General features: G+C 54.2%; 1 protein-coding gene and 1 pseudogene across 1 annotated transcript; one reads left to right on the top strand and one right to left on the bottom strand.

Moving 5' to 3' along the window:
- Nucleotides 1-45,743: 45,743 nt before the first annotated feature.
- On the top strand, nt 45,744-52,969 carry LOC133755086 (sodium-dependent neutral amino acid transporter B(0)AT3-like; annotated as a pseudogene).
- A 3,253-nt stretch (nt 52,970-56,222) lies between these two features.
- LOC133755085 (telomerase reverse transcriptase-like) lies at nt 56,223-59,916 on the bottom strand. Its single transcript, XM_062185375.1, is given in 7 exon segments — nt 56,223-56,360; nt 56,970-57,141; nt 58,259-58,455; nt 58,685-59,142; nt 59,181-59,387; nt 59,390-59,654; nt 59,731-59,916. Coding segments are annotated over 7 exon segments (1,623 nt in total).
- Between the last annotated feature and the right edge of the window lie 11,083 nt (nt 59,917-70,999).

Raw genomic sequence — 70,999 nt, 5'->3', positions numbered from 1 at the left:
AGACTGGGACCGTGGCACCTGGGGGCTTCCATCCGTGGGAGAGGGCAGATCCTGAGGACATTGGGGAACGTGGGTGCCAGGAGGGCTGGAGTCCACCACAGGGTCTCCCTGTCTCTGTGCCCCACCCACCACCCACTGAGTCTGCTCCACGTTTGGGCCTCCCTGGCCCAGCCCCATCCTCTTTATCAAACCAGTGCCACCTGAAACTGTCCAGAGCTGCTCAGAGGTGCCAGCACTGTGTGCCCACTCCTCACACCTGAGGAGGAGGGCCTGCCTGCTCCAGCTGCAGCCATGTGGCTGGCCATGGTCCACCCATGAGGGTTCCACCACGGGCTGGGACTTCATCCCACCAGCGCCAGTTCGACTCAGGCTCGGCTGGGTTTGTCCTTGTCGCGGAGAGGTCGTGGTGGCTCTGTGGCCAGCACAAGACAGCTGGTAGGGTGCCCTGGGAGCCCACAGAGATGTGGCTGTGGTCAGCATGTGGGGGTGCAGTGGCAGGAGGTTGGGGTCAGAAATAGGAGGTCCCCGTGCCCCCACTTACTTGAGCCTCACTGGGGAACAGCACAGCTTCCTGGTGGCAGCTGTGGCACAAGGGCCCACAAGTGGTCAGCAGAGAGGAGGATGGTGGCAGGGGCGAGGATGATGGCTGCTCTGTGCATCCTCAGCTGCAAATCGACCCAGCCCTGGAAATTCTCACCCTGAGCCCTGGCTGCTCCCGTGGCTGGTGTGCTCCCCCATCCCAGGGGGCATTGGGTCAGGGACCCAGGAGCAAGCATCCCTCTAGTCTCCACTGCTCATCACTGCTGTGTCATTCAGCTGGTAGGAAATCACATTCCTGGAGCAAGTTAACTTCTTGTGATCAGAAACGTAAAAGGTCACTTCCTCCAGAAATTAAAACTGGGGCAGCGTCTTCCCAGCTCAGCAACATGCGGGGACAGCAGTGGCTGCCCTGCTCATGAGCCCGGCTTCGTGTTGATGTTGCCTCTGAAGGACGCTGAGATCACTCTGTCACCCTCTGAGGGATGCCTCTGTCTGTCCTGGGGGCTTCCCCCCACACACCGCATCACCAGGGTCAGAGTTCTCTCCCTGGCTTCTTCCCAGGGACCCTCCCAGCACAGCGGGTGGGAGGGGTTGGGCACCATGTGCCCTGTAGCGCCAGAGGAGACCCCCTCCACCATACCCCTGTCCTCCCCTGTTCTCAGGCACCCCGTCCCCAAAGCTACACCCTGTCTGCATTCTCCCCGGGCTGTAGTCTGCCTGCCCTGCCTTGGAATGCAAAGTGGGCGCTGACGCATCCGCCTTGTCCCCTGTCTTGAGCTGAGCCAGGTGTCTGCTCTGTGGGTTCCCCTCTGACCTGGCCACTTGGGCATGGCTCTGAGGCTGAGGCCATGCCAGGATCCCCTGGCCACTGCTGGCTCTCACTGACCAGGTCCCTGAGGCATGTATAGCACGGGTTTCAGAGCCTGAGAGTGGAGACCATGGACAGCCATGCCCACTCCCATCCATACCCATGCCTGCATGCACACACCTGTGTTTGTATCACACATGTGATTCACACCCATGTCTCCTGCTGCCTTCCTCCCACCCACCTGCTGCCCATGACCCGAGTTCTCTGAGCCTACCCCAGCCATTCCTGTGGAAGGCCTGGGCCTGTGGCACCTGCCTACCCTGCCTGGTGTCTACTGTCTTTCTGCCAGTCAGGTGGGAACAGGAGGCCCAGGAAGCGTGTGATGGACAGGTGGGGTGCAACACCCATCCCAGGCCCCACAGTGCACTCAGTACCCCTGGGGATGATCAATGGAGCAGCACCCAACCAAACCCTGCATGTGGCCACAGCCCAGCCTTCAAACTTAAGTACCATGGCTGCTGCTCCACTCTTGAGACCTCACAGCCCTGGTCCCAAAGTCTAGGTTTCGGCTCCTTCCCAGTAGCCAGCCAGTGCCGGCTGCTGTCCTGGGGTGGATGGGGGAAGAGGGGCTGGGCGACCTTTGAGCCTGCACATGTGTCTGCCTCATCTTCAAGGCGCCCTTGCTCTGCCCCTGCCAGGGACCCGTGGGGAGAGCCTCACTCAGTCCCTGTAGCTCCCTGACCTCCCCCCACCTGGTGTCCTGGGAGTGGCACAAAGACCTCAGGGGCCCCTGTGTCCAGCAGGGGAGAGTTGCTGAGGCACCAGAGACCATGGAAGGTGCTGGAAGATGTTGGGTAGGCAGCTGCACACACAGCCAGGGGGTGGCTGCCCTCTTCCCTCCTCCAAGAGCACCCCTGGGTCCCCTCCCCATTCCCTGGTGCAGTGTGAGGACAGCCCCCAGGGGACCACAGAGGGGAAGGGCTCTAGGGGAATGGGGACAGCCCCTGGGGGACTATAGAGTGTAACCAGACATAGGGCAGGGAGAGGAGGTACAGCCAGGGGCAGACACCCTCCACATAGCAGCCTTGGCTGTGATGGAGGAAGACCTGGTGGAGGCCAGAGAGACCAGGGGCTGGAGCAGGGGCTGCTCCACCCCCTCCTCTGCCATGTCACTCAGGCAGAGCTCAGGAGGGGTCTGGAGCCCAGTCCAGAGTCCTGGGGTGACAGCAGGACTGCAAGCCTTCCCTGGTGGACACCACCCTGCCAGCCCGGGCAGTCGGGAAGCTGGAAGACTTCAGAACAGGGAGTCCTGGGGTCCTGATGCTGACCCAGAGCAGGGAGGAATCACAGCCTCTGGGCCCTGGGCTGGGACACGGAGGCCACACAGAATCCCAGCAAGGTGTGGAAGACACAGAGACGGAGGAAGGAGAGTGACCGCTTTCAGGAACCAGAACCCAGTGTGGGTGCTGGGGGAAGGAGGGACACTTCATGCTCTGACCCTGAAGGCAGAGGCCAGTGCTGGCTGGGCGGGAAACCCAGACCCCACGGTTCAGAAGGGCAACTGTCACGCCCGAGTGGTGACCCAGGTTCGGTTGCCCAGCTCAGCTCCTGCCAGGGCCAGGACCACACACATGCAGAAAGGGGGAGGAACAGGCCATGGGGGTAGGACGGGGATGGGGTGGGCAGGTGCTGACCACAGAGAGGGTCCGAGGGAAGGGACAGTGATGGGAGTTGGGTGAGACTGGAACAACAGCTCCCCGGAAATCTTAGCTCGGCTTAATAAGGGTCCCGCGGAAAAACCAACAGGTGCATCCGGTCCCCACCCCCGTGGCCTCCTCTCCCCGGGTCCTGAACTTTGGGCCCATGCCCGGGGACACCTTGGTGCTCTCTAGGCTGGAGCTTCGGTCCTGAGCTGGTTCCCTTTTCTCCAGGGCCACCAGGAAGCTCAGATCTACATCTGAGGCAGAAACAGCAGTCCTGGGCAGGCAGGGCTTGGGGGCCACATTGAGGGCTATGATTTCCGGGACACGTGCTCTTAGGCCCTGCTGTCTCTGGTCTCTCCTCCCAGCCTCCCCGGGCCGCCCCATCGGAGCACCCCTGGCTTCATCATCGCATGACTGCCCAGCGGGGAGTGACGTGGAAACGCGGGACACGCAGACAAAAATGGCCAGACAGGCAAGGCAGAGAGCGGCTAGGACAGATCCGCCCCAGAGGAGGAGCCAGCCTGATGGACAGGGAAGGAGGCACCGCCTCCCCACTGAGCTACGAGTCCCCACCCACTCTCGTGGTCCCAGCTGGTGAGCTCGTTCAGCGGCCTCTGCTGCCTCCTTGCGGGCTCAGCTGGCAGCACAAGCACCCCTGGCCTCCAGCTCAGCTCAGCAGGTCCCTGGGTCCACCTGTCCTGGCAGGCCCCTCAGCCATCAAGGTGCCAGGGTTTCGGGATTTAAAAAAAAAAAAAAAAAGCCTGAAGTAGGAGCCGGTGTGTGGGTTAGCACGCTGTGCCTGATTCACCCCGGCTGCTCCACTTGCCACCCGGCTCCCTGCTGCTGTGCTTGGGAAGCACCCACGTGGGAGACTCCCATGGCACTCCCAAAAGCCAGGCAGCACTTTTTCAAGGCTGTTTCCCTCCAAAATTCCGGAAATCCCTGCCGGCTGCCTTTGTGATTACTCTGAGGAGGTTGGGTTTTCTGTTTTCAGCAGCTCTGTCTCCACCTGCAGCTATCTGCTCTGTGTCTGAGCCTGCTCTCAGTGAGCTGCTGTGCACCTGCGGGACCCATGGAGCAGCTCCCTGCACAAGCTGAGCGAGGAGACATTTCTCTCCCGCACAGGTAGGCAGGTGGGCGTGAGATGAATGGATGATGGATTGAGACTGATGGAAGGATGGATGATGGATGGGTAGATGGATGGATGGTGAGCACAAGAGTCCAGGTTGAACGGGCTGAAGCCAGGACCTCCATTTGAGTCTCCCATGTGGATGGCAGGGACACCAGTACTTGAGTCATCACTGCTGCCTCCCAGGGGGTGGCCCATTAGCACCATAACTACACAGGGAATGCTGTGTCTGTGAGACCAGTTCCCAGGCAGACCGGTGGCAGGCCCAGCAGTCACAACAGCTGAGAGTGAGCCTCCAGCCAAGCCTGGGACATTGGCTGCCTAGGCATGGAGCCACCAGCGCTGCCTGTGAGTCCTGGTGGTTGACTCCCACACACTGCGTCCACTCTGAGATGGGGAGAACACTGGTTAATAATAAGCTTGCCATTCATGTTCAGGTGTTCCTGGGAGCACAAGACTCCCTTTCCTGGGGTACTGTCTGGGTGTGTGGCAGGTGCATGTTGAACTCTGAAGCTGCACACTTCTCTCCAGGCTCCTTTCCTTTTCTGTAGGGTATCTGAGCAGGAATAGGTGGGGGATGCCTGTGGCCATCAGCTCTGCCCCCTCGCTAGTGCCCCCAGGCGGGGCCTGACTTGGAGAGGCCACTGTGTATCCACGTGGGCACCCAGCCATGGATGAGCCTGCAAGGCTTAGCGACCCCCTCCCATACTGGACCCAGATAAAGGAAATTCTTCTTTCCAGGGTCATTCAGCTCCCCGGGGAGAAATCTGACTTTCACACATGCAGGCCTAGGTCTGGTCTGCCTTCGTAATTCAAGTGGCTTCTAATCCTCTTTGCCTGGAACACCACTGTGGCCAAAGGCTGCCTGCTCCGCCCCACCAGCTCAGAGCAATGCAATCAGAAAGCTAATTGCTGGTTTTGTTTGTCGACAAAGCCCGGTGCTGACGAAGGTGCTCCCTGCCCCACCCGTGACCCTAAGTGGAGCCGCTTGGCTCTCAGGTGTGAGAACACTGGCACACGGCGACCTCAGAGGTGACCAGCAGGCCAGAGAGTCACTTCCCCTCACACACTGGACCAGGGCAAAGGCAGAGAAGAGAGCCCTGGCCAGGTCCACCGCCCCTGGAGTGCAGGAAAACCCCAGAAGGAAGGCCAGGGGCCAGCCCTCAGCCAGACCCTGGCCCTGCCCCGCAGCACGCCCCCGACTCTGCCCTCGGTGGTAACCCTGGTCCTGTCCCTAGCCCTCCCCCTCTATCATACCTGACCGGCCTGCTGTCTTTCCCTGGCTGTGTCTGTGGTCTTGATCCAATCCTGTGCATCCCTCCTGTGTGTCACTGCACCATGCCTTACTCTGCAGCCCCACCCTGTCTACTACCATTATCCTCCGCCTCCCCCTTGGCAGGGTTCAGCCCTGTGTTTCCTGCCCCACGGGACCTTCCAATGCTCTTTCCTTTGGCACTGGGCAAGTGCTGAGGGGAGAGGGATAAGGTGTGAACAGTGCAGTGTGTGTGCACAGGAAGGGACTTTGTCTCTCCATGGCCAGCCCACCTCTCTTGACCCTGCTGCCTTTTACAAGCCTCATGTCCTCGAAGCCTTGCCCTAACATTGCCCAGGATCCTTGCAGCCCTACATTCCCTGGCAGAAACACCACCGGTGTGCAGCTGCCAGAGCTGGCACCCTCATTACCACGAGGCTCATCTGATTGTGGCCCCAACTTCTTCAGCCTGGGACTTGCCTCAAAAATACGCATTATTTATTCATCCTGGAACTCTCGAGGCCGCCTTGGAGGTCTAATCACACACACAATAAAGAAAGAAAACCCAGACTATTTTTAGACCTGGCTGGTTCTCCAGGGCCCCTCCCTTACTTGGATAGCAGAAGACTTGAGAGCTTCCTGTGCCGGGCTGTACTGTGCTCAGAGCCGAGGGCCACTCGTGCCTCTGGTTTCTCACCAAGCAAAACCACACTCTGGGGGTGAGCGAGCCTCATCCAGGGGAAGAGAAAGTCAAGTGTGACTGATGCCCACCCCAAGAGGTCTGCCTCCCCAGTGGAAAGGGCCCTGCTTCCAGCTGGACAGCATTCTTGAGAACCCTCAGATACAGAGTAGGAAACGGAGAGACAGATGCTCCAGGGGAAGTAGAAATGCAAGAATTGTACTGTGCTTTTATATCAGGAAATCTTGAAAAAGTGAGCTATTATCACAGAAAGATAAGCTCTTACAGACACACAAAAAGATGCAATTATGGACTTTACATTAGAGATTAAATGAAACGGAAATTCACCACATTAAATGCTGAGTGTGTTTTAATCAATGAGCAAACTGCTTGTGCTAGCAGAGTTTAGAGTGGGAAATATATTCCAGTAGGATTCACAAGGCCATCAGGAATGAGGAGTATGTTGTCCACACTATTACAGTCATGAGTGGAGTTACAGGAGTCACAGAGTTGATCGATGATCCTCCTGACGGCCACTTACTTATTCCTTAATTGACTTGCAGCCTGTGACAGTCCTACGTCCTGAGTGAGTGATACTAGACATGGGGTGAATTACACAGCTCAGGGACATCACAGCCTTTAGGAGTATTGAGGCATGTGATGAGGATTTCTGCATTTCCCCTCTCTGGGTTTTCCTGATAACATCCGGGGCTAAGTCTCAGTGTGGCGCTTTGTCACTTAATGCTCCCTAAACTTGCTACTTGTTATTCCTTCATGACAGAGAGACTGGGCATTAGACTGGGGCTCTGTCTTCAGCCAGATCTTCCTGGATGTAACATCAATTTGGTTTTGGTTAATTGTATTTTTGTGACTACCTTGCATCTGAAAAGTGATATTTCCCATTTATGATAAGGATAAGAAGTTCCCACTGGAAATATATTTTAGAAGCAATGTAATTAAAATACCAAGTACACATTAATTAGGAATATAAAATCCTCAGTGTGAAAATACTAAGTAAATGCCTTAGAATTCGGGAAGTGATTCTCCTCGCTGTGACTGAAATTGCAGTCAGTGGTTGGATGACTTGGGTAACTCTGTCCTGGAGCCATGAAAGGAGCCCACAATACCAAGTTCTCCCAGGAACTTTGCTCTTGACATTTGGAAGAGTGAGACTTGAGAATTGCCCAGCCCTAGGTCAGGGTCATGCCATGAAGCCAAGTAAACACATGGGATAGTGTGCTGAGGTCACAGGACCTGGTACTTCCTGTCCCTTTTCCAGCTAATAAGCTTTGTGATTGAGGATAGTCAAGCAGGAATTTAAAGCAAAATGGATTTAGTCTTGGAAGAAATTAGCCATGCTAGGCTTGTGAAACATCTGGCAGGGTTTTCCTCTGCAGCCATAGTGAGTGCCGGAGTAGAGACTGCAGCAAGCCACTCCCCAAGCTCTGCCTTCTATGCTCTTCTTCCCTTCTCTTCTGGTACCCACCATGACTGTGCCACCACAGAGCATGCCCCTGGCCTTCCCCTCCTGCACTGCAGCCTCTTCCCCCTTCCAGCCAGCCAAGCCCCACCCCCTCAGAGCCAGCCTTTCTTGAGCCACAGGTGGAGCAGTCCCACTGTCAATGAGCACCACTGAATAAACCCAGCCCACCATCCATTGCTTAGCATCTAACATATTGCATATGCCCAGCAAGAAAGGTAATTTCTCGGCTCCTGTCGAGCCACATGTAAGTGATTTTATGTAGAGAGAAAATGATGCCTGATGACAATAATGAAAGAGGAAAAATGGGCTTCTGCTCTTGTCCTGACTCCTGAACTCCAATAAAATTTCCTCTGGTGTCTCCCTGCAATATGCATGTGACAGAAATGGTTTTTGAGGCTCAAAAAGCAAGGTGCATCCCGGCTTTGTAGTGCACATTGGGGCCACCACAGAGATAGAGGCGATTCTAGAGACAGACACAGCACCTGTCCAGGCTGTAGCACATGGCCAGATGTAGAGCCACAGAGACCTGATGCACACCAGATAACCTATGCAGCCTTGGCTGTTGTCCCTGTGAGCTGGGTGGAGCTACACACTGTAGACTTTGAAAGAAGACACAAGATGACCAGGCTGACAGCAGTAGGGAATGCACACTTGGACGTAGGCATCCAGCCCTCACTCCGTCCTTTCCTTGCTGCCTCTGTCACCTGTCATGGAGGCCAGGGAGTGCTGCTTGATGCAGGATTCACAGAATTTTTGCAGACTTGCTGGAAAAGTCAGGCACATTTTTTTTAATAACATGAGCTTTTTCTTAAAAGAGAAAATTCATAATAATTAGTGTAGCTCTCCTTTGTGCAGCACGTGTCAGTCATTATTTATTTATTTATTTATTTATTTTGGACAGGCAGAGTTTGACAGTGAGAGAGAGAAACAGAGAGAGAAAGGTCTTCCTTCTTTTGGTTCACCCCCCAAATGGCTGCTACTGCTGGTGCTGCACCAATCTGAAGCCAGGAGCCAGGTGCTTCCTTCTGGTCTCCCATGTGAGTGCAGGGCCCAAGCACTTGGGCCATCCTCCACTGCTTTCCTGGGCCACAGCAGAGAGCTGGACTGGAAGAAGAGCAACCGGGACAGAATCCAGTGCCCCAACCGGGACTAGAACCCGGGGTGCAGGCACCGCAGGTGGAGGATTAGCCTAGTGAGCTATGCCAGCCATGTCAGCCACTTTTAAATGTGAAGATGAAAGCAAGACTGTCATCAAGGGGGTTTTAGAGGAAGGGCTTCTGTCTGATGGGGTGTTGACAGCAGGAGGGGCTGGGGCTCTGAAGAACCAGGTAGAGCTGGGCATGGCTGAACAGAAAGACCACCAATGTGGGTAGAGGAATTGATATTGTCACAAGAAGCTTTCTGGGGCAGGCACTGTGGTGCAGTGGGTTAATGCCCTGGCCTGAAGCGCTGGCATCCCATATGAATGCCGGTTCAAGACCTTGGGCTCCTGCACCTGCGTGGGAGAACCAGAAGAAGTTCCTGGCTCCTGGCTTCAGATCAGTGCAGTTCCGGCCATTGTGGCCAATTGAGGAGTGAACCATCAGATGGAAGACCTTTCTCTTTCTCTCTCTGCCTCTCCTCTGTCTGTGTAACTCTGACTTTCAAATAAATAAATAAATCTTTAAAAAAAGCAGCATTCTTATTTTGAATTTGATAATGTCTGACGGTCAGAGGAGTGATATCCTTCAATTTCATAAGAAATCTGCTATCTGTGATGCAGCTGGTGCAAAATACATGACAGTTCTTAAAATGTAATCCTCTGGTATCTTTTCTAAGAATTATTTTACATATTTTAAATGCAGACTGACAAGAGACAGAGACAGAACTTCCATTTTCTAATTTTCTCCTCAAATGTCAGTGACTGGGCCAGGCCAAAGCCAGGATCTTGCTCTATTCTCCCACGTGATTGCAGGGGCCCAAGTATTTGGGCCATCTTCCACTGCTTTCCCAGGTATATGGGAAACAGAGCAGTCGGGACTAGAACCAGTCCTGTGATATGGGATGCCCATGTTGAGTGTCATCTTAACCCGTCATGCCACAATGGCAACCCTCTCCTTGGTATTTTTTTTTCATTTTCCAATTGAGCTGTACCTGCTCCAGAAGAGTTTTTAAAATATTTTTATTCCAAAAACTGAGGGTGTGAAGCATGTTTCAGGGTCACTGGAAGCACACTGTGGGAGAAGGGCTACTAAATCAGACCTGGGATACTCAGTTAAACTTGAACTTCAAATAAAGCTGAATGCATTTAAAACATTGGGAGAAAACTGAATCTCAGATATTGCACAAGACAAATTTTTTTCTGAGATGTTGTTTATCTGAGGCTCAAATTTAGCCAGGAGTTCTGTGTATTTTGTTGCTTCCTGGAAATCCTATTGAAGACATGGCTATAAATTTTCCCCATGAATGCAAAAGATCCAGTCTCTTGATTGCATTTGCCATTTGACTCATGGTTGTCTGGAGTGACCTATATCAGAAGAGTTGGAGTAAAAATTTTGACCCCTGAGAAATACTCTTGTATTTTGTTTCTGAGAATGATTATTGAAAATCATCTATATGTTTGGAATATGATCAAAAGTAATTTTAAAGATGATCACCTGGCCGGTGCCACGGCTCACTAGGCTAATCCTCCACCTTGCAGCGCTGGCACACCGGGTTCTAGTCCCGGTTGGGACACCGATCCTGTCCCGGTTGCCCCTCTTCCAGGCCAGCTCTCTGCTGTGGCCAGGGAGTGCAGTGGAGGATGGCCCAAGTGCTTGGGCCCTGCACCCCATGGGAGACCGGGAGAAGCACCTGGCTCCTGCCATCGGATCAGCGTGGTGTGCCGGCTGCAACGCGCCAACCGCGGCGGCCATTGGAGGGTGAACCAATGCAAAGGAAGACCTTTCTCTCTGTCTCTCTCTCTCACTGTCCACTCTGCCTGTCCAAAAAAAAAAAAAAAAAAAAAGATGATCACCTAACACAGACTTCCAAGTGCTGCTTTTAAGTTAGGAAGGCTCAGAAATCAAATTTGTTCTGAAAATAAGAGTTTGGTAAAAATGATTAGTTCTTAATTTTTGGTAATCTTATGTTTTTTATCAACTGTTACGTTAACACTATTGCATTCTTTCTTCTTCAACTGTATAGCTCTTCCCTCTCAGTGTCATTGCTTTAGAACGCAAGAAGTTAAACCCAGAAAGTAAGAGGAAAAAATAGGGTGTAGGGGTGGGTCTTCAACAAGTTCACAGAAAAAGTGAATTATGAAAGTACTATGCATGGACTTCAGCATCTTTGCACCAAAATTAGCCTATGTTTTTCCATGAGCTGGCTGAAGTCCCCTTGTGATGTGGCAATGGTGACAAGGCAGGCTGAGGACCATCTGGCCTTGGAAGCTTCCATCCTATGATCAGTGCATGGGAACTGTGCCAAGCGCAAGGTACCGATTCAGCTTTGACAGGAGCCTGTGCTCTAGTGGCCTGCAGTTTAGTGGGGACTCTACATAGGTGACCTCTGCCTACTGTGGACAGAGTGAAGTCTGAGAGTGAGAGAACTTTGAGGCCAGGCTGGTGGGGAGGGGGAGCCCCACTGATTCCCCATGGGGCCAAGGAAGGCCTCACTGGGCCTCATGGGAGGGATGTTGGATTTCAGGGGCAAGAGGAGGATAAAGGGCATGTGAAGCAGGAAAATCCACACGTGGGACACGGAGCTGTGTAGTCCAGTGTGTGAGGATCAATAGGCAAGGGGCATGGTGCAGTTCGAGCAGGGGCCAGAGGGGCGATGGAGGTCAAGGGCTGCTCTAGAGCCTCAGCTGCCAGGTGAGGGGCCTTGGCGTTGGCTGCAGGCAGTGGGAGAGGCCGGTGGATGGTGGGAAGGAAGGAACCAAGAACATGTGGGAAAGATGGATGGATGATAGATACTAAGTTACTTAATCATCCTAGGATATTAGTTACACCCAGATTGGCAAGTGGACTTTTGCACTGATTTTGGATCTAAAGTGTGTGTGCTCCTTGTCCCACTGGAATTTTGCTGGTTCGTAACCAAGAGCTTTGTCTTGGATAAAACCCCAGGCAAGCTGGATCCAGATGTGGGCTTCTCTGTTATGTCTGTAATAGCCAGCAGAGTCTGTCCCCAGCCTGAGAGAGCAGGGACACTACCAGCCTGGGTGGCCCCATTTTCACAACATTATTTATACCTATTATTTCCTTGATATCCACCAGAGAAGGGATTTATCTGTAGTCTCTTACTTGTCCTGGGAGATCAGGGAATGGGGACAGTTCAGTGGTGGGCCCCATAGAGAGGACAGGGCAGCTCCCACGTGCCAGGCTGGCAGAGCAGTGGCGCCAGGATGAGAGGCTTGTGGAAGGCTCTCTGCTCTCCCAATAGTGCAGGCATCAGTGCATATTTGGCCTAGCTCCTTTTGATGAGATTATTGTGGAACAGGTAGGAGGAAACGAGTTAAATGCCGTGGAGAAAGCTGCAGGTTCCCTTCTTTTCTAGATACTCACTGAGACTTTTATCTTTTTCCACCTAACTTCCATTGTCTCAAAAATTGAAGGAATAAAGTTACAGTTATGGGGACTTGAACTTTTTCTTTTAAAACAGTAACTTAAACCTTAGGGTATTAAAAAAAATAATCAGTTCATCTTCTGGAAGTGATTCTATCCTTCATTCTGCAGCCTCTTGCTCAAACCTCATCATCTATGACATGGTACTTGACCCCAGCCCTTTCCCCTCAGCCTCCTTTTCTTCATTCTCTCCCACCTTCTGTGCAAGCACACACACCATGACAAAGTTCCCTGAGAACTTAATGGGACATCCAGGGACTGCAGGGACCAGATTGGCCTGATCTGATTAACAGAGCATCTGGAGTAGCTTAAAATTTGCTCTTCAGTGGGCTCAACTGCAGTGTTTGACTAGATTTTGTTTGGCCATAATAATATAAATGGGGAGAGTCAATTTATACTATGGATCATGTAAAAAATGGGGAAAAATAGCATTAGTTTGTCTCAACTTTTTCCTCACAGCCTTGTTTCATGTTTATTTTCTAAGGCTTGTTAAAGGCTTTCTTTTGCAAACCTCACTGTTCCATAGACAAAGCAGTCTACAGAGGGCAAAGTCATGGAGACTGAGGAAGGCATCTCTGTTCTTGATGTCACATGTGAGAACAGCTTCATGTGCTGCAGGACTTGCCTGGAATACATAACAGACACCACTGCCCATTCGAGAAATGGGACAAAGAGGCTGCAGCTTCCAGAGAGACACCAGCTGTGCAAGACACAGGCAAACTCTTGCAAAGTGTATGAACTGATTGAAGGACAAAAAGGAGTCCCATGAGCCTCATTTGTAAGTTGAGGAGGAGCCACGAAGTCCATGAAATGTGCCGGGATGTCCTCACATGTAGTGGGTGCATGGGATATGGGATCTTAATCGGTGTCAAGAGAGTCAGTTAGATGCATAAGCTCCAGCACCACTGAGAGCTCTGTTGTTACTCTTAGGAGGACATTAATTTGAGGAGTGAAACCTGAGTTCAGGTCCCTCCTTCTAATCCAGAATCTGCAGGAAAAGAGTCTGGTCATGTGGAGATAGGGAAAGATGTTGGCACCCATGAACCCTGCTCTCTCAAATGCTGCTTGGCAGCTATGACAAAGCTTGAGGAGCTGATTTGGAAGAGCCATGAGGTGCAGGCCTTTGCACAGGCAATGGATTCAATGGTGGTCTCTGTGCACAGCCTGCTCCTCTTGTCTGGGGCACCCAGTTGCCCTGGGGCTGATCTAACATAGACATATCTCTGTAGCTCCCCTTCAACCTGATGTCCATGGTCACAGATGGGGGAGTGTCTGAAATCCCCACCAGCATCTGTGCCAGGGCAAATGCAAAGACCACAGGCATCTGTGCAGCAGCCTTGGAGCCAGCAGGGTGGGTTGATTCTGACAGGAGCAACCACACACTGCTGTGGGGCATTTGTCACACTTTGGTTAGGTACCAGGGGGAAGTGAGACCTGACTTTCCATGAAAATGTCCCAGTGCTTGTTTCCTTGTTAGAGGACGATAGCCACAGGATAGAAACTATACAGGAGGTCCACTCAAAACTCATGCTCCCAGTACCAAGAAAGACTTGGTGCATTTACTTGTCATTTACTTTACAAATCATTTCAAAGTCTTGCTGAGTAAGCAAGGTGAAAATTACTATGTGTTGGAGCATCTGCATCTCATTTTAATTGGGTGACTGCAAAGCAAGATCAAAACCTTTCCTTGTCACTCCATCTGCAGGGCTTTCCAAACAAAAACCAAAGGGATGCTCTTGTAATTTTTTGGGAGACAGTGACCCAGAACAGTCCTAATGACTCAACTGGGGCTCACAGAGCCAGCTCCAGCCCCAGCATGACTCACCGTAAGGTGGGGGCTCCTGGTGACCATCATCTCTAAGGTGGAGCCTGGTGTGGCTTCCAAGACAGCAGGTCCTGTTGTGAGTCTGTGCGCCTGGGTTCCAGTTAGAGCTGGCCTGGCCACTTGGGCCAGCAAATCTAACTCTTGGCACCGTGTTGTCTACATCTGCGAAAAAGCCTTGGTGAGGAGAGGAAATATCAGCAGTGGGGAGCATTCTACCAGTGCTGGCAAAAATGTACTGCACCTGCCTTCACCACATAGTGCATGGACAAGCCCTCAACCTTTCAGACATCACGTTAAAGGATGTGAGCCCCCATCCTACTGACCATGAAATGTCTTTCTCTGTCCCCTATTCTCCTTATCTGTCAACAAAACATCAAGGCGGGCCTGGGGATACAGAAGCCTTGCTGGGCCTGATAAAGAATTCTGGTCTTTTCCACAGGGGTGGCCATCTCTACCCTGATGCCCACTCCAGGCCTGGGATCTCTGAACACTGTCACTCAGTCCCCTTTGTTCCCAGATGTACAGGGTCTGGGGAGAACTGGCCATTCCCTCCCTGATCTCCATGTCCCCTACCCCTAGGGCTCTTCTGCCTGATTGGCCTCATCTGTGATCTCTGGGCAAGACCTTCAGGTCTTGAGAAGGTGGCAGAATGCACAGCAGAGAGCACAGCTGGAAATCCACCTGCTGCCTTATTTCATGGTGCCTGTGACCAGCAAATGGCACCTGCACACCTGAGCTTATCTGTCTGCTATGGCAATTTACTATTTCCGTTTTTAGTTTATTTATTAACTTTTTTGTTGATTTGAAAAGAGAGATAGAGAGAGAGAGAACCTCCATTTGGTGCTTTGTTTCCCCAAACACCCACAACAGCAGGGGCAGGGGCAGGCCAAAGATAGGAGCCAGAAACTCAACTGGGATCTCCCATGTGGGTAACAAGGACCCACACACTTGTGCTATCACCAGCAGTGTGTGCATTAGCAGAGAGCTGGAGTCAGAAGTCTGGAACTCCATGTGGGTCTCTCACATGGGTGACAGGTGCACAAGGACTTGAGCCATCACCTGCTGCCTCCCAGGGTGTCTACTGGCAGGAAGCTAGATCAGAAGCAGAGACAGAACTAAATCCCAGGCATTATGAGATACAAGTGTCATACTCTGCAGGTTCACCAGCTGTACCACAATGCCAGAGCTGATTCCCTCACAACTGTTTCCCCAAATGCATCTGTGTGCTCCTCTGTCTGGGCCTGGAGAGTTTCCATCTTCAGCTGCAGGTGGCCCCAGGGGGGAAGTGCTGCTCCCTCCATCCTTAGCCTATTCCTGCCTCCTGCCGTGAGTTCTTGCCACTCCTTTCAACAGGAAGACTCTGTTTTCACTCGGAAGCAGCACATGGAATATGAGGGCACATCTCATGGTGCCCAGAGACCTGGTTCAATAGCTGTCTTTAAAGATGAAGAAATCACAACCTGAGAGTTGCTTGCCACACACTGGTGGCAAAAAGGAGGTGTCCCCATTTCTAATCCACCGCACTGCCAAGACCATCCTCTATTAGCTTCTGAAAAGAGTAACTCAGAACATGGAGTCTGAAATAGACAAATTCGGAGTGGGCATTGGGCACAATCAATAAGCTGCCACTTGGGATGACCACCTCCCATGTCAGAGTGCCTGGCTGGAGTCCCATCTTGTTTCCTGCTGAAGTGCACCCTCAGAAGCAAATGGAATGGCTCAAGTCTTTGAGCCCCCTACCACCCATGTGGGAGACACAGATTCAATGCCAGGCTCCTAGCTTTGGCCTGGTCCAGCCCTGGCCATTGCAGGCATTTAGGAAATGAACCAGTGAGTGGAAGATCTCTATGTATCTGTACATCTGTCTCTTTCTCTCTCTTTCTGTCTTTTGGATAAAATGGGGGGAAAAGGAGGAAAGAAAAAAATGAAAAGGAAAAAAGGTAAAATTTGATCTACCTCTCAGGTGACAGCCCCAAAGCATGTGGTGCAGGGTTGGCAGATGGCTCCACAGGCTCAGTTTGTGCCATCCAGCTTCAGACTCTAATTGGATTCCAGGAGCTTCTCTAATTGTGCCAGTCTCTCAGTGAACAGGAAGGGTAGAGAGGCAGTGGGTGCAACAGACCCAGTAATTTTTACTAACTAACCCAGGAGCCACACAGAAGGAACACTTTCACTCACATCCCACGGGAAGGCACAGAATCCCAGAGCCACACCAAACAGCCAGAGAAGCAGGGAAATGAAGACTTTGGGCTGTGTACACTGATAAAACTCAGTAAAAGGAATGCAGAGTAAAGATTACATGTACAGTCTGAAGGTATAAAACCTCTAGAAGAAAACAGAAGGAGGAAGATTCCTTGACACTGACCTTGATGATAACTTTTTATATAGGACACTAAAAGAACAGGCAACAAGAGCAAGAATAAACACATGGGACATTCAATGGAAAAGCTTCTGTACAGCAATACAACCAGTGAAAAGAATGGAAAGTCAACTGTGGAAGAGCAGAATATATTTGCAAACCATATTTCTGATTAATATCCAAAATTTATAAGGAATTCACAAGACTCAATAGCGAAAACTACAAATTCAATTTTTAAAACTGGTAAAGGATCTCATTCCAAAGGAAATCTAAAAATGGCCAACAGATCTATGAAAAGGCGCTCTACATTGATACTGATCAGAGAAACTCAAGTCAAAACAGCACAGTGAGATGTCTCTTCACATGTGTCAGATCACCACTGCTGGGAAGGAAATGGAGAAGGTGACACCCTGGACACTGTGGGTCAGAATGTACATTACTACAGCCATCATGGAAAACAGGATGGAGGACCTTCAAAAGTGACAAGCAGATCTGCCATCCAACCCAGCAGTCCTACCTCTGGGTCTGTATTCGTTAGCTTTTCACAACATTTCACAACACCTGACAGGAGCAGTTTCAGAGAGGTCAATTTCAGCTTACAGCTCAGAGGGCCACAGTCTGAGGTGCTGCACCTGGGGGAAGCTGAATAAAGCAGATGCGGGGCAGAAGCGCACTCATGGGGCAGGCCAGGGAGCAGGGGCTGGAGCAGGCTCTTCCTTCAAAGCACATGTCTCTCTCCAAAGAGCCACATAGAGTTGATCACAGGACTCCAGCCTCTCATCCTCACCCACTCTGATCATTTTCTAAGGCCTCCGCTTCTGAGATCGAAATTGGATTGAACACAGTGCCCATAATGCATTCATATAAGACTCTGGGGATCAAGAGTCCAACACATGGGTCTCTGGGGGACACCCAAATTACTCCTCAAACCACAACAGGGTAGGGGTCCCAAAGAAGTGAGATCAGGGTGTGGAAGACTTATCTGCATCCCATGTCCATTGCAGCACCATCCACAATAGCCACAACACAGAACAACATAAGCCTCCATAGATGGATGAATGGACAAATTGTGGTGTGTGTATACAATGGACTATTACTCAACTATTAAAATAATGAAATGCAGTCACTTGAGACACGGGTGAATGTAGATGACATTATACTAAATAAATTAGGCCAGACACAGAAGGACAAATACTGCATGACCTCACCTACACATGGAATCTAGCAAAGTAGGTGGCACAGTAGCAGAGACTGGATTGGTGGTTGCCGGGGTGGGGGAGCCAGGGAGATGTTGGGCAGAGGACACAAACTCTGTTACAAGAGGAACATGATCTGGACGTGTCGACTTGGTCACAGTGACCAGTATGCCAGGTCATCGTGTTGTGCACCTTGAGTGTAGTCAGCCTGTGTCAGGAAACCAGCAGTGTACCTCCCTCTGTCTCACAGGAACACACAAGACATATGGTGCTCCTGCCCTGCACGTGGTCTGGGTGCCCTCTCCTGGCACATCACCACACATTGCAAAGCTCTGCTCCCCCTTTAGATTATAAGCATGACAAGAGCAGGAATGGTACCTTTTTCACCTCCATACTTCCATGTCTCTCTGAGCCTGCCAGGTTGGAGGTGCCCAGAGCACCATTTGCTACATCAAGCTCTCATTATCAGACAACACATGGTGAGGAGCAGTCTCCACATGGCACCAAAACTGAGCCACTCCCCACAGAGTGTCAGCTCCACACTCAGCAGGGCCAGTCCCTGCACCAGGTTTCCTGGGCACCAGGCCACTGTATCCTCCCAAGAACCACATCAGGTAGGTTCCTCTGTCATGTCCATTCAACAGATGTGGCAGCTGCACTACAGAGACATGAAAGCTGCCATTCCTACTACGAGGTCACCCTGCAGCCAGTCCTTTCCATCTCTGTCTCATCGGCTGGCTTGGGGCACGGGCATGTCAGAAGGGGCCTCGGTCGTTCCCCCACCAGGGGTGGGATCCCACCAACACTCAGGGCCGTGTGCCCAGGAACAGCTGGGGCACAAGAAGCCAGGCTCTCATCCTGTTCTCTGGTGGCTCTCACTGATGAGGTGTGCAGGCTGCAATGCCCACATCTGAAACACGGGGAAAACCTGCCTGTGCCCTTCACCTTCAGCAGATCCCCAGTCCAGTGCACACCCAATACCTCAGCCCTTTGCAAAACCACAAGATGAGCTGGCCATGCTGAAACCAGGACACCCATCAGAGGTGACCAAGACTCTGGTGGATCCCGACCTAAGGTAGCACTGGGGACCCCAGTCCGCTCGACTCTGTACAGACCAAGCACTCACACAAGCCCGATATGTGAGAGGGGAGGCAGGGATTGAGAAGAGGATGGACAACAGAGGGAGGTAAAGAGGGAAAGAGGATAGGAGAGAGAGAGGAGGGGAGAGAAAAGGTTGTTTCCCTTCCTTAATGCTCTGTTGTGTAAACACTGATAAGAATCTCCTAAGACTACTTCAGCAGTCAATGCAACTTGTGTGTCTTGAAGGGAAAAGACTCAGGATTTGGAGGGAAAAAGACAGCAATATTTGATTTCACAGACACTTCAGAAATGATGACATCATCTCACCAGTTTTCAACAAATATAATCTGTGGCATTCAGCCTGTGAGACAGGTGCACTGCCTTGAGCGCAGCAAACTGCAAATTAAGTTTTTCTTAATGCTGTGCAAATCTCCTATGAAGAAACCTTTTGTGAGTTTTGATGTTTCAAACAATTTTACCAATAGCAGAAGACAAAGAATACATTTTCACATTGAGCTAGTTTCCTAGGAAACACCGAAAATGTAATCCGATATATCTTAGAGGAAGTTTAAGGACAAGGGCTCCTCTTTGCTTATTTATTTTTTCCAGCAGTGTTAATAACAGCCTCTGACTCCCCTGCAGTGGGGGCAGACCATGGTACTGGTGCCCTGTGACTGGGGCAGAGGGTCCTACAGTGAATCACATGCCTGCACCACACAAAGAAAGAGCAGCTGAGTCTAAGGCAGCCCCCAGGATGGTCTAGGGGAGAAATTTCAAAACTAGGATCCGAACCTCTGGCTCTCCCATGGTGAAACACTCCCACACCACAGCTCAGATCCAGGAAGAAAACCTGATGACCATGCCTTCTCAAATGGTAGCCAAATTCATCTGCCTCCAGGTCCCCAAGTGCCCCTGCTGTTTATTTCAGCTTCTTTCATGAGCCGGTTCTTCCCTGTCTCTGTAATTTGCCTGCATGTGTGGGCTGACTCAGCAGCACCCATATTAACAGGGGTACAGGAACACAGGAAGCCCAGGACTGGTGGTAGGGAGCCTGAAGGCAGGAGAGAGGTCTGGAGGTGCATGGTTGCCTGCACCAACACCTGGGCTGGTCCTACTGGCCTGCACTCCCTGTTTTCCAGAGGAAATTAAAACCAGCAGGGGGAAGAAACATCTGGCAATGTGGGAAGCAGTTAAACCTGATTTTAAAATAAATAAAGCATCAAAGCTTTAAGTTCTACTTATGCAGAAATCTGGGATAGAAAGTGACATGTTGAAGGAGAGAAGTCTGGGGCCCCTGTGTAGCTGGGCAAGGCTTGTCAGGGAAGGGGGCACAGCCTCATAGGGAGCCCCTGGCTCTGCAGGGACTTCAGCCAGGGTCACAATGTGGTGCTGGTGGTAGGCTTGCTCCTGGCATGAGTCCACCCCCTGACTCCATGGCCCAGAGATGGGGAGAGTCAGGGTGTTCACCACACACCTCTGCAGGCACTACACTGCAACAGGTGCCCAGGATGAGGGGAGCCAGCATGTCAGCAGTCCAGGTGGGAGCTGTGCCAGCCATACCAGCACTGTGTCCCTGCTGGAGGGACCCCACAGCCCCTGCCCCCAACACATTTCCACACAGGTTGAATGGGGCTGAAGTGAACCCACAAGAGCTCAAGTAGACACAGCCTGGGGGGAACTGCAGGGTGGGGAGAGATGAGGCATCCTCCCCCATGCCCCCATCCCCCGACCCTGGAACCCTGCTGTGCCCAGGAGCCTCAGGTGTGGAGGAAGTCTGGATGCTGAGTTCACTGGCCTTGTTCTCCACAGCATCATCTTCAGAAAGTTAAGGCTCCCTTTTGTGAGTCCTTGATGGGACTACATGACAATAGTTTTCCTGCCTTTAGCTAAGAGGTGACTGACCAGGTGACCCAAGACTTCTTCGAGAGTCTGGAGGACTGGAGAACTGAATGCAGGGGTTCCCTGGGCATGCCCTGCAAGGCAGCAGCCCGAGATCCACAGCTAGAAGCTGCTCTGGAGAGACGCTCAGCTGCCCACAGCTGATAGGAGTGGGAAGCACAGGGTGAGAGAGGATGCCCAGGTGGGAGCAAGCACCAGTCCAGGACAGGTAGGGGCATAGGCAGCGACATCTGGCAGAGAGTGCAGCCAGGGGCCCAAACTCTTGAGGCAGAGTCAAGATGCAAATGGTTAGATAACACAAACACACTCAGACCTGGTGGGAGGAGGAAACAGGTGTCACCCAGGGACATCTCAACAAGCCCCTTGCAGGGCTCCATTGGCCTCATGGGGCCCTGGAGCCCAGAGCCAGAAAGTCAGAGAGCAGGACCTTCTCTATGCATCCAGAAGCCCTTGGTCCCATTCAAGCTCAGGTCTGGAAAGTGCTGTTATTTTTTTTTTAAGCTTTTTATTTTATTTTATTTTATTTATTTTTGACAGGCAGAGTGGACAGTGAGAGAGAGACAGAAAGAAAGGTCTTCCTTTTGCCGTTGGTTCACCCTCCAATGGCCGCCGCGGTAGGCGTGCTGTGGCCGGCACACCGCGCTGATCTGATGGCAGGAGCCAGGTGCTTCTCCTGGTCTCCCATGGGGTGCAGGGCCCAAGGACTTGGGCCATCCTCCACTGCACTCCCTGGCCACAGCAGAGAGCTGGCCTGGAAGAGGGGCAACCGGGACAGGATCGGTGCCCCGACCGGGACTAGAACCCGGTGTGCCGGCGCCGCAAGGCGGAGGATTAGCCTGTTAAGCCACAGCATTGGCCTGGAAAGTGTTGTTATTGACATACTGCAGGTGACCACTACCAGTGGCCCCTCCACAATCCCCACTCCTGCGGAGATGGCCCAGGCTCTGCACTCAGCCTAGGGACTCACAGTGGAGCCCAGGGCTTGGCTTCGGGGCCATCAGAGGAGGCTTGAGAGCTCCCCTCTGCTCCTGGAGGCCTGTGCAGGTGCAGGCCACACCTGCCTCTTCTGAAGCTCCACAGAGAGGGGCAGAGGCTGACCTGCAGCTCAGCTCCCACCACCTGAAAGTGGGGCTGCTTGCAGCAACAACCTCACCTTCCTTTGCCTCAGTTTCTCTGCTGGAAGAACAAGGAGAGGGCCAGCATTTGGCCCCCGGGCCTGGAAGTCAACACAGTGCCTCGAGCTGGCTGTTACCTCCAGACTGCACGCTTAGATATCAAACCAAAGGCAGTGCTGTGAGCAGTGGCCAGGAGCAGTGTGTTCAGAAAGAAAGGACATGATGCACAGTTAGGGCAATGAAGCAGGTGCTCAATGCATTTTCATTCCTTGATGGTGACATTAAAATTCTGTTCTTCCCAGGCTAGCAGAGCCTCAGCTGACAGGCCAGGTGGGAGTCTCAGGCCATGGATGGTGTTTGGAGGAGGCTCCATAAGCCTCACTCTGGTCTCTCTGGGTGCAAAGCTGACACAAATCCCAACACAATTCCAGTGGCCACAAAAAATGGGCCCATCTCCCCAAAATGCCTGCCAGGAACCTAAAGCACAACCTTGGGGTTTGCAGGAGCATGACACGGGGCCTATGAAACCCTCAGGAGCCAGAGGAGAATCCCCCAGCAGGAGCGAGCAGAGGACCCCACATACTGGGGCCTGTGGGGGCTTTAAGGAGGCTTTGGGGAGGACGGGCCTGCCCAGCCTTGTGTTAGAGGCGGGGCTGAGGTCTGGGACTGTGGAAGCACAGTCCTGAGGGAGACAGAGCACAGCAGTACACCCCCAAGGGAGGCGGTTCCAGAATCTGGTCAGCAGCCAGGCGTCCATGTCATTGAGGAGCATGGCCTTCCACAAGAAGGTCTGTACTCAGTGGTGATCCTGGGGTAGCCCACCTGTGCCTCTTCAAACGTGTGCATGCACACACACATACATGGACAGAGCCCTGTAATGCATGCACACACACACAGCCCCTTCACACACATGAACACACAAGTACACACTCAGAAATGTACGTACATACACAGATGTATGTACATAGCCCCATAAGACACACACACTCACACACGCATGGACACAGCTCCATAACGTAAACAGCCCTGTCACCCTTGCACATGCATATACACAGCCCCATAATGAATACAAACACATATGCACACATGCAGCCTTTTCACACACAAACACACAGACAGATAAACACAGCCCATACACACCACCTGCCCGCCCTGCAGCACCCTGCCTCTCTGAGTTTGGCCAGGCTCAAGGATGCTGAAGCTCCTCATGGTTTTAGCTTCCGTGTTCTGAACATCACTAAAATTAAGCTCCTTCTTTGCTCAGGAAAACAACAGGAGAACACTGTCTCTTCTGTCATGGGGCCATTGCCTTACTTCATGTTTGTATGTGCATCAGGCAAGACTTTAATCTTGTCTTCCAAACAGACACACGTTGCTCCAATGCCATTTATTGAGTAAAGCAATGCTCCCCTCTTCCCCCTGTCTGGTGACCCCAGTGACTTGACACAGCTCTGCCAAAGCAGCTGGTCTGCAGCTCTGTCTCCCAGAATCCTTTCCCAGTAAGGTTATGGGCAAGGGATGGCTACAGAACAGATCTGGAAGCTGGGGTGACAGCACAGCCTCTGTACCTCTAAGGGCACTGCAGGTGCAAGGTGCTGTTGGCAGCCCTTGCCTGCTGGCTGGGGGCAGCACTTGACCTGCACTCTTTTTCTCCCAGCAGACCTTGTCCCACAGCCTCTGTGAGCCCTGGGGCTCCATAGCACCAAGGGTGCAGGTGGAGAAAGACTGCTGAGGTTCAGGAATCCTCGTGGATTGCAGTCTGCCTTTTGCACCCGGGCTCCTAGTGCTTTCTTCACTGGCTTCTGACCAGGCTGACAGGAGCAGGCAGCCCTGCACAGCCTTCCCCATGGGCCCTGGCCCACTCTGTAGTGGCCAGTCACACCTTCCTGCTAGCTGTGGCTTTCAAAATTCTGCAAGCTCATGACAAGAGCCTCGGGTAATTACTGACATCATAAATAAGAGTGTCAATTGTTAAATCAACAATGGAAGTCACTGTGCACCTGCTCTCCATGTAGGATCTCTGTCCTTAATGTGTTTTGCTATGCGAATTAATGGTAAAACTACTACTCAAACAGTACTCTGTACTTTGTGTGTTTGTGTGGGTGCAGTCTATTGAAATCTTTACTTAGTTGATCTTCTGTATATAAAGATAATTGAAAATGAATCATGATGAAGAATGGGATGGGAGGGAGTGTGGGAGATGGGATGGTTGTGGGTGGGATGGTGGTTATGGGGGGAAAAGCCGCTATAATCCAAAAGTTTTACTTTGGAAATTTTTATTAAATAAAAGTTCAAAAAAAAGTCTGCAAACTTTCCCAAACATGCCCTGGGGGACGAAATCCCACCCACAGAGAACTTCCACTCTGCATCCCTGGTGGGGCTTCTGAGTGACATTGTGGCCTTTATCAAGCCACATCACCACAGTCATTCCTACCCACCCATGACTTTTCCCATTAGCACCAGTGCCGTGCCTTTCAGAACACAGTGGTTGCACCATGGGCAAAACCATGCCGCCCCTGCATCCACATGTTTCCCGGCATGGATTGTGTAGTCACACGCCCATGCTACCATGTCCCCTCACAGCCGTCCTGTACACTGAACCCCCAGTCCACATGGGAATGCAGTTAAGCTGGGTTGTGGGCAGGACTGTTGTGTAGGGTGGGCATCTCCCATCACTTTACATGTTCAGACTCTCCTTCCTAAGGGACTTTCAGCACCCAGCAGGCAAATCAGGGGAGTCTTTCTGGTAGTTTTGGGATCCACAAGGAGAAAAAGCCTATACTTCTGAGAATGGAGAGTCCCTACTCCCACATCCAGGGAAAAAAAGTCCTTGTCAAGGTCCCTGCGGGTGCCTAAAGGTCAACCAATGAGGATAAGACCTGCCTTAACCTTTAACCCCCACACCCTGTATCTATAAAAGGAGCCCTCCCAACCTTTGACACGTGACTTCCCCAGCCCCCACTCTGTTGGGACCAGGGAACCTCGCCCAGGAGTGGAACCCCAATAAAAGCCTGTGAATTAATTGATTCATCTGCCTGGGAAGATTTGTTAAGCACCGGACACCTTGCAGATGGTGCCAAAACCTGAGGAAGAAAGTTTTAAAGTAAGGACATAACTTTCCTGACGGGCATTATCTGCCTCAACATAAACCATTATATAACATGCCTGGGACTATAGACTTCTAGTTTAGTCCCCCAAAGATTAGAGATGGGACTTGAGCACCTCGTTGACTTGCATCCTCTGGTCTGCTTTAACACAAACCGGGAGGAAAAGAAAGCTAGGCATCAGAAGCAATGTAAAGATAGGTGGCAGGACTATTAAATGTAACTGTACAGAGATCTGCCCTCAAGGAGACCAACAGGCCAGTCTACTGCAATGGCTTTCAATGTGGCAAGCCTGGGCTTCAGCAGAAGTCAGCTTGTGAAGAGCCCTGGCAGCTCTGCCAGCCAAGAGTTGGATCATTGGAAATGGAACTGCCCTGGAGTCGAAGGACTTCAGGTCAGAGCCACAGATCTTATTGACTCTAAGCTGAAAAGCCCTTCACTCAGCCCAGCTTCCAAAGTGACCACCACTGTTGAGGGGAGACGGCCAAGTAGGGTCAGCAACATTGCAGGCAGAACTGTAAATTTCCTGTTAGAGATGCCACCTGCCTTTACCTGGCCAGCTCTCCTCCCAGGCCAGGTAGGTAATGGAAGTCAACAGGGTGCCTTCTCCAAGGAAGTTCACACCTCCCTTAGGATGTACCCTATGTGAAGAGATAGATAAGTCTAGGTCTCATAATTTACAAGGGCTTAAAGCCCACCTGATTAATTATTAGGCCCCTTCTCTCAGTTTCTATTTGGCTGAGACAGCATCTTTCTTGGGTCCTCTAATAATGACTTTGTCCTTTGTTCCACACCCTGTCTAGCCCACTTGGGCCTCATTCCTTTGTAATCATAGCCTCTACTCTAACATCAATGGCTCTACTCCCAACCTGTGTACTGATGGTCCTCTCCTCCACTTAATGTTGTATGATTATTCAGAATTTCTCTACAGACAAACCCCTCTACCTGTAAAAGTTGAGTGGCCTTTCCCCCAGTCTTGGCTGGGATCAGATTTAAGCCACATCCATCAAACAATCCTCACAAGGTTCCAGAGACCCCCATTTTCTCTCCTCTATGAAATCCTTTCATTACCTGGTTAATGCCACTCTTAGGATCATTGGTTGCTATTCTTACCCTGACTTGTGTACTACAGTGTCTGTTTAAGTGTTTACAGCAGGTGATAATGGAATGAATCAAGGCCTTCAGCAACCAGGCAATCAATCAGGTGCTTCTCCATCTATACATGCCTGTCCCTGCGGAGCCCCAAGATACCCCCAGAAGGCCCCTGTAGACAATGTCCCCAGTCAGCAGGAAGTAGTGAGAGACTCATCGTTGCCCCCTTTCCTATCATCAAAAGGTTGGGATGGTAGCTTTGGGATCCGCAAGGAGAAAAGGCCTATACTTCTGGGAATGGAGAGTCCCTACCTGTATTTCTGGGGAAGAAAAGTCCTTTTCAAGGTCCCTGTAGGTGCCTAAGGTTCAACCAATGAGGATAAGACCTGCCTCAACCTTTAACCCCCACACATATCTATAAAAGCAGCCCTCCCAACCTCTGACGTGCGGCTTCCCCAGCCGCTGCTCTGTTGGGACCAGGGAACCTCACCCAGGAGTGGAATCTCAATAAAAGCTTGTGAATTAATTGATTCATCTGCCTGGGAAGATTTGTTACACACCAGACACAGAGCCTGGTGCTGTGGCATAGAGGGTAAAGCTGCGTCCTGCAGTCCCAGCACCCCATAGGGGTGCGGGTTCAAATCCTAGCTGCTCCACTTCTGATCCATCTCCCTACTAATGTGCCTAGGAAAGCAGTGAAGAATGATCCAAGTGCTTTGGCCCCTGTGACCATGTGGAAGAACCAGAAGAAGATCCTGGCTCCTGGCTTTGGATAGGCCCAGCTCTTGCCATTGCAGCCATTTGGGGAGTGAACCAGTGCATGGAAGATCCTCTCTCTCTGCCTCTTACTCTCTGTAACTCTGCCTTTCAAGTAAATAAGTAAATCTTTAAAAACTAAAAGAAACTAAATTAAATTATACTTCTTACAAATGAAATAAGGAACACTGCATCACATCTTTTATGCATTATTGTTCTTAGGTCAAAATTATACATGATTTTAAAGTATCCAAGAAAAACAAGTATACATTTTGCAAGCAAGAAAATGTTAATGACTCTGAAAACATCTTTAGTTTGTTTTTACCAACAAATGTGAAGCAATTTAAGGTGTCACATGAGCCAAAATATATTTGGATTAATTTAATAGTTTTAATTTATGTGAGTCATCACTGATGTATATCACATAAAATAGAGCTCTTAAGGAATTTTTACCATGTAGATGCAACATAGAACATATGCACACACACACACATATGAAACACATATATCATAAGACAGAATAATAAAGCAGTTTCTATCAGGGTTGGTGTTGTGGGCTAAGCCTCCGTCTGTGGCACCAGCATCCCATATGGGAACCAGGTTTGAGTTCAGCTGCTCCACTTCTGATCCAACTCTCTGCTACCTCGTGGGAAGGCATAGAAGATGACCCAAAGTGCTGGGCCCTGGCACCTACATGGGCGATCGGGAGGAAGCTCCTGGCTTTGGATTGACTTAGCTACAGCCCTTGTGGCCATTTGAAGGAGTGAACCAGTGGATAGAAGATCTTTCTCTCTGTTTTTCCATCTCTCTGTCTGTAACTCTATCTCTTGAACAAATAAATAAATCTTTAAAAAATAAAAAAAGCAGTTTCTGTAATAGCTTTTTCAAATCTTAATCTCTTTTTAAAATTATTATTGATTGATTAGAATTATTTATTGCTCTTAGTAACCTTAATTCTTCATAAATTTTCCTCAGTTGCAACCAGCAGGAAAAAAATCACTTGTGCAGTTTAGAAAATAACTTTAGTGGCTGGTGCCATGGCTTAACAGGCTAATCCTCTGCCTTGCGGCGCTGGTACACCGGGTTCTAGTCCCGGTTGGGGCGCCGGATTCTATCCCGGTTGCCCCTCTTCCAGGCCAGCTCTCTGCTATGGCCCGGGAAGGCAGTGGAGGATGGCCCAAGTGCTTGGGCCCTGCACCTGCATGGGAGACCAGGAGAAGCACCTGGCTCCTGGCTTCGGATCAGCAAGATGCGCCGGCCGCAGCGGCCATTGGAGGATGAACAAATGACAAAAAGGAAGACCTTTCTCTCTGTCTCTCTCTCTCACTGTCCACTCTGCCTGTCAAAAAAAAAAAAAGAAAGAAAAGAAAAGAACTTTAGTTTCAGTAAAGGAGCTGAACATTTTTACCTGTACAGAAAATTATGTGTTCATTTCAGATTCAGCTGTCACTCTAATAGTTACAGAAATGCTTTGTGTTGCATTATTTTTGATTCTTATTCCCCACTGTCATTTACCTCAGGGGCTCTTGTGGAAATGAAATTGGACATGACCCCCTAAAACCTACACTGAAATGTGGCTCTTTAGAGTTTCCCAGAAGTGCTATCTGGGGTGCCACATGTGCTACCGGAATTTGGGGTGCCTTACGATTTCACCATGGGCTTATTACTAAATCCCCAATATTAATAAGCCCAAGATCATTCTTGCCTAATATTTAGAGAAGAATTCTAAATATCGGCACAGGTAAATGAGGCAGCATGGTATATTTTAAGCCTTTATTTAGTGAGAAAGATGCATAGGAGAGTGAGAGCTTTATTTAAGAGAAAGAGGTAAATAGGGGTTCATACTGAGCACCAGGATCCAGCCACATGGAAGAGCATCTAGGCCTGAATCAGACAGGAAGCCTAGGGCATGTGGCCCAAAGGCCATGTGCCCTGGAGTCCTGGGGCCACAGCAAGCCTGCCTCCTGGCAAGAGTCTGGGAAAGAATAGCAGGCCGGGCCACACTGAGTCCTGGCTTTTAACCCACTCCAAAGGGGAGTGGTCAATTAACCTGATTGGCTGGTGGGCACTCAGGTGTGGCCAGATAGGGGAATGAGGCCACACAGGGGCACGGTGAAGACCTCAGGTAGGGGCTTGAGGTCACACAGGGGCGTGGCAAAGGCGTGATCTTCCAGTTCACAAATCTAATCAATTTTAGCTTGTATGCCTGCCTACTTCAGAAAGTTATAACTGTTTTTAAGAGATCATAGGGGGCTGGCGCCACAGCTCAATAGGCTAATCCTCCGCCTGTGGTGCCGGCACACCAGGTTCTAATCACGGTTGGGGCGCCGGATTCCAGATTCTGTCCCAGTTGCTCCTCTTCCAGTCCAGCTCTCTGCTGTGGCCCGGGAGTGCAGTGGAGGATGGCCCAAGTCCTTGGGCCCTACACCCGCATGGGAGACCAGGAGAAGCAGCTGGCTCCTGGCTTCGGATCAGCGTGGTGCGCTGGCCATGGCGAGCTGGCTGCAGCAGCCATTGGGGGGTGAATCAATGGAAAAGGAAGACCTTTCTCTCTGTCTCTCTCTCTCACAGTCCACTCTAACAGTCAAAAAAAAAAAAAAGAGAGAGAGAGAGAGATCATAGGTAACCCTTGGGCCACCTCATTCTTTAGAATATAACATGAGTAGTATCATCAGTTTCTCATAGTCAGTAGGGACATAACTATATACTACCCTAATCAGTTAGGATTTTGGATGCAATTACATTTGATTCTCCCATATGTCACCAAAGAGAAAGAAATTTTCACACAAACATAGCCATCTGCAAGCCCAAATCTTCTTGTGGAGGGCCTGAGGTAATGGTCTTAGAATCCTATCCCCACTGACTGGTACCAGAACAATCAAGCTAGGTACAAATGAAGTGAAGCCCAAATGATAGAAAAAGCGGGTCCTTACCCAGTCTCACTTCCTGTTGACTCCATCACAAGCACAGTTTCCCTGTACCAAGAAGCTTTTCCAAGACTCCAAGGCAGGGAGAGAATGGAGAATCCCCAAGAGAAAGACTTTGTAGCTCCTTGGCTGCCTCAGAGTCAGCTCACCTCAAGCAGCCTGCACACGTCAGAAATGAGAGGTGATGCAGGAGGCAGGATGTTTATTAGCATGGCCAGCAGAGACCGCAAACTCTGTGGTGCCAAAGACCTCTTCCTGCTTGCATGTTAACTACAGGGCCTTTACAAGAAAAGAGAGAGTTTGGGAACACAATTAACAGGTTTCTGGGTGCTCTGAGTTCTCTTTCATATGAGATCAAGTGCAAACCCAAAGGCCTGTCACAAAGTCTTTTCTTATCTGGGCTCTTTTGTTTGGTCAGCTCCTTGAAACTTAGTTTTTGTTAATTACAGATGTGTAAATGTGTGGCTTGTCCCAAGGTCAGAAAGGAAGAAAGGAAAGTACAGTGCTGTTGTATGTAAATGTAGAAAAAGAGTAGATGCCCTACCCCCTCAGTCTTAGGGGATCAGGTGCTCCCCTGAAAGGACTTTCTTTTTTTTTAAATTTTTTTTTTATTTTTTGACAGGCAGAGTGGACAGTAGAGGGAGACAGAGAGAAAGGTCTTCCTTTTTGCCGTTGGTTCACCCTCCAATGGCCGCCGCGGTAGGCACGCTGCAGCCAGCGCACCGCGCTGTTCCGATGGCAGGAGCCAGGTGCTTATCCTGGTCTCCCATGGGGTGCAGGGCCCAAGAACTTGGGCCATCCTCCACTGCACTCCCTGGCCACAGCAGAGAGCTGGCCTGGAAGAGGGGCAACCGGGACAGGATCGGTGCCCCGACCAGGACTAGAACCTGGTGTGCCGGCGCCGCAAGGCGGAGGATTAGCCTAGTGAGCCGTGGCACCGGCTTGAAAGGACTTTCTTAAGCCTGCTGTCTCCAATGAAGAAAGACCCAGTGAAGTAGGCAGGCATACAGGTTAAAATTGATCAGATTTGTGAACTGGAAGACCACATCCCTGTGTGACCCCATGCCCCTACCTGAGGCCTTTACCATGCCCCTGTGTGGCCTCATTCCCCTACCTGGCCACACCTGGGTGCCCACCAGCCAATCAGGTTAATTGACCACTCCCCTTTGGAGTGGGTTAAAAGCCAGTATCAGTGTGGCCCAGCTGGCTCTTTTTCCTTGGTCTCTTGTCAGGAAGGGGCTTGCTGTAGCCCCATGCCTCCAGGGCACATGGCCTTTGGGCCATGTGCTCCAGGCTTCCTGGCCTAGATACTCTTCCACTTGACTGGTTCCTGGTGCTTGGTATAAACCCCTATTTACCTCTCTCCCCTAAATAAAGCTCTCACTCTCTTATGCATCTTTCTTACTAAATAAAAGCTTAAAATGTACTATGCTGCCTCGTTTATCTGTGCCGATATTTAGAATTCTTCTCTAAATATTAGGCAAGAACCATCTTGGGCTTATTAATATTGGGGATTTAGTAATAAGCCCATGGTGAAATCGTAAGGCACCCCAAATTCTGATAGTATATGTGGCACCCCAGATAGCATTTCTAGGGAACTTTAAGGGGCCATATTTCTGGGTAAATTTTAGGGGGTCTTGTCCGATTTCACCAAGAGAGTAATTCAGGGGCTGATATTCACTTCACACTACAAAAGACTTGGCCACTGTGGGAATCTTGGGTTATCACCTACAGGCAGTTATGAAGCCCAGGACAAGGAGTAGATTGAAGGGTGTGTTGAGAAGACAGCATTCTGTAAAATTTCCCAGGGGAACCTAAAACAAAAGACATTCTGATAAAATGTCTACTGTTAAAATAAGTAAAAGGAGATGTGCAAAGATTTGAAAAAGTAATTTATTTTATTTATTTCAAAGCAGAGAGAGAGAGAGAGAGAGAGAGAGAGAGAGAGAGATTATTCATTCATTGGTTTGTTCCCCAAATGCCTGCAAGAACTGTTAGGTAGCAAGTCAGAAATTTAGCCTATGTGTGTATGAGAAAGGCCTGAAGACCAGCACCTACTGCAGAAGTTCCAGAAGCCCAGCATTTTGCACTTCAAAGTCCTGCTCATACATTGATAAACCTTCCTCCAAGGAAAGCTTCTAGGAGAATTCCCTCTCTTCAGGACCAAAGGGTATCCAAGTGGCATCTTAACCCCTTCTACATGCATGCACTCCAATACAAAGTGTTTTAAGACTGGTGTGTCAGATAGGGATTGTCTGTTTTCCTCTAATGTGAAATGTTCACAAACAGAAAAACAACTTTTAAAGAGTTACTGATTGTCCTGTGGGAAAATGACAAGTATATTTTAGCAAAGATGAGTGGGAAATGTTCTTGTTCTCATGAAAGAAAGAATTCAGATGTGGTACAGAAGAGTTGTAAGCAATGTAGCATATTTGTTGGGGTAGAATGGGGATGGACAGCTCTCCAGAAAGAATCTGAGAGGGTGCCCAGTAATTCAGACTGGAAAAGCAAGGTTGCATTGATTAGTGTGTAGAATACAACTTATAGGCCAGACAGGTGGCTCAGCCAAGAGTTGAGCACCAAGTATGTATTCAGACTGGGGCTTATAAGGGAATGAGGTCCCGTTATTTTTTCCTTTTTTCTTTTCTTAAAGAATATTTTATTTTTTTGAAAGGCAGAATTACAAAGAGAGGAAAGATAGAGAGATCTTCCATCTGCTGGTTCACTCGCAAATGGCCACAAGGATGGGTCTGCTCCAGCTCAAACCCAAGATCCAGGAGCCAGGAGCTTCATGTGGGTCTCTCACATAGGTTCAGAGGCACAAGGACTTGGACCATCTTCTGCTGCTTTCCCAGGTTGCATTAGCAGGAAGCTGGATTGGGAATGGAGCAGCTGGGACCCAAACTGGTGCTCCTATAGGATGCTGGCATTACAGGAGGAAGCTTAACCTGCTACACCACAACACTGGTCCCTGGGGCCCAGTTCTTCCCAACACTTTTCTTTCCCCTTCCCTCTTCTGGGCAAAGGACTTGCCAGGTATGAAATAGGTAAACTAGCCCCCAAGGTTTTATTACTGAATGTTATTAGGTTGGTAGCCCAGATGGTACCAGGAGATTCCTCTGGGGAGCTTATCTTGGGAGAAGGCTAGGACCACCAGTAATGTTATCAGTATTCTATGGTGGAAAATACTAGGCAGCTTCCAATGTGTGCTTCTGAGGCTGCTAAGGGCTGCTGCATTGCTTCCCCTTCTGTGGTGCCTTGTGTTCCTTAGGTCTCTCTTACATGCATAGGCTAATTGTTATTTCCTACCTAACACATTGAAGCTGAATGAAGTGTGTCATAGAGAAAAATAGTTGATAGTTTTGGAAGTATTAGGGGAGAAAGTTGCCAATTGGTAATGTGGAAAAAGATCTGGAAATATAGGCATTTATTGCCAGGTTTATTGCTTGGATTGATCATGTTTTGTCCACTATGACAGTAATTGGGAGATCGAATCCTAATAATGAGTTATTAGGAAATAGAACTAGATGACATCTTATAATGTTATGGGCTAAGTTTAGGGCCTAAATTAACTTTCCAGGTTCTTGCCTTTACTTAGAGAAGAATACTAAACACAGACCCAAACACAGCATGCCATGTGATAAACTATTTACAAAGTGAAAAACACACACACAAACGGGCTTATTTAGGAAGAAAGGGGGCCAAAGAAAGGGAATTATCATAACCTGCTCTGCTCCTCCTGAGTCTAGGTGGAGGACAGAGAGTTTCTGTTCTTCCTATCTTGTTATACTCTTAGAAAAATGGAAGTGTTGGTGCCCACACGGTGGCGTAGTGGGTAAAGCCGCCACCTGCAGTGCTGGCATCCTATTTGGGTGCCAGTTCATATCCTGGCTGCTCCACTTTCAATCCAGCTCTCTGCCATGGCCTGGGAAAGCAGTAGAAGATGGCCCAAGTCCTTGGGTCCCTGCACCTGTGTGGGAGTCCTGGAAGAAGCTCTCAGCTCCTGGCTTCAGATCAGCACAGCTCTGACCATTGTGGCCAACTGGGACATTAACCATCGAATGGAAGACCTCTCTCTCTCTTTCTTTCTCTGCCTCTCCTTCTCTCTCTATATAACTTTGGCTTTCAAATAAATAAATGAAACTTAAAAAAAAGAAAGAAAAATGGAAGTGTTTACATGGTACAACCCCCATGTCCTGGGTAAGAGGAGGTACTTCTGGGGAGAAGTCCCCTGATTGACAGGTAGATGAATATGACAACACAAAGTGAATTAGGTGTGGCTTCCAGCTCATGAACTTAAAATTACCAATCTAATCTTCACCACATCAATAAGAGGTGATTAGGATAAGTCTGTTCATGTGATTAATGAGTTATCGCCAGAGGTCTGCTATAGAAATTACTTTGGGGGACTGGCTTTGTGGTATAATGGGTTAAGTTGCAACCTGCAATGCCAGCAAGCCATATGGGTGCCAGTTCAAGTCCTGACCACTCCAATTCTGATCTAGTTCCTTGCTAATGTGAGGGTGGCAGGGGATGTCCCAAGTGCTTGCCTCCCTGCACCCATGTGGAGATGGGGATGGCATTCCAGACAGCATTGGCCTCATCCAGATCTGATCATTTTGACCACTTGGGGCATGAACCAGTGGACAGAGGATCACTCTGTATGTGTGTGTGTGTGTGTATCTCTTAACTCTTCCTCTCAAGTAAATAAATATATCTTTATTTAAATATTTTGTTTATTTGAGAGGCAGAGTTACAGATAGAGGGAGAAACAGGGAGAAAGGTCTTCCATCCACTGGTTCACTCCCCATGTGGCCACAATGACCACAGCTGCACCAAGCCAACACTAGGATCTTCTTCCAAGGTCTCCCATGCAGGTGCAAGGGCCCAAGCACTTGGGCCATCTTCTACTGTTTTCCCAAGCTATAGCAGAGGGGTGGATAGGAAGAGGAGCAGCTGGGACATGAACCAGCACCCATATGGGATTCCAGCACCACAGGTGGAGGCTTAGCTCCTTACTCTTCAGCGCCAGCTCAGCAAATATATATATATATATATATATATATAGACAGGCAGAGTTAGACAGTGAGAGAGAGAGACAGAGAGAAAGGTCTTCCTTTATCATTGGTTCATCCTCCAATGGCTGCTACAGCCAGTGCGCTGCGGCCGGTGCATCTCGCTTATCCGAAGCCAGGAGCCAGGTGCTTCTCCTGGTCTCCCATGCAGGTGCAGGGCCCAAGGACTTGGGCCATCCTCCACTGCACTCCCTGGCCACAGCAGAGGGCTGGACAGAAAGAGGAGCAACTGAGACAGAACCCGGCGTCCTGACCAGGACTAGAACCTGGTGTGCCGGTGCCACAGGTGGAGGATTAGCCTATTGAGCTGCGGTGCCAGCCTCAGCAAATATATTTTTAAAAAGCCACTTTGTATTGGCCTCTCCTGCATTCCCTTTTTTGGGCCACATAGCCTCTGTGCCACATCTAGACCTCTGCCAAAAAGAACACTGCAACCATAGGCTGCTCCCAACCTTGGATTTGAGCCAAATAAAGCTACTTTTTATCACTTACACTATAACTCTATAGTATTGTGTTATTAGCAAGAGAAAACAGCATCGGATCCTGAGGAAGGGCTATGCTAAGAGAATTGGGTTGTGGGCTTGATGACCTGTTTCCCAACTAAGAGGAGTCAGGTCACCCCTGGAGAGAAAGGAGGGAGAGAGGACCCTATATGTCACAGCTTCTCTTCCATACATGATGAAGTCTGTATTCTCCCTGAGGATTCTCTCATCCTCACAACACAATTTGGCAAGATTGGCTCTAGGACTGAGCCAAGGAAACTAAATGCAGGGACAAGAGAGGATACTCACAGTCCCAGCTGCCAGCCCAGCTCACATCCTGCAAGCTTGATGGAATTGTTTCCATATACTCTCTATTTTTCAGCTTCTGAGGTGTTTGGGAATCCTTCTGAAGGCTCCTGTGGTGAGGGGAATTCACAGAGCAGCAAAGACTGAGCCACCTAGAGCCTCTCTTGGGAGCAGACTAGAGAAGCTGTGTTTGGCAACACCAAGATCAAAGATCCCACATGGTACTGCAGTGTTGTCTCAGCATACCTGATTGGACAGTTTGTTCAGCTGGTGATTATGCATGACATCAGAAAAGATTCAACCAATGAGAATTGCCCTAGCATAGGGGTAGTCCTTTGGGCAGTTTCTGATGGGGGACATTCAGCTCAAGTCTAACGCCACCTCATCCTCCTGGGGGCTGGCTCTCGACAGCAGCCTGTACTGTCATGTCCCTGATGATTCCACCTGAGATCCCTCAATCCCCACCATGTCTGTGATCCTGCTGGGATCTTGTGACCTAGAACTGAGCATCACAGTCACAATTTACTAACATTTACTAAATCTAGCCTTTCAGTTTCTTTTTCTTTTTTTTTTTTGACAGGCAGAGTTAGGCAGCGAGAGAAAGACAGAGAGAAAGGTCTTCCTTTTTCCGTTGGTTCACACCCCAAGTGGCCACTACGGCCAGCGCACTCTATGGATCTGAAGCCAGGAGCCAGGTGCTTCCTCCTGGTCTCACATGCGGGTGCAGGGCCCAAGGACCTGGGCCATCCTCCACTGCCTTCCCAGGCCACAGTAGAGAGCTGGCCTGGAAGAGGAGCAACTGGGACAGAATCAGGCACCCCAACCAGGACTAGAACCTGGGGTGCCGGCGCCGCAGGCCAAGGATTAGCCTAATGAGCTGCGGCACTGGCCAGAGCCTTTCAGTTTGATCAGATTCTTGGCATACTTCTCTTTAATGTTACTTCAGTATTTTTTATTGTTTTGAAGAATATTTAAAGATACTGAAAGACTTATTTGCTTCTAGTCTGTATCTTTTTCCTTTAAAATAGATTTATATTTGTTTCTTGGTGATATATAGTAACCCCATTGATGGTATAAGTTGATCTTGTACCCAGGATTCTTGTTTAGTTCTCCTATCAGTTTGTTTTAGGATTATCTCTGTATGGATAGTTTTGTTACTTAAAAATTAATCTTTGAGGCCAGCTGCTGTGGCACAACAGGTTAACACCCTGTCCTGAAGCGCTGGCATCCCATATGGTCGTGCCAGTTCAACCCAGCTGCTCCATTTCTGATTCAGCTCTCTGCTATGGCCTGGAAAAGCATTGGAGAATGGCTCAAGTCCTTGGGCCTCTGCACTGGTGTGGGAGACCAGGGGGAAGCTCCTGGTTCCTGGCTTCAGATTGGCACAGTGCCAGCCATTGTAGCCTATTGGGGGAGTGAACCATCAGATGGAAGACCTCTCTCTCTCTCTCTCTATCTCTCCTCTGTGTAACTCTGACTTTCAAATAAAAATAAATAAATCTTTAAAAATTTTTTATACTCAGTGTTCAAATTTTATTGTTTCATTTCCCTGATTATACTTTTAGTACAATATTGAAAAGAGAGACTGGAAGGAGGCCATCTCATATGGGTCTGCTGCCAGAGAAAAGAGCTTTCTTTCTTTTTTTAAAAAAAGATTTATTGATTTATTTGAAAGGCAGAGTTACAGAGAGGCAGAGACATAAGAGAGAAGTCTTCTGTCTGCTGGTTCACTCCCTAAATGACCACAACAGCAAGAGCTGGGCCAATCTGAAGCCAGTAGCCAGGAGCTTCTTCTAAGTCTCTCACTCAGGTGCATGGACCCAAGTGCTTGGGCCATCTTCTGCTTTCCCAGGCCATAGCAGAGAGCTGGATCAGGAGTGGAGCAGCCAGGACTCAAATCTGGTGCCCACATGGGATGCTGGCACTGCAGGTGGTGGCAATACCTGCTACACCACACTGCTGGCCCTTGAGAAAAGAGCTTTCAATGTTCCATGTTAACTTTCCTGTTTATGTTCATTATAGACAATCTTAACTATAATAGGAACATTCCTATATTTTACTGCTCTGCTAACAGTTGCTTTTTTATGGTCAGATGCTCAACTTAATTAATGCTTTTAAGCATTTAGTTTAAATAATTGTGATTTTTCTTTTTGTATTTTTTAATGGTTTATTTGAAAGAGTGACAGAGAGAGTGAATTGGAGACAGAGAGAGAGAGAGAGAGAGAGAGAGAGAGAGAGAGAGAGAGAGAGCTTCATCAACTAGTTCACTCCTCAAATGGCTACAACAACCAGAGCTGGGCTGGGTTGAAACCAGGAGCCAGGAACTTCGTCTGGATCTCCCATATGAGTGGCAGGAATCCAAGTTCTTGGTTCATCTTCCACTGCTTCCCCAGGAGCATTAGCAGGGAGCTAGGTCAAGTATAGAACATCCAGGATTCAACCCTGGCCAATCTGGCATGCTGGTGGTGTGACTTGGTGCAGCATGGACAAGTGGTTAAGCGGCCACAGGGAGAGATCTGTTCTAGAACATTGATGACCCAGAAGTTCATTTCCACCACTGCCATGTGGCACGGGGTCAGGGAGGCCGCTGCTTCCTGCCCCTGGGCGCTGCCTTCAGTGTGTGCCGAGGTGATCCTGTGCCGCGTCCAGAGAGGAAACATCGCCCACCGGGTGTCAGGTGTGGGGCCACTGTTGGCGTCCAGGCTCCTGGCAGTGTGGTTTGCTGCATGCCTCCTTCCCGGTGAAGCCCCCAGCTGGAAGGGGGCCACCTTGGCCCGCCAGGGGCATGGGAGGCATCTGTGGACTCCAGGTGGGGGCTCACCTATGCAGGCCATTCTCATAGCCCACTGGGCATGTGTGAGCCGTGATAGCCTGAGGCCTCCACTTGGGGTCGTCTCAGCCTCAGGCCAACTCATGCAAGTGGGGGCTTCTCCTTTGAGTTCACATCTCTCTTCTCGATTATTGCAAAACAACCAGACAAACTGAACTTCCTGGTCAGTTGGCCTGGGCTCCTGTTCCTGCCCAGCCCTGAATTCCTGCAACTTCAAAATGAGGTCAATGTCATCCACATTCAGAGGTCACTTCCCAGAAGTCTCAGGCTAGAGCTCCCAGGGATGGCCAGGAGCATTCCCTTAGGGTGAGGAGGGTAGGGGAAGCGAGGAACCTGAGAGGGGGGACCTCGGCCGTGGGGAGGCAGAGCTGGCCTCAGAAGGTGCCATGTGCAGTAGGAGCAGTAGTGTCGTGTGTAGCTGATGGTGCCATGTGCAGCAGATGGTGCCGTGTGCAGCAGGGGCAGCAGGTGGGGCCATGTGCAGCTGCCTCTGCCACCTTCTCCAGGACTCTATCTCCCCAGCCCAAAGCTGGGTGCCCACTTGTCAGTGACTCCCTGGCCCCACCCCTGGCAGTCATGCTCTGCTTCCTGTCTCTCTCAGGTCCTCCTGTGAGTGAGGGCTACAGGTGTCCTTTGGCATCCACTAATGTCACTCACACAACACCCCAGGCCCGAGCACAGGAACTTCTCTGCTCTGTCCATCTGTCCATCCATCGGGGGACAGCTGCCTTGTTCTGCACGGTGGGGGCCAAGTCTCGGGAGACTTGGACTTAGCTCTGGGGTGGGCACTCTGCTTGGCCCTCGTCTGCTGAGATGTGGCCCTTGCTGGCCTGGATCTGAGTGATGGTGATGTCTGGAGTGGAGTCTGGCTGTTCTCTGGGTTCCTGGGCAAGAATCCCTGAGGTCAGAACGCACCAGCATTTCCTCACCGGCCAGAGGTTGCCACTGTCCCCTGGTGCTGCATGTTTTTTTGACTTAACTAACTTACTTGAAAGACAGACAGCTCTGCCTGCTGGTTTACTCCCTGAATGCCAAGCCACGTGGGTGCCCGGGAGCCAGGTCCTTGAACCACCTCCCTGGTGGCTGTCAGCAGGAGGCTGGAACTGGGGGTGGAGCTGGGACTCGAACCCAGGCCCTCCGGAGTGGGCTGTGGGCCCCATACCCCCGGGGCCAAACAACCATCTTGATGTTGTCTTTGGACTGCAAAAAATTCCCATCAATGTGGTTCTCACGGAGCACACACAGGGCACAACCAGGGGGCCTGACAGACACTGCAGGCCAAGTTCAGTAGTGTACACACACACACACACACGCACACGTACATGTGTGCACACATCACACACACGTGCGCACACACGTACGCACACATACACATAAAGCACATTACACATGTGCCCACACACAAGCACACATGTGTGCATGCATGCACACATGTATATCAACATGTGTGTGCACATACATGTACACAGCACATGTAAACACGTGTGTGCGCACACACGTGTGCACAGTTCTGTCAGGTCTGGAGCTGGATATACATGGACAACGGAGCTCCTGCGTTTTGGCTAAACTTGCTGAGAGCCCAAGGCGGGCAGCTCCAGGGGCAGCAGCCAGTCTGTGATGGATCAGTCACTCAGCTGCAAGGTGGCCTGGCCCTGCCTGGCTCCACAGGTGCTGCCTGCACACGCTGGGGCTCCTGGGCAGCCGCGGGCTGGGAGGGCCACCAGGCGGGCACTGTGCAGCCCCTACGTGGCCCCCCTGGAAGGGGACCTGCCCTGACTGGTGCTGCCTCCCCAGGGGCCTTCATGATCCCATTCCTCATCCTGCTGGTCCTCCAGGGCATCCCCCTGCTGTACCTGGAGTTCGCCACGGGGCAGAGGCTGTGCAAGGGGCCTGTGGGCATGTGGAGTGCCGTGCACCCGGCCCTCAAGGGCGTAGGTAGGCCCCTCCATGGGCACCTGGGGGGCATGGGCAGTGTCGGCACAGAGTGGAGGGGCACAGCCTGACTGCTCAGAGGAAGGGCCCAGCAGGGGGCACTGGCCACCTGCTCAAGCAGCCTCCATCCACTCCCACACCTTGCCAGCCCCGGGGGTCACTCATTGACCAGCTCTGTGACCGGGGCACTGGCTCACTCAGACCTCCAGCCAGGGCACCGGGCAGGGTCCACTGATCAGAACTCCTGGGGCAGGAGGCCCCTGCCCTGAAGCCCACGATCCAGTCCTCCCCGGCTGCCTCTCCTGGTCCCCTCACGCTTGGTTCTGTTAGAGGCAAGCACCTGTAGGAGCCCCTGCCCCACCATGCATGGAAACTCCCCTGAAGGCCCCTCCCGCCCAGGCAGGCATCACCGCCATGCTGGCGTCCTTCATGGTTGGGCTGTACTACAACACCATCATCACCTGGATACTGCGGTATTTCTTCAACTCCTTCCAGGACCCGCTGCCCTGGAGCCAGTGCCTGCTGGGCCAGAACCTCACGGGTGAGCAGCGCCACCTGGGGCCAGAGCCAGGGTCCTAGAGGGATTGGGGGCAAGGAGCCCCGAGACTTCACTCCCCTCAGGGCAGCAGAGGAAGAGGGAGGCCGTCAGGGGCCAGGGAGCACGCAAGCCTGGCATGGGTGAGTGCACGTGTGCTGCTCCTGCTGACATGCATCACGGCTGTGACCCTGCAGGCTACACTAATGAGTGCACGCTCAGCTCCTCTGTGGACTACTTCTGGTAGTGCTCTGGGCTCCCATGCTGGGCACAGCCCTCCAGCCGTCTGAGTTCTCAGTGCCCACACCTGCTTGGAGGGGCACAGGTGGACTCCTGCCCAGCCCACTTCCCAGCAGGCCCTGGGTCCTCAGTCCTGGGACCGGCAGTGGGGTGATGCCTGTGGGGTGATGCCGCTCTCGCCACAGCAACAATTGTGAGATGGACTCGGGGATCACCTCCATCAATGGCTTCACGTCCGTGTACTCGGCCACAGTGATCTACTCCATCATTGGTTCCACGCCACCTAGTGCTACGACGACTGCTTCAGCATGTGAGTTGTACCGCCCCCACCACGCCCCGCACCCGGCGTCATCCTGGCTCTGCTCCAAGGAACTTCCTGACCTGTGCCTGCACACACCTGTGCCTGCACACCTGTACCTGTGCACCTGTGCCTGTACACCTGGCCTGCACACACCTGGCCTGCACACACCTGTGCCTGCACACCTGGCCTGCAGATGGCAGCCCCAAGGAGCGACCTGCTGGACAGCTATGTGGGCTCCATCCCCCTGCTCATCATTGCATTCTTCAAGATGTTCAGGATCCTCTACGTGTATGGCATTGACAGGTACGAGGGAGGAGGCGGTGGGGAGCCGTGCTGGGGCTGGCCTTGGGGGGCACAAGGCAGACAGCAGAGCAGCAGCCCTGAGTCCCAGGAGGGAGCTCCACAGGGCCCCCCAGGGGCAGTCCATGCCCCTCTGGCTTCCGGATTCTCCTACACCTAGCTGTGCAGAGCAAGCACTGACAGCAGCATTGTTAGACCGCCCAGAACTTGGGGTGTATGAGCATGGAGACTACGGTGTGAGCAGACCCTCTGCCACTCAGCCAAGCAAGAGCCTTGGTCTGGGTCCCCCACAGCAGCCTGGGTGCAGGTGCAGCAGAGGAACAAGGGTGGGTGGGCAGTGGGGCTGGGGCCCTCGGCCTGGGGTACCTATGTTGTAGTGGGGGGCTGTTATCTCCCTGGAGCTCCAGGCCTTTCCAGAGGGGGGCCTTCAGCCCCCACTGGCCAGACATCTGGGTACTCACCTTGCTGGGTGGGATGGCCACCAGAGAGCAGCCTGAGAAGCTATCAAGGTGAGCTGCTCCTGAGACCAGGTGTGCAGGCACAGGTGTGCAGGTACAGGTGCACAGGTACAGGTGTGCAGGCACAGGTGTGTGCGGGCCAGGTGTGTGCAGGCCAGGTGTATAGGCACAGGTTTGTGCAGGCCAGGTGTACAGGCACAGGTTTGTGCAGGCCAGGTGTGTGCAGGCCAGGTGTACAGGCACAGGTTTGTGCAGGCCAGGTGTGTGCAGGCCAGGTGTGTGCAGGCCAGGTGTGCAGGCTCAGGTGTGCAGGCACAGGTGTGTACAGGCCAGGTGTGTGCAGGTACAGGTGTGCAGGCTCAGGTGTGTGCAGGCCAGGTGTGTGCAGGCCAGGTGTGCAGGCTCAGGTGTGCATGTACAGGTGTGCAGGCACAGGTGTGTGCAGGCCAATTGTGCAGAGGCTGTGTGTACAAGTACAAGTGTGCATCTGAGGGGCAGGCCAAGGTACACAGGGTTGGCCATGCTCTGGTAATATCATGCAGTGCGGGTTTGGCCATGCGCCTGGCCCCACAGCTGTGCAGCTGTGCTTGGCACTGTATGTGTCCACACGTCCATCTGTGAAAGGCCCAGAGTGCAGGGTGAGGCAGGTGGTCAGTGTCTCACCCAGGTCAGTCGACACCATACTGGCCTCTGCCTCCAGGTTCAACAAGGACATTGAGTTCATGATTGGGCACAAGCCCAACATCTTCTGGCAGCTCATGTGGCGGGTGGTCAGCCCCCTGATCATGCTGGTCATCTTCCTCTTCTACTTCGTGGTCAAAGTCAGCAAGAAGCTAACCTACAGCATCTGGGACCCCAGCTACGTGAGTGCCCAGGGCCACCACGCCAGGGAGGGTCACAGGTCATGGCGGAGGCCCTGCATGTGCTCAGGGGAGGGTCGCAGGTCAGGGCGGAGGCCATGAGTGTGATCAGGGGAGGGTCGCAGGTCAGGGCGGAGGCCATGAGTGTGCTCAGGGGAGGGTCGCAGGTCAGGGCGGAGGCCATGTGTGTGCTCATCTCAGGCCTGGTTCTCCCCCAGGAGTTCCCCAAATCCCGGCAGGTCGGGTACCTGCCCTGGGTGTACGTGGTGGTGGTGGTCATGGCCAGCGTGCCCAGCCTCATTATCCCATGCTTCGCCATCTACAAGCTCATCAGAGGCCGCTGCCAGTAGCCAGAGGAGCAGCAGGGCCTGGTCAGCACACAGTCCACAGCCTCTGTGAACAGGGACCTCAAGTACTGAGGGGCCCAGCCCCAGGCTACATGTGTCTGCATGTGAGTGCATGTGTGCAGACATTCATGTGTATGTGTGAGCATTGCATACATGTGTGCACTAGCCTGAATGTGTAAACACGTATGTTGTACATGTGTATATTCATTCATGTGTATGTGATGTTTCTCCATATGCATGCATGTCTATGCACACGTGTGTGTACATGTGAGTTATGTCAGCATTGTGTGCATGCCTGGATATGTATGTATTGTGTGCACGTATGCCTGTGTGCATACATGTGCATGTTTTATGGGTGTATGCATATGCATGGATATGTGTGTATGTGCATCTGTACATATGTAGCTGTATATTTTGTGCACATGAGGACATGTGCATCGTGCTTACACGTATACACACACTGCTTGTATGCATGTACATGTGTGTGCATCTCCAGGTGCACACGTGTTCACATACATGTGTGCATCTGTATTTACATATTCATGGCACACACGTCCACCATGTGGGCCCAGTCTCCTTGTCATGAACACGGTGCAGCATGCCACACAGCCCTGGGTATGCCCCCCAAAGTCAAGAGCTGAGGGGTGGGGAGGCTGCACCTGCTGCACCCCAGATTGTCATGGATGGCCGTGGAGCCTGGAGCGTGGGCTACTGACTCGGCCCCTACAGCCATTCTCATTTCCCAGTCCCCACCCTGTGCCCTCCCCCTAGCTACAGACCCTTGACCTAGAGACCCCTGAGGTCAGGGTTTGGGCCCTTTTACCAGAAGCCCATAGAGCCTGTGGTGACGTGGCCACACCCCCCATGCCCTGGCCCCTCCACCCCTGGCTTAATGAATATTCACCATTTAATCATTGCTTCTGCCTGGCACGGACAGACACCCTGAGTGCAGCTCAGTGTGGCCCAGCCAGAGAAAGACAACAGCTGTTTTCTTACAGGGACATTAACTGTGAATTGTTAGCCAGATGTTGGGAGAGAGGGTTACAGGGTAACTTGGCCCTGGCCCCTGCCACCAAGGATGCTGCATGCCTCCTGGCCCCCCTGGAGCCCAGGGCTGGGTTGGGGTGGATGGCCCTGGGACTTGACACCAACCTCAGCCCCACGCGAGCTGTACCTGTGGCATCTGCTTCCACAAACGGCCACCTCCATGCTCTGCAGAAAAGCCTGGGTGCTTCCCTTCAAGCAGACTTTCTAGAATTCTCACAAATTGGGCTGGGATGCTGGGGGATCCCCTTCCTCCCAGAGACCCTGGCCACAAGCTCCAGTCCTGCAGTTCCAGCCACCCAGCCCACCGCAGACATGGAGCAGGGCAGAGCTGGGACGTGTTCTGACCACTCAGCACTCACCCCTCCATTGCCCTGTGGTGCCCCTGGCAAGGCCTGGCCAGGTGTGCCATCCAGGAGGCTGGTGGTCATGTGACACCTCTGGAGCACAGTGCTGCTGCTTGGCATCCTTGTCAACGTGACAGACAGGCAGGTTCATGGACATCAAGTGTCCCCGTCTAAATAAACCACTGCATCTGCTGTTCTCTGTGTATGTCTAGACAGGCAAGTGTGTCCCCAGGATCGGTGTGGCTGGCAGTCAGCTCCACTCCCCTATGGGCTGCAATCGGGATGCTGTCCACAAGGCCACGTGTTGTGGCCGAGACAGGCTGGGCATTGGGCAGGACTGTCTGCCTCCCAAAGGCTCTGTCCCTGTTGTGCTCAATGGGGGTCACCTCAGGGACTCCTGTAGCTCTGGGGAGGGTGTGGGCTCCACTCTGAGGTCCCCAGGCTGGGCTAGGGAGCAGGTGCAGCCCCTGGTACAGGCCACATAGGACTGGCCAGGAAGCCATGTTCAGACTCCCGAGGTGTCAGGAGACAGGTGTGACCTGAGGACTAAGCCCCCTCCTATGCTGCCCAGAAGCAGGGAAGCCACAGCCACCACAGCCACATGTGGCCAGGCAACAGCCTTTATCTGCTGACCCTGTTGGGAGCTGCATGGCATGGGGAGGTCAGGGGCTGCCAGGGTCCTGGGTGGAGGGCGGGGCTCCCTGGTGATGGATGTTCTGGGTCTTGAGGTGTCCACATCCTTGACTCAGCTTCACAGGCCACCTTGGCAAACCGAGGGTGGGGGAGGGGAGCGGGGACCTCTGACCCTGTCACCAATGAGCATGAGTCTGCATTACCTCAACATCAAAACACTTGTTATAGATAAATAACTAAAACCAACTCACCATGCCCCTGAGCATCCCCAACAGGAGCACACGGCTGTCGCAGGGACAGCTCTCTCTGTGGTGGTACCAGCCTGCAGCTGACATTGGACATGCTTGTGGGAGAAGGGCTGGGGATGCGGGCATGGTCAGGCACCAGGTTACCAATTAACCGGGCTCCACCGGCTTTCCTGTAAATAAACCAGAGGACGCGATGGAGGGGACGCTCAGGCTCCAGGACAGCAGAGGGTGCAGGTGCGGTGTGGTCTGGATGCTCCCTGAGCCACTGGACCGCTATGGCCCAGGACCTCAGCCCAGACCTAGCCATGGATGCACAGGAAGATGAGAGGCCCTGGTGGGACAACAAGCTCCAGTACCTGCTCAGCTGCATGGGGTTTGCTGTGGGGCTGGGGAACATCTGTAGGTTCCCATACCTGTGCCAGACCCATGGCGGAGGTGAGCCTGCCAGCCACATCTGGGTAGCCAAGGGGCTTGCCTTCCCCACCCCTGACCCCTGGGCAGCACCACCATCCCAGGAAACCAGACACATGGGGCCCCAGGAAGAGCCCGGCCTTGGTGTCTGAGCCCCGGGGACTTCAGGGGCCCACACATGGGGTCCCAGGCCAGCACGCAGCTCCATTCCCAGCGGCGCTGCCCCTTGGTGTGGAGCCAGTCTCCAGGGGGCAATCACCCTGGTGTCCACGTTCATGGGGGCTGGCATATCCCAAGGCTCCTTGTGGGGTGACAGGAGCCCCAGGCTCACCAGCATCATGGATGCACCTGTGCTGCCACATGTGTGCACCAGCCAGGGGCTGCTGCCCTCAGGGCTGTCATTGCCCAAGTGCCCCCGTTTAACGAGCAGGCCTGGGATGCCCATGCCCGACCCTCTCCAGTGAGGAACCTGGGGAGATTCCCTCAGGGGCCAGGGCCTTGGGGACACAGAGGTCAGGGGAGGGGGCCTCTCATCAGGGATGCAGGTGAGGGAGGAGCAGCCGCCCCAACGTGCTGCTATGGCACCTGTTTCCAGATGCAGCAAGCACAGCTGAACATGCCGGAACATTCTGTCTTCTTACTCCCCTTCCTCCCCAGGCTGTGCTGAGGGGTGGTCTCACCCCAGCCAATCAGCGCCCATCACCCGTCACTTGGAATTTTGTAAAGAATACCTCCACATCTTGCATGGGCGCACTCACCCTCCTCGTTCCTGGGCAGTTCCAGGGTCTTCTGAGCTGGCGGCCCTTCCTCGTCCTCATGCCAGCTCCTGTTCCAGGTGTCTGCTTGCCTGCTCCACCTGTCTACACTGGCCATGCCCACTCTGCCTCTCCACACTGGCCATGCCCACTCCACCTGTCCACACTGGCCGTACACACTCTGCCTGTCCACACTGGCCATGCCCACTCCGCCTGTCCACACTGGCCATGCCCACTCCACCTGTCCACACTGGCCGTGCCCACTCTGCCTATCCACACTGGCCATGACCACTCTGCCTGTCCACACTGGCCACTTACACACTGTCCACACTGGCTGCGCACACTCCTGTCTACACTGGCCACACAGACAGCTTCTGAGTCTGCCCCACAGTGCCGCCCGGCTGGTTTATTCTCCCACGAGGCTGAGTATGCAGCTGGCAGCTATGCCAACCACACTCGGCCAGAACCAGGGCTGGCCGCCAGCAACACACCAGGTGCCCCAATGGGGAGCAGAGGGTGGCCATCCCCTGACCTCTGTGTCCTGGCAGGGGCCTTCCTCATCCCCTACTTCATTGCCCTGGTCTTTGAGGGGATCCTGCTCTTCCACATCGAGCTCGCCATTGGCCAGCACCTGCGCAGGGGCAGCACTGGGGTGTGGATGGCCATCTCCCCCTACCTGGGCGGCGTAGGTAGGCCACCCCCTCCTCAGCTCCCCAGGAGGACCTGCTCTGCACGTGGTGGCACCGCTCCTCCCCTGCCATGGGATGCGTTGTCCTTGCTGTCCGCAGAGCTGGGCTGCTTCAAGGTGTCCTCTTGGTCAGCCTGTACTACAGCACCTGGGTGCTGTGGTACTTCCTCAACTCCTTCCAGCACCCATTGCCCTGGAGCTGCTGCCCTCTGGATGGCAACAAGATGGTTGAGGGCGTGGCCAGTGTGGACAGGTGACTTCTCCTGGTCACTGGTCCTCTCTGGACCCAGGGGCCACCCAGATCCCCATCCGTTCACACACCAGGCCCTGGGCCTCATTTCCCCATCTCAGCCTCATAGGGAGGTGAGAGAGCATGGCTCGGCTGAAGGGTGGGGGCCACTCCATTGCAGGGTCAACTGTGCTGGCACCTATGGCCCTGCTGGCTCTTGGGGCAGGGTGTGCATGCCACATATGGGCTCTGCTACCTGTTCACCCCCTAACATAAGTGGAAGGGGGCAGGGGGCACCCACTGGGCAAAGGATGAGGGCCTCAGGGTCTCAGCAGTGTCGGGGCAGGGACTTTGGTCTGGGGTGTGTGGACTTGTGCACCTGCAGGAAATCCAGGTGCTGACAAGGTGGGAGTGTGGGGGAGGGGCCAACTGGAATCAGCTGTCACCTGGGGCAGAAGCGTCCAGCAGGTGTGGCACACAGGACCAAGGGGCTTCTCCTTGGAGTCTGCAGCGCTTCTAGACCATTCCATTGGTCCAGGATCCCAAGGGGGTTTCCAGGGCTGCTGACCACCACCAGGAGTCAGCTGCACACCTGGGCATGAGGCTGTCTCCCCAGACACCCAGCAGTGGGCAAATGGGGCAGTGGGTGCAAATGCCCCTGCCCAGGGGCCTCACACAGCCAAAGCCACACATGGGAGAGGGCAGGGAGCATACCCTGGTTGGAGTCAGCTCAGATCTGGTTCTAGGCCCCACCACCGAGTGCCAGCCATGCTCTGCTGTGGGCCTGATGAAGGCACAGCTTGCTGGCTGCATCACAGAACAGGGGAGCCATGTCAGCTGCAACGCCAAGCAAGCTCCCTCCTGGCACAAAATCCTGAACGGTTCTTGGAATCTGTACAGGTCACACCTGGTTGTGGTGTGACCCAAAAGGGCCAGGGAACGTTCTGAAACAGCATCTGCTGTGTTCACATTCCAGATGCAAATTCTCCAGAATGGCGGGTGTGGCTGGATGCAGCCACCCAGATCTTCTCTCTGTCCCTGGACTTCGGTGGACACATCGCCTTTGCCAGCTACAACCTGCCCAGGTGGGTGGCTGCCCCAGGATGCTTGGCACCCTGGCGCTGCAGTGCCAGCCAGCAAGGGCTGAGCTGGGGACGGTGCTGTGGGACCTGCTGGCCTGGGGTGGGATCCACCTGGCTTGTCCGTTCCAGGAGCTGCTGTGTGTGCCCAGCCTGACTGTGGCCTGGGGCAGGTCTGGGGCCCACAGGGTGCTGAGTGCAGCTCTGAGCCTTTCCACAAATGGTGAAGGAATAGAGCGAGGCAGTGGGGTGTGGCCCAGGCTCAGTGGGGCCCTAGGGGAAGGCCCCCATGTGAGGGTCCCAGGCTTGATGGGCGGGGGGCCCTGAATGCAGCCCCTGTGTGAGGGGCCCAGGCTCAGTGGGCAGGGGGCCCTCCCGAGGCCCTGAGTGCCCCCAAGGCCCTGAGTGCCCCCATGTGCAGGAACAACTGTGAGAAGGACGCCATGGTCATCTCTCTGGTGAAAAGCACGACTTCCCTGTAAGCCTCTGTTGCCATCTTCTCTGTCATGGGCTTCAAGGCCACCACGGACCACAGGCAGTGCCTGGACAGGTGAGGCCAGGCCACGCCGTGGGCAGGGGTGGAGCAGGCATGCCACCATTCCTGAGGACCCTCACTGGAAAAAGGGTCTCAGCAGATGAAACTCAGGAGTGGATGGAGCTGAGGTTGCCCTGGGGGACGTGGGCCCCGAGTCAGGGACAGAGGGGTGCCCCCTGGAACCTCTGGGGGGCTGCCACTGAACCCCGTGTGCCCGGGGCCTCCAGGATCACAGGAGGCCTCTTCCGCTCTGAGATGTGCACAGTGCATGGCCCTAAGGCAGCCCCAGTACACCGATGCCACCGGAGCAACCCTGAGGCCCTTCGCCCGGCCATCTAGACATGTCTCATTTGGGGTGTTGGATGGGCTGCAGCCTCTGGCACAGGGAGCCCTGCTCCCGCAGAGTACGCATTCCCAAGAGGGGACTCTAGGCACCCAGGGGGTGAGGCAGGGGTCCTGCTGAACCCGTCGGCACCCAGGACGGCCCCCACATGCAGAGCCAATGGGTGGTGCCTGTGCCAACCCCACACCGCTCAGAGGGAGGAGGTAGAGGACAGGCCAGCCATGGGCAGTGCTGCTGGAGCTGGCGCCCCAGGAGCACTGAGCATGTGTGTGATTCACATGTGTGTGTGCCTCATGTGCGCCTGTGTGCTTCCCATGTGCGCACCTCATGTGTGCCTCATGTGTGTGTGCCTCACCTCAGCACCACCCTCACCAGTGTAGAAGGAGCTTCTCCAGCTCCTCCACCCAGACCCCAAGGACAGGGCCCTGTCACGTCTCAGCCTGACTCCTGGGGTTCCATAGAGCATAGCAAGTGGTGGACATGCTGCACCATGCAAAGATGCTTCTCTCTGTTCCAGGGCTCCCACTCCCAGGGTCTCTGCCAACACTGGGTGAGGGGACGCTGGGCCAGGGCTCCCACTCCCTGGGTCTCTGCCAGCACTGGCTGAGGGGGCTCTGGGCCAGGGCTCCCACTCCGGCAGCCGTGCCCACACTGGGGGCACTGGGCTGGGTGCCTGGGGCATCAGGATGGGGCTCGTACTTCCTCCCCTGGCCGCACTTGGCCCTACTCTGCGTGGCTGCGTGAGACTCTGCTTCATACAAGGCACCGACGCCCCCGCACTGAGTGTGGTCAGTGGCGCTGTCATGCCTGGCGCCCACCTGACACGCAGCTTCCTCCGTGAGGCACATCACGGCCTCCCGCATTTAGGACACTGGACACGGGGCCTTCTGAGCAGCCAGACCGGCTGCCGACAGAACACAGCAAACCTGCAGAAGACATGGCACTTGAGCGACCCAGGAAGCTGACAAAGGAGGGCTGGGCTCTGCTGGACCCCCAGCCGGGAGCCTCAATGCCCAGATCAGGGCTCAGTGGACTGTGCAGGAGGGCAACAGGAGCAGCTGTGTGGACAGCGAGCCCCAAAGCCGACCTCGGGAGCTGCGCGACGCCGGGTGTGGGCAGATGGGGGCTCTCAGGTCACAGGGCGGGGGTTCTCAGCCCCTGAATGCTGACCCGCGAGTTCTGAAAATGGGAGGCTGGGCCCCTCAGCTGAGCTGCAGAAGACAATGCCCCTGTGCCAGCCCGGGGCTTGCAGGATGAGGCCGCCCCCTCCCGGAGCAATAGTGCACACGGGTTCCCCGCAGGAGCAGACGTGGGCGGGCTGGGCCCCCAGGGTGCCATGGGCCCTGTGCCTGGACACATCTGCTGGCTCAGGCAGTGGGTGGCAGCACAGGCCCCACAGCCCCACCCTGTGTCCCCGCAAAAACATCCTGGGCCTCATTGATGAGTTCAACTTCCTGGAACAGAGCATCTGCAGGGCTAGCTAGGAGGCCGTCCTCACACAGCTCTACACCACACAGCCAGAGAGGCTGGCCCTGCTGCCCCTGAGGGTCTGCCACCTGGAGGACTTCCTGGGCAAGGTAGTGCATGCAGGGCTGCAGGGCCACCCCGGGAACCCCAGGCACTGGGCCAGGCCAAAGAGCTGTGAGCCTGCCGGAGTCCAGTGGAGCCCTTGTCCAGTGGGGTGGCTTCAGGGCTGGGCTGATGGGCAGCCGGGCACAGATCCTGGCTCCAGGCACCTAGAGCCTCCTGGAGGGATGGTGGGCATGGCATCCCTGCAGGCACACCCCTGGCCCACACACGTGGCCCACCTCCAGGTTGCAGAGTGCCTCGGGCCCCGGCCTTCATCGTCTTCATGGAGGCCGTGCTGCACATGCCGGGGGCGCCCATGTGGGCTGTGTTCTTCTTTGGGATGCTCTTCACCCTGGGCCTCTTGTCCATGTTCAGCAACATGGAGGGGATCATCACGCCACTCTTGGACATGGGGGTCGTCCCCACGGGGGTCCCCAAGGAGGCCCTCATGGGTGAGTGCACAGCTCAGCCATAGGAATGCCTGCCACCTCCCCTACAGAGTTCAGGGGCACCAGGCCAGTCTGCTCCCTGAGGACAGCCCAGCAGCTCTGGGCAGGACACAGGTGGACCTTCCCTGACCGTGGCCAGCTGAGGCCAAGCCCTTGCCCACCTCTGGCAGGCAGGGCAAGGTGGGGGAGAGGGGTAGGTACAGGACTCCCATCCAGCCCCCTGCATCACAGGGCTGGTCTGCCTGGCCTGCCTGCTCTTGGCCACCTGCTTCACGCTGCAGTCCAGAAGCTACTGGCTCGAGATCTTCGACAGCTACACGGCCTCCCTCAACCTCATCGTCTTTACCTTCGTCAAGGTGGTGGGGTCATTTACGTCTACGGCCTACAGTGGTGAGCTGAGGTCCATGAGGAGCCCGGGGGGTGGGGATGGCTCCGCAGTGCCACTGAGCCCAGCATCTGTGCAGGTTCTGTGATGACATCATGTGGATGATAGGGTGGTGAGCAGGCCTCTACTGGTGTGTGGTGTGGCTTGTGGCCAGCCCTCTGCTCCTCCTGAGCATCTTCCTGGCCTACCTCATCCTGCTGGCCCACAGGCTGCCCAGTTACTGGGCCTGGAACCCCCAGCATGTAGGTCCTCCCATGGGGATCAAGGGGCCACAGTGACCTGCAGGGTGACCCTGGTGGGACCGGAGCCTCTCGAGGGCCTCAGAGAAGTGTCCAGACCCTGGAGACATTGGTCCTTCCAGCCCACACTTTCCACTTGCTGTGGGGACAGGCAGCCAGGGAAGCAACAATTCCAGTGTCTGGGAGAGGTCGGGAGGCAGACTGGAGAAGGGTCACTCCCTGCCCCGTCCACACAGGTGACCATGCAACACCTGGCCTGGGCCACCCCTCCCAGAGTGAGCACCGGAATCCCTCAGGGTCCGCCTGGGGGAAGTGAGAATTTTCTGCTTTATCCCTGGGGTCTCAGACCACACCTCACCTGTCCACAAGTGTTGGAGGCCAGTGGGTGGGGACCACGTGCCCCTGCCTGCCCTGAGGGCTTCTACCCAGAGGGAGACTCAAGCCCCAGCTCCCTCATCCCTGAGCACCCACCCAGGATGCTGCCCTCCTGTAGTCCCAGGGAGGAGCTGGGGCTGCCTCCGTGCACAGGTGGTTGGGTCAGCCTCGCTCTGCCCAAGGCCTGGGGTCTGGAGCCCGGGGTCTGCCCCCTCCAGGCTGAGCTCTCTCTCTCTCTTGTGCCCCCTGCAGGAGCAGTTCCCCTCCAGACAGGAGAAACTCTACTCTGGCTGGGTGCAAGCCATCTGTGTGCTCGTGTCCCTGCTGCCCGCACTGTGGGTCCCAGGCATCACACTAGCCCGGCTGGTGGCCAAGTGCAGGAGGCAGCAGCAGGACACATGGCTGGACAGGAGCCTGAGGCTGCAAGACAGCAGGGCCCACTGAGGGGCAGGGATGGCCGTGGGTGACCTCATCATGTCCTCCCACCGACTCTGCAGGACTCTTGGCTCCCCATGTCATGAGCCTGCTCTGTCTGGGGTCCACTCTGCCCTCAAATGGGAGGCCAAGTCCACTCAGGGGCACCCCAGGTCCTGGCTGCCATGGGAGGCCCTCTGTGTCAGTGCCACCCACACAGTCCCATAGGGCATGGCCCACACAGCCTCAAGATGCAGCAGTGGACAAAGGGCAGGTGTGCTGATGGCAGGCCAGGCCCTGCACAGCTTCCCTGCCGGGAATCCAGCCCCAGGCTGACCCCCAAGTCCAGCTCAGGATAGGTGGCAGGGGTCATCTGCACACACATGAAGGGGACACACGGGTGCTGGGAGCCCAGCCAGGGAGGACTCTGGGAGACACCGCCAGTGTCAGCACCCATGCTTGAGGGCAGAGGCTGCTGAAGTCAGAGTTCCTACCATGGGGCCTCACCAGCTGCCCTCCCCCACCAAGCACCCAGGCAGTCAGCCCCCACCTGCCCACCCCACCCCTGCTTCCTTCTGACCACAAACCCTGGCCTCACACTGCCAGACCAGTACCCACAGAGCCCCTAGCCTTTTCCCGGTGCCCTGCAGAAACACACAGCTGGCCATGCCCCCTGTGGCACCCGAGAAGGCATGTGTGTGTTATCACCCAAGGAGCGTCTGTGCTGGGAGCAGCTCTCACTGCCACAGGTGTGACCAAGGCCCGGCTGCAGAGGAGCTGAGAGCTAAACACCCCCTCAGCCCCAGCACTCCATGCACATCTGAGCCCACAGTGGGGGAGGCTGGCACTTAGCCCTCCTTCGTGACACCTCCTCCCCACGCCATTCTGAGACAGGTGGCGGTGAGCATGGGGTGTCACACAGGGGAGCCCATACCACAGGTGGCATCCCAGGGCTCAGCCCCATCCTGCTCACTTGAATGTCACTGCTGACAGCAGCTCTGAGCAGACAGCTGAGGGGACAGGAGCTCGTGGGACCCACAGGCATCTGCCCTGCCCTCAGCTCTGCCCTGCAGTGTCCCTTCAGTCGGCCCTCCCCTCACATGCTGTAGAGACCTCGTGGTTCACGACCTGCCCTCTGCACAGTGGACAGTGCAGGCAGGGCCCCCCCCCCACAGGGCTGGGAAGTGAGGGCAACGCTGTCCCAACACTGTCCTGTGGCCTGCAAACCCTACCATTGCCTTGAACGGCTCCAGATCTGCCCTTCCTGACCACACCTCGCCTGGCCACTCCATGCCCAGGAGCTTGGCCTGGAGGGGCCCTCAGGGGCTGGTGGTAGTGTTGGAGCCAAGAGTGGTGGTGGTTCAGTGGCCAAGAGGGAAGGGGTGGGGCATGGGGACAGAGACCCAGTGGACACCTAGCCTCCAGAAAACTCAGCCATGGATGTGTGGGCAGATGGACACTCACACATGAATGTGGACATGGCTTAGGGGCTACAGAGGGCAATGGCCGACCCATGTGACACCCCCATGGGCATAAGCCCTCGATGTGACATCTCTGACTGGCAGGGGCTGGCACAGGAGCAAATGCTGCCCTCATGTGGCCAGATGTGGCTGGAACAGAGGAGTCCACAGAGGGCCCCTCCCTCCTGGGCACCGTGTCCACAGGCAACAGCCCCCAGGGGCAGACAGGGCCACCACTACCACAAGGTCAGCTGATGGGGACTACAGTTAGCACAACCAGCAGGGGGCGCTGGAGAGCAGGGCACAGGCATCTTGGTTTTGGGGGGCGCTATCCCTCACAGTCACAGCAGCCTCCACAGGTGACAGCAGTGAGCCCGCCCCCTGGGGGTTCTGCCTCTGCCCCCCCCCCCCATCAGGAGCTGCTCATTGCTAAGGGCAGAGCTCGGGCAGCAAAGAGGCTCATGCTGTTTCACCTGTGGGGATCCCGCAAAGCAGCCACTCGACATTGCATCCCCTGTTGGCACTGGCTGGAGTCCTGGCTGCCCTGCTCCCACCCAGCTCCCTAATGGCCCTAGAAGGCAGCAGAGGGTGCCCAAGCACCTGGGCCCCTGCTACCCATGTGGGAGACCCGGATGGAGCTCCGGGCTCCAGCCTGGTTCAGCATTGGCTGTGACAGCCACCAGGGGAGCCAGTGGATGGAAGCTCTCTACCCCCCACCCTGTCGCTCTCAAATGAACCAATAAACCTTTGAATTATGAAAGCTCAGTTTTTTCAAAGTTTGGCATTTGGTGAAGCCTGAGAACCTGAGTGACAGCACAGCAGGGCCTGGGGTTCCCCATGGGCACATTGGCTTAGTCACAGGACAGTCTGGGGTCCCCTGGGCATGTCAGCTTAGTCACCAGGACAGTCTGGGGTCCCCTGGGCACATCAGCTTAGTCACAGGACAGTCTGGGGTCCCCTGGGCATGTCAGCTTAGTCACCAGGACAGTCTGGGGTCCCCTGGGCACATCAGCTTAGTCACCAGGACAGTCTGGGGTCCCCTGGGCACATCAGCTTAGTCACCAGGATGTCTTTTGGAAGCAGCAGCAAAGGGGCACATCCTGTGCCATAAAACCCGGCATGAGGCACCAGGAGCCCTGTCTAAGGTCCATGTCCATGTCCCCAGCTGTGACATCCTGGTAGGTTCTGGAATTGCTCACAGCAGCTGGCATGTCACACAGGTGCCAGCTTGGCCAGGCTTCAGGCTGCCCAAGCCACCCCTGCAGTGGGGGTCACTCCTTCACCAAGATCCGGCACTGATGCTGCCCTTCCTGTTCTCAGTTGGGTCCTTGGGACACATCCGGTCCCCTGCACGCTGGGGCCTGCCTGGGGAAGGGGGCTCCCTGCTCATCCTTGCCAGGCACTAGGCAGCGCCACACTGCCTGAGATGCGTGGCCCCAGCACGTGAACAAGACTCCCCCACGGCGGCCATGCCTCCACCTGCCCTGGCATCTGAGGACGGGAGGGGAGCCCACATGCACTGCTGCTTCCCTCGGCAGCCCTGGATCACGTGGGGGTGATGAGTGGGCCTGGGGTGAGACACATGCTCACAGGCCCATGCCCCACAGCCAGGTCTCCCATGAGCTGCCTTCTGGCTGTTAGTGGTAGGGTCGTGAGAGGTCTCAGTGGTGGACTCTGCTCCCCTGAGGACAGCAGGGAGGGGACTGACCTGAAGGAAGAAGGCCCCAAGGACAGGCCCTGCCCTGTGTCACAGATGACCCCTCCCCCAACAGCGATGTGCCCGGCTCCTCCAGCCTCAGTCCAGTAAGGTCTTGAAGTCTGCGTCAGGGCTGGGTCAGCTGCGGTCTCCAGGGACTCCTGGTGGAGCCCAGCACAGAGGCACCCAGCAGGCCGGGCCACTGCGCCTGCTCATAGTTGAGCATGCTGAACAGTGTCTGGATGCATGAGGTCCAGGGCTGGGCCTGGGGCACACAGGATGCAGCCTCAGGGGGGCTGCAGAGTGGCAGACAGCCCCAAGCCCACCCAGCTTCCCAAGGTCCTGGGAAAGCCCAATGTAGAGTCAGCCCTCAGCCCACAGGCTGGGACCTTGGGGTTCCTGTCACTGTACCCCAGGAACCCTCGCCTGGCAATACACGTGACCCTCAGGGATGCTAGGCACCCATCCACCTCCACCTGAGCAGCTGCCTGGGGCTGGGGTCTGCAGCACCCCCACCCACAGAGGCCAGGTCCTTGGAGTGACCACAGCAACATTAACTGATGACAAAATCACACCACCGTGGCAGAGGCACCAGCAGCCATGGGGGCAAAACCACAGAAAGAGCCACGGGGAGCAAGGGGAGCCACAGGACGAGTCCCGGGGTCCTCAGGGGGCAGCAACAGCTGTTCTTCCCACCCCTCCATGTGATGCCATGGCAGAATTCTGAGGGCCCTAGCCAGCTGCCCCCTGTGGGCTCCCAGGTCCAGCTGGGCACCTCCCTCAGCTCCTCGTCCACTCACAGTAGGACCCATCTTTGGGCACACAGGCACGAGCCCGTGAGCTTTTGTATGGGGTGAGATGGAGGCCGGGTCACCTTCTCCCTGCAGAATGTTCTGGCTCTCACCATGGAGTCTGTGTTCACGATGGGCTGCAGGCCTCTGGGCTTGGGGATGAAGTGCAGTCTGGCCGAGGACAGGGCCAACCTGGCCTGCTGCTGGACCTCTGCGTCCGACAGCTCCCACAGCTGCACCCGCTCCAGGCACTGCCTGCAACACGCTCGGGCCCGTGGTCAGGGCCGGGGTCAGGGCCGACCTGGCCTGCTGCTGGACCTCTGCATCCGACAGCTCCCACAGCTGCACCTGCTCCAGGCACTGCCTGCAACATGCCCGGGGCCGGGGTCAGGGCCGGGGTCACGGCCAACCTGGCCTGCTGCTGGACCTCTGTGTCTGACAGCTCCCACAGCTGCACCTGCTCCAGGTGCCGCCTGTAACACGCTCGGGCCCGTGGTCAGGGCCGGGGTCAGGGCCGACCTGGCCTGCTGCTGGACCTCTGTGTCCGACAGCTCCCACAGCCGCACCTGCTCCAGGCACTGCCTGCAACACGCCCGGAGCCAGGGTCAGGGCTGGGGTCAGGGCCGACCTTGCCTGCTGCTGGACCTCTGTGTCCGACAGCTCCCACAGCCGCACCTGCTCCAGGCACTGCCTGCAACACGCCCAGGGCCGGGGTCAGGGAACCTCGGTCCCCATGGACACAGCACACTCTGCAGTGTGGGGTTGGGGCTACAGACGCCCTTGCCCACCACAGACACCTCCCAGGAACCCCCACACGGGGGCCCAGGGCTCCCATCCCACACCCGGCACAACTTGGTGTAATCAGTCCTGATCCCTCAGTCTGACTCAGCAGAACCAGGAGCCAGCATCTCCGCCACTCAGGCCCCATCCCCCGATGCCACCCCACCAAGGTCATCCAGAGAGGATGCCTGTTCCCCCAGGTGTCCCTGCAGTGACCCAAGTCCCTCAGAAGTGCCCTGAGGGGACTGAGCCCAAGCATGAGCATACAGGGCCACCGTGGGCCAGCACAGGGCCTCCCCGCTGTGGACCAGCATGGGGCCTCCCCTCCACAGGCCAGCACAGGGCCTCCCCTCCGCGGGCCAGCATGGGGCCTCCATGGGCCAGGATAGGGCCTCCCCTCCGCGGGCCAGCACAGGGCCTCCCCTCCGCAGGCCAGCACAGGGCCTCCCCGCTGTGGACCAGCATGGGGCCTCCCCTCCACAGGCCAGCACAGGGCCTCCCCTCCGCGGGCCAGCATGGGGCCTCCCCTCCACAGGCCAACACAGGGCCGCTCAGCCTGTGGGGATCTGAGACACGGACACCACACACGTACCTGAGGCCCACACTTTGCAGCCTGCTCCAGACGCTCCTGCAGTAGAAGAGGAGCCGGTTCTTCTGGAACGTGGTCTCCTCAACATAGAAGAAGGACCTGAGCAGCCCCACCATGCAGGCGTCCAGCAGCCACAACAGGAACCTGGCCAGGATCCCCTCCCTCAGTCGATGCTCCATGGCCCGGGATGTTGCCACGCCCTGGAACGAGGCAGACCCCACAAGTGCACCCTCACAGGGCAGCCACGGCGGGAGTGCAGGGCACAAGGGACCCCTCACAGGAAGTCTTTATCCCTGCTCCTCTCCCCTGCCCAGCACATGACCCAACGTCCCCCACCCCACCCTGTCAGCACGGGACCTTCCAGTCCAGTGAGCGCGGGGCAGCCTCACTCACCACCCCCTCACCTCCTGGCTTGGCATTGGCCGACGCCCACTCACCTGGGCTCCGCACCCTCACCTTCCAGGTCAGCTCCTGCAGCAAGAGCTTGGAGTGCTTCCCCAGCGAGATGAACTTCGTGTTCCTCAGGAAGCAGCGCTCCTTGTGCCTGGAGCCCCAGAGGCCAGGGAGCACCAGGCGGCGTACGCCCGCAGGTATGCGTGCACCTGCCACGCTGTGCTGCTGCAGGAACCGCACCAGGCGCCAGGAGCCCGCGTCCTTCCGGGGGTCGGCGGCCGGCCCCTGCGTAGCCGGCCCCCGCAGCATCCGGAAGAGCGCGCCGTATGGGCACCATGCGTGGTTCGCAAGCAGCTTTTGGAACAGGGTCCGCATCCTCCAGTAGCGCGGGGACAGCCAGCGCAGCCTGAGGCTACCCCCGGACCTCGGCGTCCAGCCCAGGAAGATGCCCGGAGGCGCCGGGCTCCCGCTTGCAGTCCACTCCCTCAGATGCCCTGGAGGGCGTGGTCTCCGAACACTCGGCAGGTGTCACCGCGCAGGCCGCAAAAGGCCCGCGCCCCGAACTGTAGGCGGGTGAGCCCAGGGGCGCCCAGGCCTCGCCACCGCTGCTGTTCTGAACCCGTCGCGTGGACGCGGGGCCCGTCTGGATCCCACGCGCGCGGTGCAGGGGGCCGGGTCTCGGCTACGGTGCCGAGCTCGTACAAAGGCTGCCCGCACACCTGGTAGGCGCAGCTCGGGCCACCAGCAGGTAGAGCGCGCAGCGCGCCAGCAGGTGCACGAGCACGTCGTCGCCTACGCGGTGCAGCAGCAGCCCCCACGCGCCGCTGCCGCACCGCGTCTCGGTCACCGTGTTGGGCAGGTAGCTGCGCACGCAGGTGGTGAAAGCCCAGGGCGGGCCGCCGCGGGCGCCGTCCAGCAGCGCGAAGCCGAAGACCAGCACGTTTTTCGCGCCGCACTCGCAGAGCCTCTGCACGAACCTGGCCACCAGCTCCTTCAGAGAGGACACCTGCAGGGAAGGGGCCTGAGTCCCTGGGCGCCGCTCTGCCTCCGCCTCCCCGAAGCGGGTCCCCTGGGCGGCCCACCTGGCGGAAGGAGAGGGCGGCGAGGGGCGGCTGTGCGTCCCAGGGCACGCACGCTAGGCACTGGGCCACCAGAGCGCGGAAGGCCGCCGGGTCCCGGCGCCGCACGAACGTGGTCAGCGGCAGCACCTCGAGGTAGCGGCTGCGCAGGAGCGCGCGCACGGCTCGGCACTGGGGCGCGCGTGGCATCGAGGGGCCGGAGCCCGGCGGCCGGGCCTGGAGATCCGGCCGCCCGCGCGGGGGCTCTGGCAAGCTGTGCGCGGGCTGTTAGAGCCCCACGTGCCAGGACCCTATCGAGTGGCTCGCGCACGCCGGGCGGCCAGGCTCCCGCCGGTGCGCTAGCGCAGGGTGCAGAGGCGGCGGGCCTGGGCGGGGTCCCCGTGGAGGAGGCGGGGCGCGGAGGGGAAGGGGCTGGGCCCTGCTGGGCGGGGGCCAGGGTCGCGGAGCAGGGTCCTGAGGCGGTGCCTGCGCTCCGCCCACTGCCCTCCTTTTGCTACGCTCAGGGTCGCGTTGTCGGGGAGGGGCGCCCTGGAGGCCGTTCGCCCCTCTGGAGCTCAGGCGCTGAGTGTCCCGTGGCTCTGGGGTCATCAACCACGAGGCGGGGGCCCTGGCGGGCGTCTGGGTCCTACCCCGCGGCTCCGCACCTTCCCAGATGCGTCGGGGCCTAGCGAGATCAGGAGGGCGTGGACGGACCCAAGGGCTCCAGACCGTGACTCACTGCCAAGGGTCTGGGAACCTCGCCAGTCTCCGTGCCCGCGAGCACCGCGGGGTCGACCTAGCAAAGACGGGAGCGCCAAGCCTGTGCTCAGCCAGGACACCTGCAGGCGGCCGGGAGTGGTCGCAGAGAGCAGCATGGCCCACGGGCTGTTGGCGTTTGAATCTCTGGAAAGCAGGAGACACATGGGGCTCCAAGGCCCCTCCACGCTGGGTGTGCAAGCACTAAGTGCTCATAAACTAGCCCTAGCTGGCCGGGATTGCTGTTATCGGTGGTGGTGGCGGTGGTGGGCGCCTGCGGGGCCACCCTTGCGGGCGCTTTCTGCTTCTCCTGGGTGCCCGCTGCCCCCGATGGCCTCTCTCCCGGTGCACGCTATCTCCTCTCCCCCGTGTGTCCGCTGTCCCCCGACACCTCTGCCCCGGGTGCCCGCTGTCCCCCGACGGCCTCTCCGCTGTGTGCTCATTGTCCCCCAATGGTGCCCGCTGTCCCTCGACGGCCTCTCCCCCGGTTCCCCATTGCCCCCTACGGCCTCTCTCCCAGGTGCCCGCTGTCCCCCGACGGCCTTCCCCAAGGTGCCCTCTGTCCACCGACGGTTGTCCCCCGATGGTGCCCGCTGTCCCCTGAAGGCCTCTCTACCGGGTGCTGGCTGTCTGCTTTCTCCGAAGTGCCCGCTGTGCCTGATGGCCTCTCCTCCAGGTGCCGGCTGTCCCCTGATGGCCTCTCCCCCCCCACCCCGGGTGCCCGCTGTCCCCCGACGGAATGTCGCCCAACGGCCTCTCCCCTGGGCGCTCGCTGTCCTATGATTGAGCCCGTTGTCCTGCAATGGCCTCTCCCCCGGGTGCTCGCTGTCCCCCAACGGCTTCCCCCGGGTGCCCGCTGTCCCCAGAAGGCCTCTCCCCTGGTGTCCGCTGTCCCCCGACGGCCTCTCCCTCAGGTGCCAGCTATCTCCTCTCCCCTGGGTGCCCGCTGTTCCCCCACAGTTGTCCTCCGATGGTGCCCGCTGTCCCCCGATGGCCTGTCCCTCGGGTGCCCACTGTTCCCCGACAGCATCTTGCCCGGGTGCCCACAGCCCTCAATGGCCTCTCAACCGGGTGCCCACTGTCCCCCAATGGCCTCTCCCCTAGGTGCCCACTGTCCCCCAATGGCCTTCTTGCCCGGGTGCCCACAGTCCCCAACGGTCTCTCCCCTGGATGCTGGCTGTCCCCCAATGGCCTCTCCCTCAGGTGCCAGCTATCTCCTCTCCCCCAGGTGTCTGCTGTCCCCCGACAGCCTCTCCCCTGGGTGTCCGCTGTCCCCCGATGGCTTCTCCCCCTGGTCCCCTCTGACCCCGATGGCCTCTCCCCCGGGTGCCCGCTGTCCCCAGATGGCCTGTTGCCCAACAGCTTCTCCACTGGGTGCTTGCTGTCCCATGATGCAGCCCATTGTCCCGCGATGGCCTCTCCCTCAGGTGCCCACTGTCCTGATGGCCTCTCTCCCAGGTGCCCTCTGTCCCTCAACAGCCTCTCCCCTAAGTGCTCACTGTCCCACGATGGCGCCCACTGTCCCCCAACATCCTCTCCCTCGGGTGCCCACTGTCCCCCCGATGGCCTATCCCCTGGGTGCTTGCCGTCCCCCAGTGTCACCCGCTGTCCCCCGACAGCCTTTCCCCCAATGCTTCTTTCCTGGGTGCTCCCTCCCCCAACTGCTTCTCTCTGGGGTAACCACTGTCCCCCAATGGCCTCTTCCCCAGTTGTCCACTGTCCCTAGACAGCCTCTCCCCCGGGTGCCCGCTGTCCCCCAACGGTTGTCCCTTGATGGTGCCCGCTGTCCCCTGATGGCCTCTCCCCCAGGTGCCAGCTATCTCCTCTCACCTGGGTGCCTGTTGTCCCCTGACGACCTCTCCCCTGGGTGCCTGCTGTCCCCAGATGGCCAGTCACCCAACGGCCTCTCCACTGGATGCTTGCTGTCCCATGATTGAACCTATTGTCCCGCGATGGCCTCTCCCCCAGTGCCCACTGCCCCCGACGGCCTCTCCCCTGGGTGTCCGCTGTTCCCACATGGCCTCTCCCCCAGGTGCACACTGTCCCTGCACGGCCTCTCCTCTGGGTGCCCACTGTCCTCTGACGGTTGTCCCCCGATGGTGCCTGCTGTCCCCTGATGGCCCCTCTTCTGGGTGCCGGCTATCTCCTCTCTCCTGGGTGCCTGCTGTCCCCGCAGGACTCTCCCCCAATGGTGTCCACTGTCTCACGTTGGTCTCTCTCCCAGGTGCCCACTGTCCCCTGACGGCCTCTCCCCTGGGTGCCAGATGTCCCCCAAGGGTTGTCCCCCTATGGTACCTGCTGTCCCCCAATGTCCTTCCCACAGGTGCCCACTGTCCCCCAACAGCCTCTCCCCCAATGGTGTCTGCTGTCCCACGATGGCCTGTCCTCTGATGCTTCTCCCCTGGGTGCTCCCTCCCCCGACTGCCTCTCTCCCAGGTGCCCGCTGTCCCCCGATGGCCTGTCCCCCAGTGGTGTCTGTTGTCTCCAAACGGCCTCTCCCCTGAGTGCTCGCTGTCACCCGATGGCACCCGCTGTCCCCCGATGGTCTCTCCCTCGGGTGCCCACCCTCCACCGACAGCCTCTCCCCAGGTTTCCCGCTGTTCCCCAATGGCCTGTCCCCCCATGGCCTCTCCCCTGGGTGCTCGCTGTCCCATGATGATGCCCGTTTCCCCCAATGGTTGTTCCCCCATGGTGCCCGCTGTCCCGACAGCCCCTTTCCTGGGTGCCAGCTGTCTCCTCTCTCCTGGGTGGCCGCTGTCCCCCGACGGTGCCCACTGTCCCCCGACAGCCTCTCTCCCGGGTGCCCACTGTTCCCCAATTGCCTCTCCCCTGGGTGCCTGTTGCACCCAACGGCATCTAACCCGGGTGCCTGCTGTTCCCCAATGGCCTCTCCCCCGGGTGCCTGAGTCCCTCAATGGCCTCTCCTCTGGGTGCCAACTGTCCCCCAATGGTTGTCCCCCGATGGTGCCCACTGTCCCCCTATGGCATTCCCACAGGTGCCCACTGTCCCCAGACAGCCTCTACCCAATGGTGTCTGCTGTCCCCCGACGGCCTGTTCCCCGATTCTTCTCCCCTGGGTGCTCGCTCCCCTGACCACCTCTCTCCCGGGTGCCCACTGTCCCCCAATGGCCTGTTCCCCAGTGATGCCCACTGTCCCCCAACGGCCTCTCCCTTGGGTGCCCACTGTCCAAAGATGGCCTCTCCCCCAGATACCCGCTGTCCCCCAATGGCCTCTTCCCCGAGTGACCGTCTCCCTGGGTGCCTGCTGTCCCCCCACGGTTGTTCCCCAATGGTGCTTGCTGTCCTTTGAAGGCCTTCCCACAGGTGTCTGCTATCCCCCAATGGCCTCTCCCCCGATGGTGTCTGCTGTCCCCCGATGGCCTGTCCTCTGACGTCTTCTCCCCCGGGTGCTCATTCCCCCAACGGCCTCTCTCCTGGGTGCCCACTGTCCCCCGATGGCCTCTCCCCCTGGTGCCTGCTGCCCCCCGACGGTTGTCCCTTGATGGTGCCTGCTGTCCCCCAATGGCCTCTCCGCCAGGTGCCCGAGTCCCCTGATGGCCTCTCCCCTGGGTGCATGCTGTCCCACGATGGTGCCCATTTTCCTCCAATGGCCTGTCCCTAGAGAGGCCCGCTGTCCCCCAACGGCCTCTCCCCCAATGGTGCCCACTCTCCCCTCCCTGATGGCCTCTCCCCCAGGTGCCCGCTGTCCCCCAATGGTTGTCCCCCAATGGTGCCCACTGTCCCCCTACAGCCTCTCCCTCCCCCAGTGGTGCCTGCTGTCCCGACGGCCTCTCTCCCAGGTGCCCATTGTCCCCGATGGCCTCTCTCCTGGGTGCCCGCTGTCTCCTCTCTCCTGGATTCCCACCATTGCCTGACAGCCTCTTCCCCCAAGGGTGCCTGCTGTCCCGACGGCCTCTCTCCCAGGTGCCCATTGTCCCCGATGGCCTCTCTCCTGGGTGCCCGCTGTCTCCTCTCTCCTGGATTCCCACCATTGCCTGACAGCCTCTTCCCCCAATGGTGCCTGCTGTCCCGACGGCCTCTCTCCCAGGTGCCCATTGCCCCCAATGGCCTCTCTCCTGGGTGCCCGCTGTCTCCTCTCTCCTGGATTCCCACCATTGCCTGACAGCCTCTTCCCCCAATGGTGCCCGCTGTCCCCCATGGCCTCTCTTCCAGGTGCTCACTGTCCCCCATGGCCTTTCCCCTGACTGGGCCTGCTGTCCCCCCACGAACTCTCTCTCAGGTGCCTGCCGTCCCCTGACAGTCTGTCCCCTGGGTGCACGCTGTCCCCTGATGGGCCTGTCCCCAGGTGCCCTCTGTCCCCCGATGGCCTTCCCACAGGTGCCCACCATCCCCAACAGCCTCTCCCCTGGGTGCTCGCTGTCCCCGATGGCGCCCACTGTCTCCCGACGGCCTCTCCCCCAATGATGTCTGCTGTCCCCCGACGGCCTCTCCCCCGGATGCCCAAGTCCTCAATGGCCTCTCTCCCCGGTGCCCACTGTCCCCCGATGGCCTCTCTCCCCGGTGCCCACTGTCCCCCGATGGCCTGTCCCCGACAGCCTCTCCCCTGGGTGCCCAATGCTCCTGATCACCTCTCCCCTGGGTGCCCGCTGTCCCCCAATGGTCTCTCCCACGATGGTGCCCGCTGTCCTCCAGTGGCCTCTCCCCCAGGTGTCTGCTGTCCCCCAACGGTTGTCCCCCAGTGGTGCCCGCTGTCCCTCTATGGCCTCTCTCCCGGGTGCCCACTGTCCCCCAATAGCCTGTTCCCCTGGTGCCTGCCATCCCTCCATGGTCTCTCTCCTGGGTGTCCGCTTTCCCCCAGTGGTGTCTGTTGTCTCCAAATGGCCTCTCCCCTGAGTGCTCGCTGTCACCCGATGGCGCCCGCTGTCCCCCGATGGCCTCTCCCTCGGGTGCCCACTATCCCCTGACGGCCTCTCTCCCACTTGCTTCAAGTGTTCCATGAAAAGAAATTATTTCAGATCTGTCACGTCACATGCCTCAGTTTCCCTACATTTAGAGTATTACATGTCCTTCTAGTTCTAACATTCTCTCTTCCCCTGTCTTGCCCACTCTCTCCTCATTTGATTTCAGTATTGATCCACACATTCATTTTTGATTAGAGATGAAAAGTTTGTAATTCACACCTTTCATTTTCACAATACAGCTTTTAGGGTTAAATCATTTAGACATTCCTTAAGTGGAGAAAGTCATTCTGACTCTGAAGATCAACAAAGATTTGAAATTATACAGTTAGCTCAAATGAGAAATTACTTTTAACTATTCATTAACTAGTTTATTTGAATATACCCTTAGAAATTACGGAAACTCCAGTCAGAAATTCTCTCTGAAACCAGATGTTACATGAGGGAACATAATAAAGTTCATGGAAAATTCAATAAAAGGTTAGTTTATTCCGGTGCAGTTTTTAAACTTATGCAGCTTTTTTTTTCTATTTATTTATTTATTTTTATTCTTTTTATTATTTAAACATGACAGATCTGAAGTTATTCTTGTATTCAATAACTGATGCAGGTCCTGCATCCTCTATCCCTTACACTGGAAATTCTGATTCAGTAGATTTGGGCTGGGATTTAGAGCCTGTCTTTAAAAAGTAAACTAAGTGATCGCTCAGAGACTTACAGCTCATAGTGCTACTTGTCGTCTTTTGGATAAATCCATGATCAACTTGATAAAGAAAAAATGGAGGGCAAAAACCTTAAGACTTCCTCTTCTCTACTCCTCTTTTATAATGAGTGTGGATGGATCCTACTCCACTTTGAGATAGTTAGGATTATAGAATCACATATTGAAGAGTCATGATGTACCAAACACCCCTCATGACAGATGCTCATCCAGTCTCTCCAGTTATTTCAGACGTGTGTTTTCCTACCATTTTATTGGTAGGCATGCATTAGACATGAGTTTATTATACATGCCAAATATGATATCAAGCTCAGAGCTGGCAGTCAATTAATGTTTGTTGAATGAATAAGCTTGTCTCTTAACAAATCAAAGCAACTGCATACTAAAGCTTGTTCAAGAAAAGTGTACTTTCAATGGCATTTGTAGCTGGTATTTTCATGTTTTCTTTCTTCTCTCACTTTTGTTCCAGTTTTCCATTGACCTTGGACTAGTTCTATCAAGCCCTGACTCTTCAGAGAAAGAGTATTTTCAGTCTGTTTTTCCAATTATAATAGTTTGGTACATTCCTTTCATACATAAAACTGCTTTTGAACTAGAAAGTTAGAAGCCAAAATAACTTGATTTGAAAAAGCTCAATGGGAGAGGAGTTTTAACAGGTGAAGTATAGGAGATATTTTTAGGGCATTGACACTCTTCGTATGATGTGTAGCATGTAGTGGATGCATGACACTGTGAATTTAAGTACATGGAATTTTATAGGATGCAGAATAAACTTTATTACTACATTTAAAAATAATTTAGGATGTTCTGATCTTAGGAGGGATGTAGAATATAACTGTGTTACAAATGTGTGAAATAAGCTTACTTAAGGGGAAAAAAAAAGATATTATTGAAATTTGTCAACTAGACTCTCTAGGAAGTAAAAGTGACCATGAATTAAAACCCCAAAATGCAGTGAATTATTACCAGTTGGTTATTGAATTTTGTAACTGATTTTGTGGGCAAATGGAGCCGCAGAGGAGCTGAGGGAATACACCTGTCATCTGGGCACTCAGAAAAGGGAACATCCATATTTTTCTGTAACTTGAATCCCTGCAGGGAAATCTTGTGATGTTTCTTCCCAGAAGCATAGACTGTGTCGCTTCTCTGAAATGAGGTTCCTGGTTCAAGGTCTTTCCAAAATTTAGTTTCTTGTGCATCTTCAGGCAGTGTGGAAGTCCACCATGGCATCCTTCTATCTGACAAACAGTCATCATTGCTGCATACATTGTGCCCTGGGGGATGGATGGGCTCTCGTGGCAACAATGTTTGTCCCTACTGGGAAACTGCATCTGAGTGGGAAGAGACTTTGTGGGGTTGTGGCTGAATTTAGGAGCATGAGGAACACTGGATACATGTGTCACTACAGTGTCTGCCATACAACCCTTGCCAAATCCTTGCTTTCCCAGGAGCACTACTCAAAACTGCCAGGAATTCTGCATGCTCAGCACAGGACCAGCTCCTGAGGTCCTGGCCCCCCTTTAATGTAGTGATGTCATTATACCATTGCATGTGCTGGGTAGATGCTTCTGTAGACAGAAGCAGGAAGATGCTCACTTATTTCTGATGCTCACTGTGGAGGTCATGCATAAATCACATCTTTCTGAGTACTCACTGTTGAGAAGCCACCCCAAAGACACCATACAAATCTGTCATAAAGATCTAGAGTATTGGAAATGTCACATCAAATATCTCTGCTGTCATAAATTTCAGACAATACTAACCTTTATTAGGACAGTATACTGGATATTAAGGCAGTTTAGAGTGTGAAGCAAGTTTTGAAAATTGGAGGATAAAAACCTGGCCAGTAAAAATGCCTGCTTTCAACAGCTTAACTGTAACCACCTCTGTGAGTCTTATCCTTGTGTTGAATACTGTCACTCTTTCAGATAAATAGCTCTTTATAAAAATCTCTCCTGCGGCTGGTGTTGTGGTGCAGCGGGTAAAGCCACCATCTGTTATACCAGCTGCACTTTGGCTGCTCCACTTCTGATCCAGCTCCCTGCTAATATGCCCAGGAGAGGACTGGAAGATGACCCAAGTGCTTAGACCCCTGCACTCATGTGGGAGACCCAGAAGAAGCTCTTGGCTCCTGGCTTCAGCCAGGCCCAGCCCTAGTCCTTGTGCTCATGTGGGCAGTGAACCAAAAGATGGAAGAGCTCTCTCTCTCTTTCACTCTCTCACTGTGTAACTCTGCCTTTCAAATAAATAAAAATAAATTAAAAAAGAAACATCTGGAAAGAAAGAGAGAGAGAGAGAGAGAGAGAGAGAGAGAGAGAGAGAGAGAGAGAAACCTCTCCTTGCTAAATAAACCATTTGGAAATATCCCACTTTACAGGGAAGTTAACTTTGGCAGACTTCTTTGTCAAATGAAGTGTGTCGGAAGTAGCATAAAAAGTACGAGGATATTGGTACAAATATTGCTGCACATGCCCACTGTAACCAATACACACTGGTATTCAGGCATGTGATGAAGACATGAAAGTGTTAGTTAAGATGGACACCAATGGTGCTAAATGGTGGTGATTATATTCAGGGTTAGAGTGTAAATCTAGGACTTATTTTATGTTATAGGTGCTTATACTGCAAGCATGCAGATTGTATAGGTTCATGAGGCAGGATTATGTATGCCCAAGATCTTTGTCTGAACTCCTTTAGCTGAATAATATACATAAAAGTGGAAAACTGCGATTATTTCAACTTTATCATTCAGCATTGCTTAGGGCTTACAAATCATTTGTTTACAAACCATTTATTGTTTGTTTATAAACAATCTGTGCAAAACAGTTTAATGGAAATCTTAATGGAATTGGCCTAATAATCAAGTTAACATGAAATAAATGGATACCTAATATTCAACTTAACAGATCATAAAATTCAGTATATATACAATAATTATATTTTATTTGACTTTTTTCAATACTGTTAAATAGCTTTCTGAGTATATTTTCTGCACATATTTTGTTTGATTTGTGTTTTTACTTTTGAATGATACTGCAGGTGGCAATTTTAATATTCAACTTCTTTTTAGGACTTATAAATTTATTTGAAAGGCAAAATTATAGAAAGGGGGAGAAAGAGAGAGGAATCTTTCATCTGCTGGTTCACTCCTCAAATGGCCACAATGGCCAGGACTCAGCCAGGTTATAGTCAGGAGCCAGAAAGTTTATCTGGGTATCCCATATGGGTTAAGGGGCCCATGCACTTGGGCCATCTCCCGCTGCTTTCCCAGGCACATTAGCAGGGAGCTGAGTCAGAAGTGGAGAAACTGGTTTTGAATTGGCACACATATGGGATGTCAGCATTGCTGGCAGCAGCTTAATCCACTGTGCCACAATGCTAGCTCCCACATTCAAATTCTAATTCTTCACTGGCAGCCTAGACCTTTGTCTACTCACAATATACCTTGGTTGCTATTGCCTGCCTCTACTGTCATCAGTACATAAGATACTGCACTCCATCTTTTTCATTTCCAAAATTATGACATTAAATATCTAAACACCACCTTTCTATTCAGTCAGGGACCTAGCAGGGGGAAGCCAGAACCATGAAACATGGTTCTCTTAAGTAGCAACCAAAATGTTCTCATTTTCTAGAAAATTCCTGCATAGGTTATTAAATACATCCTCACATTGATTTAATAAAACTTATTTTCCAAAATTATGCAACATGAGGGGTTTAATGTGTACAAATCATGCATGGTATGGTGGTTTTATTATTTTGCAGATTAAGAGTTGTTCAAGGAAAGAAATCCCAGCACAGGTTTGGCAAGGGGCCAGCACAGTGTGACAGATTTTATGGAATATTGGGAGTTTACTCTCCTGAGTGGGAGATAGGTCACAGCCAGCTGGGCAACAATGAAACCTTAAGTAAAGATAAAGATATAAACTCCTATCTATATGCTGTCAATAGTTTTAAATTGTTCCTGAAAACAAAATGGTCCTATAAAGCTACAAAGCATTTCAGAGAAACACCTACTGGGACCAGCCTGAAGAATGTCTCACAGAGCTACTTTTTTAAAAAAGACTTATTTATTTATTTGAAAGTCAGAATTACACACAGAGAAAAGGAGAGGCAGAGAGGTCTTCTATCCTCTGGTTCACTCCCCAGTTATATATTTAGGGTAATTCTTTGGTGACTCTCATTTTCATTTGAGTTACCATGTTTGGTTTATCATTCTTGTCAAAGAGTGGTCAGTTTCCCTATATGTAGTGCAGCAGAAGTTTCAGCAAGGTAAATATAATTCAAAGTCATTATTTCTTTTTTTTTTTTTTTAGAAGATTTATTTACTTGAAAGTTGGAGTTACACAAAGAGAAAAGGAGAGGCAGAGAAAGAGGACTTCCATCCTCTGGTTCACTCCCCAGTTGGCTGCAATGGCCAGAGTTGTGCCCATCTGAAGCCAGGAGCCGAGGTCTTCTTATGGGTCTCCCATGTGGGGGCAGGGGCCCAAGGACTTGGGCCATCTACTACTGTTTTCCCAGGCCATAGCAGAGAGCTGAATCAGAAGTGAAGCAATTGGGTCCTGAACTGGCCCTCAATATGGGATTCCGGCACTGCAGGCAGTGGCTTTACCTGCTACACCACAGAGCCGGCCCCCAAAAGTCATTATTTCTAAAGCATCCTGAAGTTATTCATAAAAACCTAATATGCATGCTATAGAATACTGGTTCTTCAACATAATGTATAATTACATGTGATATATAATATTACAAATAATTGATTCGTGCCTTGATTATTTTGTGTACTAGAAGAAAAGAAATATTTATTGATGGATTGTGATTTAACTGCTTTCCTCATTTTAGAGATAACAGAAGAAATTTGAATAATTAAAGAAGAACATGGGTTCTTTTTTTATTA

Source organism: Lepus europaeus, unplaced genomic scaffold (assembly GCF_033115175.1).
Source record: "Lepus europaeus isolate LE1 unplaced genomic scaffold, mLepTim1.pri SCAFFOLD_3_1, whole genome shotgun sequence".
NCBI lineage: Eukaryota > Metazoa > Chordata > Mammalia > Lagomorpha > Leporidae > Lepus > Lepus europaeus.
The sequence above is the reverse complement of the archived record's forward strand: the minus strand, read 5'-3'. Positions and strand labels throughout refer to the sequence as shown.